The sequence below is a fragment of the Opisthocomus hoazin genome, chromosome 16, assembly GCF_030867145.1.
Source record: "Opisthocomus hoazin isolate bOpiHoa1 chromosome 16, bOpiHoa1.hap1, whole genome shotgun sequence".
Classification (NCBI taxonomy): domain Eukaryota; kingdom Metazoa; phylum Chordata; class Aves; order Opisthocomiformes; family Opisthocomidae; genus Opisthocomus; species Opisthocomus hoazin.
The window spans coordinates 16,657,762-16,727,407 of NC_134429.1; the positions used below are offsets into that span (position 1 = coordinate 16,657,762).

The 69,646-nt window shown below is 55.4% G+C and overlaps 1 protein-coding gene across 1 annotated transcript; it reads left to right on the forward strand.

Annotated features, from left to right (window-relative positions):
- The first annotated feature begins 366 nt into the window (after nt 1-366).
- On the forward strand, nt 367-53,350 carry EPHA8 (EPH receptor A8). The gene is made up of 17 exons (XM_075437273.1): nt 367-503; nt 12,844-12,908; nt 22,771-23,434; nt 37,846-38,001; nt 39,438-39,773; nt 42,692-42,816; nt 43,001-43,163; nt 43,641-43,737; nt 44,376-44,443; nt 44,970-45,095; nt 45,775-45,960; nt 46,573-46,634; nt 47,023-47,232; nt 48,411-48,560; nt 49,721-49,911; nt 50,697-50,852; nt 52,079-53,350. The coding sequence occupies exons 1-17, from the start codon at nt 425-427 to the stop codon at nt 52,191-52,193; spliced, it is 2,949 nt and encodes a 982-aa protein (XP_075293388.1). The 5' UTR covers nt 367-424; the 3' UTR covers nt 52,194-53,350.
- The last annotated feature ends 16,296 nt before the right edge of the window (nt 53,351-69,646 follow it).

Below are 69,646 nucleotides of genomic sequence, written 5' to 3' on the forward strand. Positions count from 1 at the left end.
TCACGCCTGACCCCGACCGAGCACGGAACACCGCGCCGGACCACATCTTGGGCTGTGAGTTTGTGTGAGAGCAGCGGCGAGGGACGGGGAGCATGAAAAGCGGTGGGGGCCGCTGGAGCATCCGGAGGGCGGGAGGACGGAGGGCAGCGGGAGCGGGAGCCCGCCGTCCGGATGCTCGGGCTGAGTCCAGCGTGTGGTGCGGGAAGGGGGGCTCGCTGCAGAGCCCACCCACCCCATTGGCTTGCGAGCGGTGACGGGCAGGCTGCTCCCTCCCTGCCGAGCCCGCTCGCCTGTGTGGATGCGAGCAATGTGCGCAAAGTGCCTTTGCGTTCGCCGGCGCGTGCCGTAGCTCCGCGCACTCGCTCGCAGAGGCGCTGGGACGACCGAGGTGGCCCCGTCCCGTGCCTGGTGGCCCTGCCGGACCATGGCACGGGGGGATCTGACATCCTCGCTCTCCATCGTCGTCACTTTGGCTGCCTGCCTCTCTGCCACCACCAGCGAAGGTAGGAAGCGGGGTGGCCCTGGCGCGATGGGGCGGTTTTGGGGGGACCCGCAGGATCGCTGCGGCTGTTCAGGTGCATCCGCACGGGCTTGCTCACTCTGCTGGGCTGAGCTTCTCCCTGCGCCCAGGGGAGCGCAGCTCCGGGTTCCTGGCTGCCCGAGTTTGCTGCTCCTGGAGCTTTAGCACTGGAGGCAAAACTTCGGACCTGGTTTCTGCAGCAACGCCTGCCAGCGCTGCCTGGCCTCCCCTGGAAGGGCTCTGCTGCAGCGTGCAGGGCTGGCTGCAGAGGGGACAGGGACAGAGGCACCAGCTCAGCCCTGCCGATTCCCATCGCCAGAGCTGGTGGCAGCACGGGGATGGGCGTGATGGCCGGGCGGCGTGGGCTGCGATGGAGCGAGCGGGTGGGCACCGGAGGGCTTGCAAAGGGTGCGGGGAGCTGGAAGGGCACTCAGGTGGGAAACTTGTCTTGAGGGAAATGGCTGAAAACTTCCGGAGTGGGAAGCAAGGGTGCAGCCAGGGACCCTCTCCCGACATCTCGGTGCCAGCACCTTCAGGCCTGCTCCTGCCAGCCAGACGCTCCACTCTGCTGCTGGCTGTGCTCATCCCCAGCCGTTTTCAGCAGGGCAACCCTGCTCCGGCATCTTGGGCCCCCCTCAGCTTCGGCAGCGCGGCTCCCGCTGCCTGCCGCCCGCCTGCTCGCCTGCCTCCTTCCGCGCTGGCAGCAGCGGCGTGGCTGCTTCCCAGGTCTGCTGATCTTCATCACCCAGAGATCTGCCGTTCCCGCTCCCGAGCGTGTCCTTGGCACTGGCAGCAGCATCCTTCCTCCCTTCTGCTACGCCTGGGAGCCGCGGCCAGCACGGCGCAGCCCTCTGTGGCGAGCCCTGGTGCCGGTGTCCCTACTTGGTGGCAGCGGTGGCATCCCTCCCTTCTCCTGCCCCCGCATCCCTGCCATCCTTCCAGCACACCGAGGCCCAAGGGCTGGCACCGTGATGGCTCGCGCACTCTGCAGCGTCCCACCGGGCCGGGTGCTTGTGTCTACCACCATCTTCAGCACCCACTTGCACCTCCCCTCCCACCCAGCCTGTCTTCCTCACCCGTGTTACCCATTTCCAGCTATTTGCTGGTCCTAACCCTGTTTTCTGCCAGCTGCCCGCTTCCCAGCACTCCTCCTGCTCCTTTTCCCACCAGCTTTCCTGCCCTTGTGGGGGGATGCGTTGGGCACTTGCTGCTGGGTGCGGGCTGTGTGGGTGCAGGATGGGACCCCAGCACCCCGACACCCCCAGCCCTTGCCCTCCCTCTGCTCCATGGAGCAGCAGCAGCCCCGTGCACCAAGCCCTGGGTAGAGTGTGGTGCAGGATGCTGCCCGCGCTGCACCGGACTCTTGGTGCTGCAGCCCTGCAAAGCCAAGCAACCCTGGCTGAAGTTGACTAACCCTAGGCATGGACAAGCGAGGCTGGGGCCTCTTTGCTTTGCTCTGCGGAGGAGATCGCTGGCTGCTGGGATGGGTTTTGTGGCGTCTGTATGGGCAGCCAGGCCCTGGACTGCCTCTCTGCCTGTCCCCGCCTGGGAAAGACCTGGGTTTCCCGCAAGACTTTTTGGAAAGGAAAGCTAGTCTCAAGAACAGCCTTGGCCGGGGGGCTGCGCGGGGCTGGGCATGAGCCGGGCTCTGGGGAAGACCAAGAGGCCTGGATCTGAGTTAGACCGGGAAGAAGGTGCTGGGTGGCATCTGCAAAAAATGTGGGACCCTGCAGAAAGCTGGTGGTGCTCCGGCCGCCAGCCCCAAGGATGCTCGTGCCTCTGTGGGTACCGGGGCTTGGGGCAGCTCAGTGCCAAGCAGACCCACTGATATGGGCAGCGGAGCTGGAGATGTGGCTGCAGGCTCCTGCCAGCCCCCGGCGCCTCCGGGTGCTGGGGTGGGCTGGGAGCAGGGTCCGCGCCGGGGCGGTTGCGCTGCCGGTCGTTGGGCGCTGTGGCAAGGGGATGGGACTAGAAACGTGGCGAGATGGCGCAAAGCACCTCACAGCCCTGGTGTGTCCTGCAGCCCGGCTGTGCCAGGCTTTGCTACCCCGCTTCTTCGGAGTGTGGCACGTGCGGGCACGGTGTGAGGGTGCAGCCCTGGGGCACGAACGTGCTCCGCTGCTGCTGACCGTGACCTCTGCCTGCTGCCACGGCCGCAGCCTGCTTCTTGCCGTGCATCCCTGGCCATGCTCCCCAGCAAACCCAGGGCTCGTTTAAGAGCTGCAGGGTAGAAAATTACAGCCGCAAAGCGAATTTAAGGTTGGTGTGTGCTGTATTCTGCGTGTGCGTATTGGGAGGCTGTTGGTATATAAAGATCCGTATTAACCTGAAGAAACGAATTCAGTCTGATTTTCTTCCCCTTCCAAGGGCTCCCAGTGCCTTTCTCTTTCCTGAAAGATTTATTCCATGAAGTTTTGAGCTTATATTTTTTATTCCTTTCAGTCTTATGTGCAGTGGGTGACTTGAAAATGGGAGGAAAACGGAATCACCATTCCCTGGGAAATCCCCACATTTCAGCACGGCAGCCATTGCAAAATACATCGAAAGCCAAAGCTCAGATTCTTTCTAGATGGGTGAAAATTTGCAGGGCGTGGAAGATTTTCGTTTGGAGCATGGAAAAATTTTGTCTGAAATTGTTAAATTGTTTTAGAGCAGAGAGGTAGAAAAGTTATTTTCAATAATACGAAGATAGCGTGATAGACTGAAATATTTACAGCGTTACACACCGAGTTGTATAGGCAAAAATATTATAATGGATATTTTATATGACACCACAAATTGAAGTTAAATAATAAAGTATGAAATATCTTTGTTGTATTGAAAGAAAATCAGATGAGCAGAAATTACCGCGTTTGGGACCTGGGCGGAGGGAGACAAAATTGCATTTTCTGCCAGAAAATGGCACTCCCAAAGCTGCTGCTGGGGTCTGCTCCCTCCCGGGTGATGACTCCGGCTCAGCTCTGCCCTCCGTCCGTCAGGTGGGCGACCTTCCTCCCCAGCACAGCACGGACCCCGGGGCCCGTGGGTGAGCTTGGTTGGTGCCTCAGAGCGGAACACGACGCAGCAGGGAAGGGGGACCTGGGGACATCTCCCCCAGCTTTTCGGAGCACGCGGAGACAGCCGAGGAAAAAACAGCAGGCGATGGGGACAGGGCGATGTACGGGGAGCGCTCTGGGGATGATTCAGGGCTGTTGGCACAGGGATGCTCATCTTTTCCCCGCACCGTGGGTTGGCAATGGAGACGTTTCTGTTCCTCCCTGCCGTGGGGATGGGGTGCGGGAGAGCACCGGGGTCCTCGGGAAAACCCAGCGGCTTGCTGCACTGCCGAAACGGGGACCTCAGGAAGGGGCTGTGGCAACCTCCCCTGCTAATCTCTCAATTGTAATCTCATTAATTGCCCCTCTGCTCAAACAGAAAAAGAGGGAAGAACTCGTCTGGGCGTTTATTCAACACGACTTTTCTACCCCTTCTGCAGCAATGCCGAAGTCGGGGATGTGGGAGAAGCAAAGCTCTGAAAGGGAGAGGAAATAGCTTTTTCAGTTGTGAAAGGCTGCGAGGGTGCCGTGTTCCTCGGTAAGAACAGCAAACAAGAGGTTTTAGGTATACAGACTTTTCGTGATGGGGCATTCGAGAAGCATTAGTTTAAAACAGGGAGTTGATTTGGGCTGCGTTTGAAAAAAAAAAATCATTTTTAGAATGTGTAATTTTTTGATTGCTCACAAAATGCTGATATAAAGCAAATACTTGCATGATTTTAGGTAGGTTCATGGGGAATGTGGTTCTGGTCTCACCTTCACGTACATGCTCCTGGTATTAATAGCTTATCAAACTTCTGGAAATCCAAACCCCCAAATTTGCAGGAAAATAACAAAACAGCACAGAAAATACACCTACTCTGTGAGATTTTTTTGTTCTCCTTGAATTCTTGTTTCCTGAGATCATGAGGGGTTTATTTACAGTGAAAATAAATGGGCACCCATTTTGGTGATGGTGGAAATAGATCTGATGAATCCATATTTACGGACAACTGAAAACGCGATGAATTGCTACCGAGATGAAGGTGCTCCCTGTTTTTTCGATTGCTGAGAAATGATTAGAAAAATATTTTACCCAGAAGAAAAAAAAAAAAACCAAAACAACGAACCCTGGCCCCACAAGATGCTCAGCCGGGGAGGGAGCGAGAGGGGCTTGTCCCGCGCGTCCCGCTGGGGTCGGCGAGCGGCTCCCGGCGGGCAGGGCTCCGGGCACCGCTGGTTTTATCGAGACGTTCTGACCCCTCCGCTCTTTGTTTCAGTCGGTCCGGTGTTTTGCACATCCCCGCTCGCCTCGCTGGCAGCTTTCGGTGCTGCCTTTATCTCCAGGGGTAAAGCCATTCATATGATAACTCTATTCATACCCTGACAGTTTTTGATAGTTCATTCTCCTAACCCCACGACGTTTGCATGACCAACACTCAAAATGATTCCCCTGTCACAGAGAAACGATTAACCCCTTCGGCCCTGGTAGTTCAAAAGTGAGCGCCGGGATCACGCAGTCAGATTTCCTTCAAAAAGAAATAACATCCTCCCCCCCGCTATGTCCTGCCTGTGTAGATGTGCGGTGCTGAAGGCCATAAATAACTACATAAAAGATGTAACTCCTTTATGGATCAGGTCCAATCACACCAATAAAGCCTAATGAGCTGTGTTTGGCCCAGGGATACTGTCCAGAAAGGTATTCAATGTTTATCTGAAGACATCAGCAAAGTCAGACCCATCACTGGCTTTGATAATTCGTTCCAATGGCTCATCAGCCTCAGTCTTAAAAAAATCGGGCCTCTCTTTTCCCTAATACAAATTTGCCTGACTTCACCTTCCAGCCATTTGTTCTCGTTAGGCTCTTCTTGCTGGATTAAAGATCCTATATTTTTCTGCTGTGAAAGTGCACCGAGTGAGACCGGGTGCCTCACACCCCTCGTGGGCGCAAGCAGATTGGGCTCTGCGGGTTCCCCTTTCTTGCCTTTTTTTTTTTCCTCCAGCCCTGGTATCATGGTTGTGCCTGTGGTATCTTCTGCTCTATCTCCAGTTTCTCATATTTAAAATGTCTTAACCATGTAAGTGAGTGGCAACAGCGCTGGCTGCAGCTGGATAGACCTGCTCCATCCTGCCATCAAGGGCACGCACAAGTCACTGGATCCTTCCTGGGATGAAACACCTTCTGCGTTACGTACCTCCCATACGATTTTTAAGGACTCTTGTGATATTTTATTACTGGTGGCATGCGATATTCAGCCTGTCCTCTCAAACGTTTTTAGTATTTGTATTTTTGTCCATGAAAATATTCTGTGTTAGAAAGCTATTTTTAAAAGAGAGAAGTAATTACCTTTAAAAGAAATTAACTTGCTTTAAAAAAGTCACTGGGGTACAAACAGCTAAGCATGTTTCAGGGTGGCCAACTGGTGTGACAGCCAAAGACGTCCTCAGAGAAATCAGGGAAAAAGCAGCGGACAGCCTGAAAAACTGCCCCTTCCGATAATCTAGGCAGGTGACCACACTTACAAAATTCCACATTTCCCTAGTGAAGCCTCCAGAGAGGATAAAATTTAAATCTTTGCCAGGACCGCTGGGAAGCAGCAGTCAGAGGGAAGGGCAGGGCGTCTTTTTCGGGGCACCGCAGGGTCTGTCCTGCTGATGGACTCGGGGGCTCTGCTACAGGCACAGCTCTCCAGTGCCCGGTTCACCGGAGTTGCTGGCATGGGAAGCGGCTGGGAGTGACACTGGGGAGTCACGATTTTGGGTAAGAAATCTGCAAAATCCCAAAAAGACAGGAGATAACTGAGGGGCACACGGCTTGCAGGTGGGGAGCGGAAGCGCTGAGATGCTCCTGGTTAAGGACTTGGGATGGTCTTAGGGGCTTGCCTGGTGTGGGCTTCGACACCCCAAAAATGCAGCAGAAATAGTAAACCGCCGTGGCTAAAGCTGAAAATGCATTCGTGTCTATTTTTGCTATACAAAATAAACGTGAAAAAAGAGAAGAGGGAGTCAGGGCTGGTGCAAGGACACCGGCACGAACCCCTCTGGAGAGGGGTCCCACTTCCCCGAGTCTGTACCACACAGGTTTTGCTCACCATGAGCAGCAGAGGTGTGTTTTGTGTCAGAAAACTCTCTAATTTTTAAAGACTGTCGTGATATTGCGTTACCGGTGGCGTGCGATATTCAGCCTGCCCCCGAACCTGGGACTGCAGCTTGGTGGGAAGTGGGGAGTCCTGGTCCAAGTGCAGGTCCGTGACCTGTTCTTTGATCTTCTGGGTTTGGAACACTGGTCATGGATGCAAGAAGCTGTCCTATGACAGTGTGGGTGGAATGAATTAGCTCTTGTGGACCTTCAGCCAAACAAGATGCCAAGGGGTGGCTGTGCAAGGCGCGGCTCCTCTCTGCTGACGGATGGGTCCGTGTCGTCTTGCCGTCCCTTAGGCTGGGGACACTGTGGTGAAAAGGACTTGCGTGACTCCCAGATGTCCAGATCCAGACCTGGGGACACCACATTTTCAGAGGTCTCCTCCGGGGCTGCAGGGACCCTTCAGGTGCCCTTGGTGCTCCCCAGCGCCTGCCCCCTCCTCAGCCTCCCCGCAGTCCTGCTCCTACCCCATCACATCGGATGTTTCCATGGAATTTCTTGCCTCCCTGACCTTTCTTACCACCCCCGTGTCCCCAGAGCCTTCCCACCTCCTCCTCTGGCTTCTGCCCTGAATTACAACGAGCCCAGTCACCCCTTGAGCCTGAAACAGCTCCTTCCCCACCTGCACAACCTCTTAGACCATGGACATGGAAAGGTGTGTGGACATTTCCAGTCAGTTATTTGTGTCCAGCCCTGACCAGGCACCGTTTGCACAGAAATCTACGTGTGCCACAAGGCGGGGATGCACACCGGAGTGTCAGTTCGCCCTGGCTGCTCCACCACACGCGAGCATCGGGAGCCTCAAACAGAGCAGGAAACACAAGCGTTTTACATCTGTATTTTCTCACCTGTGTTTCTGAAAGGGAACATTTTTTTTTTGTTTGGCTTTTGATGTGTTTGGGTTTTTTTTTTTGCTGCGGAAAAAAATGCTGCCCAGTAATTTCAAGGTTTTTAGCCTTGAAAATACTTTATTCAGGGTGTCTTGTTTTGTTTTGTTTCATTTTTTACATTATTTCACGACGCCTCAGTTCTACCACAGGTTGTGATCTTGCGCTGCACATTATCTTACACGATATCATGCAGGGTCTGGAAGGATCAGGTTGATCATTTTATTTTTAAAACCTGAACTGTGGCTTTTTGTTAGCACTGATTGAACAAACAAGCTTTCTTCCTGCATCAAAGTATCTCCTGCTCCTGGTACACTGAAAAGGGGTGACCCTCTGGGCAGTCCTTACGGGCATTACCTCTCCTGATGCATTAGAAAATGATATAAAATTAAATACAGAAAGTTCACAGCAACAATCTGGGTGTCTGAGAAGAAATCCTGAAATGCGAATTAGAGCACATACAAAAAGCACACTGCTTTTTCACGGCAATTGTTTGAAAATATTTCTTTTTAATATATTTTTGTTCAACCTGATTCTGGCATTTTCCAGAAATGTGGAAATCCCACGTTCCTGCCAGATTTGGTGACATCTTTTAAATCTACCCGCAAAGCTTTCCTAAATTTCCTCTCTGGACGGCCGAGGCCAGCGGGTGCCGACGCGAGCACCATCCCCGCTGTGTCCTCAGTACGTGCAGCCTCGTGGACAAGCAGCTGCTCGACAAAGCCCGCCTGGCTCCGGCGCTTGTGCGCAGAGCACTGCTGTGCATCGCCCCGCTGCCACGGTGCCCACCCGCACCCGTGGGCCACATCACCTGCGCACGTGGGAAGAGCCGACCTGCCCCTCCAGGCTTGCTGCTCTTACCCCGAATGCCCGAAGGCTGGCCTTGTCACTTGGTGAATAAATGACTATTTTTCTCTCGTTAAAGATAAATATTGTCCTGGGGAGGGGGAAGATGAAAGGGAAGCATCCCATCCCGTCCCCCAGCGATGCTCCGAGGCCAGTAGGACACGGCTTTGCTGCTCAGCTTTGCCTCCCGAGTTGGAAAGGTCGCGGCTGGCTATTCAGTACAGCCCTGGATTAAATGGTGGGACACAAATAGCTGACCCACCCCGGCCCCACCTGCCCCTTCAGAGTCCTGCCCGAGATTACGGGAAATGAATGCCACTGGCTCTTGTTCCCCTCCTCTCAGGGAGCCTCTCCTTGCCCCTTTCCCACAGCCCGACTCTCCCTTCCCGCTGTGGATAACCCTCCCGGTGTTGTTCCCCCACCGAGCAGGGCTGGGGCTGTGGGGCCGGTGTGGGGTGTTCAGACCCACATGGGGCTGCGAGGGATAAACCCGAACCGTCTTTGGGTAGCAGGGAGCAGGAGCACCTAACTGTGCTGAGAGGAGTTTAATTATCGATGCAAAAGGCGTTGTTGCATGGGGGGAGCCTTGCTGTGAATCTTGGGAGGCCTTTGAAGTTGTGATGGAGAGGAACTGAAGCCCAAGGGAACAGGGCTGCTCCCACTGACCCTTCCTCCCCACGTCTGCGCTACAAAGCCCCTGCCTGGGAGGGAGACGGCGGAGTAATTAGAGGGAGGACCGCAGTGGGTTAACAATTAGCGAGGGAGCTCAGAGCCCTCTTTGGTCCCCCACTGCTCTTCTAGAGGCTGGGGCTCTGCGCATCCCCCAGCGTGTCACCCCCGGGCTTGTCCCACCACCTCACCATGCATCTCCGGGCAGGCTGAGGGTCCACAGGCTCCCCTGGGCTGGGCACCCGTGGCTCCCACGGCACCGATCCAGAGCCCGAGGTGTTTGGATGTGGGACCCCAAGGTCACCTTTGTTTGTAGGGATGTAGTACACCCCTGCAGGACCTGTGGCCAGCAGTGCAAGGGTTGGGAAGGGTTTCTGAGCACTCGCTCTTTATAGATATATATCTGCGGCAAGAGATAGGTGGACCCAGGAAAAATGTGCATCGTCTGGTTACTAGTCTCTGCCTCAGCTCCCTCAGTCATCCCAAGCAGTGTTTAGAATTTGGTAGATATTGGTACGGATACAGATGTGGATGTGGATATAGATAGATACAGATGCAGACATAGATATAAAAATAAAGATGTAGGTATAAATAAATTATACATATACATTGTCTGTATATACATGTCCGTGCACCTCGTCTTCCACTCCTGCATAATCTGCGTGTATGAAATTGCGATGTGTGCTACTCATGCAACATTACATGGTGAAACTATTAAGGACTGAGTAGGTCTGCCTCGCGTGAGAGTCCATCTCAAGACCCCAGTTGGTGCTGGGGAAGCGACCTGCTCGCTCCTAGGTGCTTCCATTTGAACGGGCAATCAGGCTTTGACAGCTTTTCCACCAGTGCGAGAATTTCCCCTGACACCTCCTGGTGTTTTGGCTCAATACGCCGACTCAAGGCCAAGGCACAGAATAGGGAAAACACAAAATGGTGGTCAGGGAAACAAAATGGAGCTCGCAGTTTGAGACTGATACGTGCAGACAGTCCATAACATCAAACAGAATTGGCGAGCTGTAGGAGAGAGGTCTCCCAAACTGGCACGTTTTCTGAGAAATGTTTCAGCTGAAAGGGGTCCTTTGTGGTGGCCTCGCTCACCCTCCGGCGTCAAGGGCAGGTTCTTTTTGAGTATCGCCTCCAGAGAAGCAACACAGCTGGGAGATCACCTGCAAGGGGCTGGACTGGGCACTTGTCGCACGCGGTATGAGGGGTTGCCTTCGGTGATGGGTTGCCTTCGGTCTGTAGCCTTTCCCTGAAATGGACAGTTGGGTTTTTGGAGAGTATTGGTCTCCGCATTTCTGAGAACAGCGTCTAATAGTGCTGCTAGATGGATGTTCGTGTCCACAGGCGTGTGTGCTATACCATGAGTGAACACAAGCTCTCTTGGACACTCAATGCTGTTATATTTGTGCAGTGCCCACCGCGGTGGCGTAGGACTCCTATGCACTTGGCTGAAATGCTCACTAAGCAACAAAAGAAAGAACTTAGCCCTCTTCCTGCGAAGAGGCACAAGCAATCTGCTCCACGGGCGTGTTGCACGGAATGCAAGATTTTCCAGTTATTTGTGCACCAAAGCACTTGCAAGGAAACGGCTCCGTCATCTATATAAGGCTGGGCGACAACCGTATGGTCCACATGGTGGGGATGGGGTGTCGCAAGCTGGCTCCAGGTCCCACGCACTGCTGTGCAGACAAGCCCGGGGTATGGCCCACCATGCCCGCTCCGATCTCAGCATCGTTCCCCACGGCGTGATGCTCCGGCTGGACCGCAGTCCCTGCAGGGTCCTCGTGCTGCCCGGAGAGCAGCGAGAGGCAGCCGCGTCCGTCGCTGAGCATCTCAGCGTGGGAAAGAGGGTGCGGAGACCACAGCGGGGGGGAAGAGAGGGTCTGCGAAAGCGGTCCCCTCCCCGCAGCCTGCCTGCTGAGGGTCACCAGGACCGTGCTCCTGCACTGTGAGCAGGGAAACTCCCGAGCCCGGGCTCCTGCTGAGCGAATTACCCAGGGAAAATAGGCAGAAAATCTTCAGATTAACAATAACAAATAAAAATGGATTTGAGATCTCCGAGGTAATTACTCCGTGCTGAGGGCAAGGGGCCTCTTTAGCAGTGGGAGCAGCACCATGCGGGGAGTGGAGGGGCTCGGCCTGCCGTTGGGCCAATGCAGTCACACAAGAAACCCTGGAAATTCTTTCAAATTGTTCTGCTAACATTAATAAATGCCTCAAAAGCTCCTAATCTGCTCTGTCAGGAGCATGACGTCCGGGTGTTTCACAGCCAGCTCACGTCTCTGCTACTCTCTCCCCCTCCTCTCCTTCCCTGCCTGGTAATAGTAAATGAAAGTGGCACCCGTTCCTCCGGCTGCTGGGACCAGCATCACGCTGAGTCCAGCCTCTCCTGGGGCTGGAGCCGCTGTCCCTACATGCCCTGTCCCCACTGTGACAAGCCGGTGCCTGACGCCGAGCCCACCATCCCTCCAGAGCCCAGGGACCAGGCGAGACCCGGTGCCTCGGCAGGGATGTGGTGCGCCAAGTTACCGCCAGGTCCAGTTTGATGCTGCTTGAGGGTGAGGACAAGCAGCCAGCATGGATGCAGCACCCAGCATGGGCTTGACCTTACTGGGTGGCTGTAGGGCAAAGAGTGCTGGGGGAAGCTGGAGGCACTGGAGGTCCCTGAGGGTGCCCGGTGCTGATGAGGGTTGATGAGGCATGGGCGTGCTGGTATCGGTACCCGCTGCACTCAGTCCCAATGGTCAGATCACCTTGCTGGCACCCTCTGCCAAGCCTCCATCCCTCTGGATCTGCAGCCTGGAGCTGGGACGTGGGTTCCTTCCCTGGGTGCTGAGCAAGTTGTGGGGTTATCAGGCAGCGGCAAGGCTCTCCTCTGCCTGTTGCTGCGGGATCTGGGTATGGGGCTCACGGGAAGCAGATGACACTCAGGGGCAGATCACCCTGTGCCGTGGCATCCCACTTTCCCCCCTGCTGCTGACTGCACAGGTTTCCACGCGAAGCTCCTGAGCACGTTCAAAGGCGTCCTCACCTCTCCCCCCACAGAAGCTGCTCCCCTCTCCTCACAGATTTGCCTGTGTCTCCTCGCTAAGCCAGGCTCCCGGTAGTGGCAGGGCGTTTGAAGGGTTGGCTTTGACAGGCCTCCTCGTGCAGCCTGTCCCCCACGGTCTGGCCCCTCCGGTGGGGTGTCAGCCAGGACCATGGGGGGTCACTTTGTGCTGGAGCTGGGCACTGCAGTGTGTAATTACAGCAGCTGCTGGAGTGCAGACTTCAAACCACAGATGCTGGGAGGGATGTGAGCCTAAAGGGCTCAGCAGAGCCTCTGGAGGAGATGTGTCCAAGTGAGGAACGATGCTGCCGTCACATTGGTGTTGGCCCAGGGTGGTACTGATGGGCAACCCGGTGCTTGGAGTTTGTTTCTCCAACTCCCTCTTGCTTTACGACCCCTCTGACCTGCTGTTTGCAGCCCCCTCTCCTCCAAAGGGACACGTTGCTCTCAGTCCTATGACCAGGACGGATATAGCCAACTCTGCCCCGAACCCACAGCTCTGGGGAGCATCATTTGTTGCCATCCCCTTGCTCCATATCTGCCTCAGCTGCAGCCAGGCAGGTCCTTGGCAACAGCCTCACGGATTGATGGGAGCAGGGGACAATCAAGTGAGTGGGATGTGAGGAGGGATGGTTTCTGATGGCTCAGTTCCTCGCCCCGTGGGGGTGGGGAGAAAGCTTTCTGATGCATTGTTTTGCTCCTGTGTTTTCCAGTGAACTTGCTAGACACGTCAACAATCTCGGGGGACTGGGGCTGGATGACTTATCCCTCCCATGGGGTAAGTATGAAGCGTCTGTTGGCATAGGGGGGACCCCAGTGAGATGGGTCACCATGGGTACCTGTGGGCACGGTGGATGGACGTCTCAGCCCCAGGCTGTTGCCTTGATCAGCGCTGGTGGGGCAAAGAGACCATGTCTGTTGGGAAAATGCCAGCCTGAAAGACTAGCAGTGGGATGAGGCCAGTTTGGAAATGCCATTTAACTCTTCATGTACCCCGCTAGGGACTAGATTGTCACCAGGTCCTGAGCTTTGTGGAAGCTCAAGAGCTGGGTCGCCCCATGGGCTTCTCGTTCCTTGCTGCACTGAGGGAGCATCAGGAGGAACAACTCAAAACAACTGGGAAGCTCTCAATCACCTGTAACCAGAGGAGTTTGCTGTGGGAACTGGGCAAGAGGGGCAGGGGACCATCCTCCGTGGATGGTTTCTTACAGGGAACAGGGACTTAAACGCACAGCCCTGCGGCATGGCCAGGGGGGATGTAGGGGTGGTGACCACCATGTGAGCCTGCCATCTTCTACTGGCTGGATCCTCTTTGTGCACTCCCTTCGCTTGCATTTCCATGTCCAGGTTTTCCTGCCGCAGCAGCTTTCTGGAAATTGTGAGTTTCAGATGGCAGCGGTGACCTGGCCGTGAGGATTTTGCTCATTCGTTTACCGAACAGAAACAATCCCATAAATACCCACAGGACCAACCGCGAGGCGCGGTGGGGCTTGCTGCATGCACAAAACGTGCAAAATTGGGGTGCCTACCTGGCTTTCGCTGCTGTGTTGATTTTTCATGTCCACTCTTTTTCATCCCCTCTCTGAACTAAATGGTCCTAATCTTTTCAATTCTGCCTCCTACAGAAATCTTCCCAGGCCTCTAATCATTTTCATTGATCTGTTGTTGAGACTTTCAGTCCCTGCGCTGTTAGAGCAGGAGTGATCAGGACTGTGAATTCATAATAACAAAAATGATCAGATATATGTCACACATTATCATATATGTAAATACGTTAAATCACTAACTCAGCTCTAATTTTAGCAGTTAGCTGTTGCAGCGATGACTATCCTGGAAATGTAGTAGGTTCAGAGGTACAAGGTCGGAGGGGACCGCAGAGCTAATGTGGTGTGATCTCCTGCATAAATACAGGCCTTCAGACCTGTCAATTCACTCGCGTCTCAGAAAGCCCAGCTTTTAGAAAAAAACATCCTTAACTACAAAATTGGCAGTGGTGGTAAATCCTCTGGGTCCTGTAGTGATGTTGTTAACGGGTCACTGTTAGAAACGCATCGCTACGTGGGTTTGCCTGGCTTCGGTTTGCAGTTACCGGACCCTCTTCTGCCATTGCCTGGATGAGGGAGATGTTGTCCTCTTCATGGCCACGCACAGGCTGCTCTTGGTCTTGCGGATCCCTGTCCTGTCACCCTGCTGCTCCCATCTCATTCCAGCCCTAGTGCCAAATCCTGGCATTCTGGAGGGGCCTGATGCACGTTCAGGGCATGGGAGCCAGGGCTTCCTCTGCTCCCTGGGAGGGAGAATGTTTCTGGGATGTTTCTGGGAGTGAGGGCTGTTTTCTTTCGCCCACTTCCACTGCTCCGCTCTTCACCACATCCTAAGCAATTCCTCCCTGTAGTCAGACCCTCCACTGCTCACAGACTGTCTGAGACCTTCCTTCTTCTGGATCCTCCACCAGGAGTCCAGCTCTCCAGATGCCTGTGTCACCACATCCCCAGGCCCATTGCTAGCTGTCAGACATACAGACGGGATCCATCACATCACCTAGGTGACTCTGAGTAGTAAATTTGCACTTGGATCCAGTTGCCATCACCAGAAAGGAGGTGGGATAGGGTGTTGGTCTCAGAGAAGCTGCTGAAGGACTCTCTCAGTGCCAATGATTTGAGACTGAGCAGATGCCTCCTGAGCAGCCCCCATGGCAGTGTTTAGATTCAGATGGGAAAGACGCTGGCTGACTCGCAGGCTTGGTAGCTTGGGTCCACATGGCTCCTGGTGTGAGCTCCACTCCAGGAAAGGAACTGGGTTTGCTGGTCACCATCTCGGGGGTACGTCTGGTCTCACTGAGACTGTCCCTGCCCAGTGCAGTGTGCTGGGACTCTGGCAGCCCTGGGCTGGGAAGAGCCCAGTTGCTGGTGTAGTGTGGAAGTGGTGTCCTGTGAAATCATATTTTATTTGAGGTCCCTTATTTTTGCTGCCGTTTCCTTAATTCAGATACTCCTGTCGGAAAAAAGGTGGCAGTGCCATTGTCCCTTGCTGCCTGCTGGCTGTCCTGCCCGAGTTGCGGCTGGAGCATGTGCTGGGTGCTGGAGGGTGCAGGATTTCCCCGCACCATCTCTGCTCCAGCCATGGACAGACACGTCCATCACAGCATCCTCCTGCCAAGGGACAGTGCTGCTGACCCGGGCTCCCCCGCTGAAGCCACGCTTGTTTTTGCTTTACCCACATCTCTACTCCCCTGCACTGTGCGAGCCCGGGGCCACGGCATGGGTGACAGTGGGTAGCTCTGGCTGGGGCTTTGCATGGCACTAAACAGCACAGAGCCCCGGTCCCCAGCCTGAGGAGCTTAAGAAGGAGGACTTGTGTCCGCTAGCTCAGTCCCTAGTGCCCTTCGGCTTGCTTTTGCAGCACCTGCAGGTCCTGTCCCACCTCCCCGGGGCTCCTGGGGACGCCAGAGGAAAGGCAGCGATCTCAGAGGTTTCTTCTTCTGGAAGGAGAGCGCTTGCCCGCACAGCCACAGCAACGGTCCAAAGCACCAGTAGTGCAAAACTGGAAAGGTACCGCTTGCAAAGTCTTGATCTTTTCATCACACCTGTGGGCAAGGTGAACTTGCCTCACAGGAAGGCTTTTTCTCCTCTCTGGGTTTGCTGTGGCCAACGAGAGCAGAGGAGCAGGGGGGTGAGAGCAATGAGCACGGCGGGGGTCAGCAGCGCCGTGGGCCCTGGGGAGTGTCAAGCCATCAGGGAAGCATGCCTGGCCTGTTTTGACATTTCCTCTTGCCAGACAATTAACTGAGGGGTAACTGGCTGTAATTGCCGCTCAGGGGTTTAATTGCGTCCCCCCTCACCTCCACCCGGAGACACGTGCAGGAAGCGGAAGGGTCACCGGGAGCATCCCTGTCCCGCAGGCTGCGGCTCCTCTCCATTATAATTTCAAAGGGCTCCCAGGAGCTTTGCAGCTCGCTCCATCCCCAGAACAATTCCCTTTGCATTGAAAATTAAACTCTTATCACCGCCGTCAAAGAGACTGCCCCTTCCCCTTCTGCGCCTCCGGTTTCCCAGCTCTCCCCAGCAAAATGCCCCAGTGCCCCAGTGCCCTTCTCTCCCCTCTCCTTGCCTGGCACGTGACCTGCTGGATCAGAGGGAGCCTGATCGGCCCCTTTGCAAATTGCTTTTCGACTGACTAATTAAAACGCTGATGAGATAAGTCAACATATTATTAATAATTATTGTATCGTCTACTTTGATTTACAAAGTCAAACAGGAAATGATTTTGTTCAGACACGGGGTATCTAAGGAGCTTGAACGGTGCCTTGCAAAAGCTAATTATAATAGGAGCACCTTGAGTGCTGAAGAAAGGCCCCCCCATGCTGCCCACAACCTCCCCCTTTGCCCCCCCCAACCCGCGTGGTCTGGCCCCACAGCATCCCCCTCGCTGCACGGGCTGGGGGTCAACCCAGAGAGCTGGTGGGCATCTGCCACCCTTGCTCTATGTTGGCTTGGCTGGTGGGAGAACCAGGAAAGACCTTCTGAGATGGTTTGCATCTCCCCTTCTCTGCCCCTCTGCTCCTAGTAGAGGGATGTATCCTGGGGCACTCAGACACAACGAGCCAAGAGTGCTCTTCCCTCATTTCGCAGTAGCTCAGAGAGAAAACTGGCAGTAAGGCACCAGATTTGCTTAAACCACCAGCTGAGAGCACAGACGACGCGTTTCTGCCCGTGGGACGGTCTCTCGGCAGTGTTTGCGCATCAGTGATCACAGAATCACAGAATCCCAGCATGGCAGGGGTTGGAAGGGACCTCTGTGGGTCACCCAGCCCAACCCCCTGCCCAAGCAGGGTCACCCAGACCAGGCTGCACAGCACCGCTTCCAGGGGGTCTTGAATATCTCCAGAGAAGGAGACTCCACAGCCTCCCTGGGCAGCCTGGGCCAGGGCTCCATCACCCTCAGAGGGAAGAAGTTCTTCCTCGTGTTCAGCTGGAGCTTCCTCTGCTTCAGTTTGTGCCCGTTGTCCCTTGCCCTGTCACTGGGCACCAGTGGAAAGAGTTTGGCCCCATCCTCCTGAAACCCACCCTTGAGATGTTTATAAACATTTCTGAGGTCCCCTCTCAGCCTTCTCTTCTCCAGGCTGAACAAGCCCAGCTCCCTCAGCCTCTCGTCGTAGGAGAGATGCTCCAGTCTCCTCCTCATCCTCGTAGCCCTCCGCTGGGTTCTCTCCAGTAGCTCCTCATCTTTCTTGAACTGGGGAGCCCAGAACTGGACACAGTGCTCCAGATGGGGCCTCACTGGGGCAGTGTAGAGGGGGAGGAGAGCCTCCCTCGACCTGCTGGCCACAGTCCTCTTGATGCGCCCCAGGATCCCATTGGCCTTCTTGGCAGCCAGGGCACGCTGCTGGCTGATGGTCAGCGTGTCGTGCCCCAGCACTCCCAGGTCCCTCTCCACAGAGCTTCTCTCCAACAGGTTCGCCCCAAGCCTGATGGGGATTTCGTGCTGGTGTACAGTGCTGCAGCAAACGCCCCGGGACTGAACCGTTTGCAGGACAAACCCTGTGTAGCAGGGGAATTTTTTTGCCTGGGTCTGGTCCTGCAGTCATCAACCAGTTCACGGCTTGGGTGAACCCCATCTGACATGCCAGCTCTGCTACAGAGCTGGGGCTTTCTTGGTCCCGAGCCCACCTTGCAAAAACCCCGTCCCCAGCCCGAGCTGTGCAGTGTGCTTGCCACTTTGCCCCCCTTCTGGGTCATGACTTTCTCCTCAGAGCACCAAAGGATAATGGGGCTCTCCCATCTACCTTGGGCTGTGTCTTCTGCCCTCCATCACTTTGATGTCTTTGTGCCATTTCTAGGGTTTCTCTTCCAATCCAGAGCCTCTGCCTGGATTCAGGAATACCAGCAAGTTACAGGGCAAGCTGCGGCGAAACTAATTTTCTTTGAAAAAAAAAGATGGGTAGGAATGGAACATTGTAAAATAAAGATTTAGGCTAGTAATTGAGATAAAAGCTCATCTCCCAGTGCTTGTTCAATAAATGCTGGGTTATTGCTAATTCCCCAGACGCTGGTCACTACCAGGAGTTAATCACCTGCAGTGAAGCTCAGGGTAGTTAACTGCCTGACAAATCCCTCCTCAGCCACAGCAGTGACTGATTTCATGGGGATTATCTCCATTAACGCCGCCCATCTAATGATTTATAGCTGCAGTGTCGTCCTTTTCTTTTTTTCCCTCAGTGACAGTGGTGTGAGGGTCCCAGCAGCTCCTGGGGAGATGCCGTAGCTCAAGTGCTTGCTCTCGGGAGGAAGGAGAGCGCTGGATGCCTCAGTGGCAGCAAACGCTTTGCTATGCCAGGCAGACCCCGCGTCCCTCCTGGAGGCCATACCAGGGCCGGGGAGACCTCCTCCCTTGTCTCCCTCCATGGGCATTGCAAGGGGGGTGGGAGGCTGAGCTGTTGCTCCGGGGGAATGTGGTCTCTCCTTTCATGTTCTCCCCCTCACTCTTCCTCCTCCTTCTCCCCACTCTGCTGCACCACACAGGCCCTGGGAGACTTCTAAGACCTTGCTCAGCCGCCCAGATATCAGGTGTTTGCATCTTTCGCCTTTTCTAATCTGGCAAATTTTGTTATTACTGATGTTGACTTTAATTTAAACTATTAGGCAGGCCCCGGAATACAGATGCAATCATGTCCCCCCTCCCGACACGTGCACTCACCACGTTAATTATGATGTCCTCATTTCCGTCTCGCTAGGGGTTCTTATCGCAACGATGGGGGCCGGGCTGAGCTTCATTTCATAACGGCCACTTCAAACCGACAGCTGAGAGCGGGCGATGCCGGGAGGCTGGGTGCGTGCACAGTGCCTGCCAACCAATGGCACCCAGCGGCAGAGACTCCTCTCCCTGGCCAGAAGAGCCTGTGATTAAGGTGAAACAGAAAAACGCTGGAAGTCATGGGGATTCCTGAAGCAGGTCCCTCCACCCAAATGCCCAGCAGGTCCTGGGACCTGGCAGAGCTCTTGGGAGCCGTGTTGCAGCATGCTGGGAAGATGTAGCTGTGGCATCCAAGCCACCAGTTCAGGTGGCCTGCCTTCCCTCCACGCGTCTCTACTGATGGCAGAGCACTTGCTCTGTGGCTCAGTGGTTCAGGTGTGACGTTTGGGGCTAGTCTCATGCTCGGATCCCAAGGTGCTCCGTATGACACTGGGAAAGAGCTGACAGTCCAGCTGCTGTGCAGAAAAGCTTGGAAGAGTGAGGCTGCAAATGCAGACCCTCCAAGTTCTCCCCTGAGGTTGATGCCGACAATTGCCGGTGCCCGGAGATGGGCATTTAGCTCCCTGCTCTCTGCCAGCGGAGAAGACGCTGCCAGCTCTGGCAGTGCCACAGGGGTGTGGGGACACCGCAGTCATGAGCACCGTCTCCTCTGCCAGATTGGGGAGACCAAAAGCAACCCCACTAGCTGGAGGCATTTTGGTGCAGACAATAAACTCCTATCATAGAATCACAGAATCACAGAATGGTAGGGTTTTGAAGGGCCCTCTGTGGGTCACCCAGCCCAACCCCCTGCCCAAGCAGGGTCACCCACAGCAGGCTGCACAGCACCGCGGCCAGGCGGGGCTGGAATATCTCCAGAGAAGGAGACTCCACAGCCTCCCTGGGCAGCCTGGGCCAGGGCTCCGTCACCCTCAGAGGGAAGAAGTTCTTCCTCGGGTTCAGCTGGAGCTTCCTGTGCTTCAGTTTGTGCCCGTTGCCCCTTGTCCTGTCGCTGGGCACCACTGGAAAGAGTCTGGCCCCGTCCTCCTGACACCCACCCTGCAGATATTTAGAGGCATTTCTAAGGTCCCCTCGCAGCCTTCTCTTCTCCAGGCTGAACAAGCCCAGCTCCCTTGCCGGACACTCCTGGGGAGCCCCAAGCTTCACAGGGTTGCAGAGGGGAGCTGGCTGTGCCTTGCGGGGAGCATCCCTGCTCGCCACCCTCAGCTCTGCCCTCGCCCCGCGTGTCTCCTCCCGTGCACAGCTCTGACTCGCTTCCCCCTGGGAGCTCAGCAGGGAAAAGACAGGAAACAGCTGTTGTGTTAATTTGTGCTCGATTAATTTCGACAACGGCTCCCACACCCTCCGCAGCGCCGCAGTGCGTGCACACGTTGATGTGGGAGCGGGGGGTGAGCGGGGAGCTGTGCCATGCCTGTCGCTCCACACGCTTCAGGGCACCCCGGACCTCCTGCCTAAGTGGCAGGAGCCCGTCCTGGGTGTCACAGCACTTCCTACGGGCTCATCTCTGCAGCTGGGGAAGCGGATAAGGAGTAATAAGTAATAAGAGGGGTGCTGCCGCTCACCCCTCCGGCAAAGCACTCAGGTAGCCTGGGACGTTTCCGTGTTGTTTACCTGTGTGCTGGGGTGCAGAGCAGGTCTGCAGTGATCCTAGGATGAACTTGGGTGTTTCTGGAATTCAGAAGACAACTTTTTTAAAAGAAGCAGAAATATTTTTCTCTCCTGGCAGTGGTTTGACTTTCACACCCTTTGCCAGTGATATTCCCCTCTGAATGAGCTTTTGTCGAAGTTTGCACCTGAGCTGCTGCCTTTTCCAGGTTGCCTTAAGCTCTTTAGTACTGAGAGGCAGAGTATTCTCCTAAATACAAGATGCTGGGGGAGTTCTGAAGATGTACATCACCAAAATGACTGCTCTGATCACCCTAGCACTCGCAGCAGGCACAGCATCTCCTCCTCTCCAGGAGCTGCAGAAGGGGGTTCAATGAGGAAGGGCTTTCCCATCCGAGAGGGGAGCACGGAGCAGGCTGCCTCACCGATATCACTGATGTTCTCTTTCCAATATCTCTCATGCTCTGGAGGTGTGATGCCCTCCGCTAGCCGTGACCTGTCCCTGCAGTGCTGGTGGCCATGTAACGAGGCTGTCAAGTGCCTGTCCCAGCAGATCCGCACCCTCGTCAGGTCCCATGGTGAAAGTGGGTGAAGTCTTCAGGCTCACCCCCTCTGAGCTGAGCATCAGGCTCCTTCTCTCTGGCCTGCTGTTGGTTCTGAGTCTGTGATGAAACACGGATTACCACTCGCATAAGAAAACACCAATTTTGCAAGAGCAAGCCTGAAGATTTGTTTTAGTCTACTAGCAATGCTGCTTAAAAGATTTTTTTTCCTGCTCTGTGCAGCACTGCTGGAGCTTTCCTCGGGCCCCCCAGCCCCCCAGACTGCACACAGGCAGGCAGGGCACGCACAGTGCCGAGGTGGGGGCTGCTGCCTGTCAGCTGCCTTCGTCGGTGCAGGCAGAGCCGGCAGCCCCGGGAAGGTGCAGGCAGGGGGGTGCTGAGGCTGTGGAGAGAGACAGTTTGGTTGGCCGAGCAGCAAGTGCTGCAGGGGTGCCAGCCCCTGCCCCAGCTTCTGCAGGGTTGCGTCCAGGGCCGCCCCTCACCACTGGGCTTGGGCACGGTGGTGGGACTCAGGTGTCTTCAAAGCCTGTTGCTTAAGGGTTGAAGTCCTCCTTTGCTCCTCTTCCTCCTCCTGCTGCTCCCATAAAAAGTATTCAAAGGTCACAGACCTGTCCATGAGGGATGTGATTGGGGTGCCTGCTTTGGACAGGGATGTCAGCTGAATAGGTGGTGGGAAGCCCCCAGAGAAGGGAAGGTCTGTGGTTCCTGGTGAGAGGTTGGTGGAGTTGGAGAGGGTGGAGAGAGAGGCACATGAGGCAAGAGTGAGACCCCAGAAGTGTCCTGTAGCCCCCAACAACTAAATTAACTTGTCCCTCAGCTATGGAGCTCATTTGTATCCAAAATCTTACTACTTCTCATTTCTCATCAGTCAAAATCACTTAGCATCCCTCCCTTGAATGACAAAAATGTCCCTGTCCCTCTAAACTCACCCAGACCACCCATCCACTGCAATCCCGCTTGCTGCAACTTGCTTTTGCACGGCATCTCCTCCTCAAGCTCACCCTGCTGCCACTGCTACACTGAGTTGTAACCCCAGAGCTATCAAGCTGTCAGCCCCTGGGTTCCCAGGGCCAGCCCCCAGTCCAGCCTCTCAAATGGGCTGAGCACTGTGGGCTCAAACCGAGGAACCACACTGGCCTCACCTTGCCTGGGAAGAAGGGGGCTTTGAGCTCCCATGGACCCTCGTTTCTTCCTGGAAGTCCCATGTTCACTGCATGCTTCCCCATCACCCTGTGGTGTGCACCCCGAAACTCATTCTCCATCTGTTCTGTTTGTGCATGGAGCTCGCATGAGCCAGAGGACACCCAGGTGAGCACCACGCAAGAGCCTTCCTGCTGCTGCTGCAAATGGCAGGCTGAGCACCAAGGGACTCGCAGACATGGTCTGGGGGGGTTGGAGCCCTCCCAAACACACACTGCCATCAGTTTCTGCCATCCCATCAGACTCGTGCGAGCATTCCCGTCTGGGAACAGGGGTGCACTTCACCCAGCTCTACATCAAGGTGGGCTGTGACAGTTACTGCCCAAATTAGTGCTGGGTAAAGTCTGTTCATCCTCATTTTCCTTGGGCCCATGGCAGCAGTGATCTCTCGTCCAGATGCAGCTGCAGGAGCAGAGGGAGTTCATCCCGGGGTGGGTGATGGCACAGACTCCTGCATGCCTCGTGCTCTCCCGGTGCCTGGGGACATCTGGAATGACCTGTTCTGTGTCTGTCCCGCAGTGGGATTCAATCAATGAAATGGATGAGTTTTTCAGCCCCATCCACACCTACCAGGTCTGTAATGTCATGACTCCCAACCAGAACAACTGGCTGCGGACCAACTGGGTCCAACGGGACGGTGCGCGGCGGGTCTATGCAGAGATTAAATTCACGCTGCGGGACTGTAACAGCATGCCGGGCGTGCTGGGCACCTGCAAGGAGACTTTCAACCTCTACTACATGGAGTCCGACCGGGACCTGGGCACCAGCACCCGGGAGAGCCAGTTTATGAAGATTGACACCATCGCAGCTGATGAGAGCTTCACCAACGTGGACCTGGGGGTGAGGCGCCTGAAGCTGAACACGGAGGTGCGGGGCGTGGGGCCATTGAGCAAGAGGGGTTTCTACTTGGCCTTCCAGGACATAGGTGCCTGCATCGCCATCGTTTCGGTGCGAGTGTACTACAAGAAGTGCCCGGCCATGGTGAGGAACTTGGCGTCCTTCTCCGAGGCTGTGACTGGGGCAGACTCGTCCTCCCTGGTGGAAGTGCGAGGAGAGTGCGTAGGCCATTCGGAGGAGAGGGACACCCCCAAAATGTACTGCAGTGCCGAGGGAGAGTGGCTGGTGCCCATTGGGAAGTGCGTGTGCAGTGCTGGCTACGAAGAGCAGCGGGATTCCTGCACGGGTGAGTCCCTGCTGCTTGCTAGCGGTGCCTGCAAGGGGAGGGATGGCTGCAAGGGGCTCTTGCTTCTTTGGGGAAGGGCTGAGGATGGGAGGTTGCTCACAAAAACTTGGAAGGGTCACTTCTGTGGAGGCCAAGGGCTACCCAAGCCTTTGTTGACCAGCTTCATGCTTACAAAATGTGTCACTGGCACCACTGGCAGGCTCCCTGGGAGATGCTGTGAGCCTGGCTGTGTCAGGTCCTGGTGCACAGGCTTTGGGATGGGGACTGGCTTTGCCATGGAGTCTGTCATCAGGACAGGGGCTGCCCTGGCTCCATCTTTCCCTACCACAGAGCGCGTGGCCCAGAGGTCCCAGCCTGGTGCCCACAGCACCTCTGGCTGATGCTGAGATGTCTACTGGTGCACTCCAGCAAGGCACAGCTTGGCCTCTCCAGAATGCCTCACCGCTCACTTCCCTCTGCCAGGGGGTTTGAAAGTGAGGAAAACAAAAACTAAAACACCGAGCCTTTACGAAACAAGGTTATCGCGTCCATCCGTCAGCCCTCCCGGGGCTGCAGCAGAGCCCTGCTTTTCGGGGGTGCGGAGAGCCTTCCCGGGGGCCCTCTGTGCCGGTGGGCAGACCGCGAGCTGCAGACTGTACAAACTGCGATAAGGAGGCACGGTGACCAGCACGTGCGCCAGGCACGGGGGTGTGTGTGTACAGAGCACGGTGCTCGGGGGTCCCCGTGAGAGCCCTCCGCGCGGATTTGTTTGCTCTCGGTTTCTTTGTGGGAGGTATTTAGGGGAGCAGCGTGCCGCCTCTGCAAATGAGAGTGCGGGGCTTTTGTTTGAGTTTGGTGGAAAAGTCAAGTGGAGCGTTTGTCTTAGGGAGACTTTGATGCAAGGTTAGGACGTCCAGCGCCGGACTGGAACAGATCCAGGTGCTGCTGGGACCCTGTGCCGGCCCCGGCGGGTCCCCAGCTACACAGAGTGGGAAGGACGGGCAGAATAAACACTTCTATCCAAAGCTCCTGTCTGCGACCACTGATTGGAAAGTCATCCTGGGATAGGTCTGATAATTCAGAAAGGGTCGTCTGCTCTCAAGTTGAAGAGTGGGTGCAGAGGCGTGCTGCTCTGGGGGGGGCACCGATGCTGGCTGCCTCAACGGCTAGGTCCCAGCCCCACGACTGCAAGGAGCTGCAAGCTGGGGGGTTGGTTCAGAAGGGCCAAGCACCCCTTCCCTGTATTCCCCTCCTGCAATCCGGAGCCGGAGGAGGTATATTTACACAGGAAAGTAAACAGATGCAAATCTCTGATCTAAACTTCTCATGCTTGATTGGGGCAGAGTTCATTTTTCACAGTGAAAAGTGCCTTTCCAGAATGATTTATAACCCCAGCGGATCTGTCGGAGTTGGAAATTAGCCGTTTTAATTGTCAGGCGGACAAAAGCATGATTCCAGTGGCTGTCGCCCCAGCAATTTTTCATTCTCCATCACAGGGATGAGATGATATAAATCACTCCTTGAGGCCCTAATAATCTTTCTATAAATATCAGGGAAATTCATTTTTTGCTTGGGGGGAGAAATATTAGAGAGTAGATACTTTGCCTCTATGGCAGTGTTTAAAATGTGATTCCAAATTAATTTCCTTTCGCCTTTCACAGCCAGACGCCTTATTTGTCAAAGCTAAAGATGTTTGAACTGCGGAGGTTTCTCCCCCTCCTCTTTAACGTTCATTTTTCTAAGGACCTGCTGGAGTGATGGAAGACAGCTCAGGAAACCAGATCATGGCCAAAGCTGTTCCCAGCCATTCGGAGGAGAAGGAAGGCTGTGCTACAGAGCTTGGGAAGGATGGTGGGAGGTGGGACGTGGTGGAGGATGTGTAGGAACCTGGGGAACTTCTCTGCCTCTTGTCTTCTTTACTCTCAGCCACCACCTTGGGTGCCGCTTTGGGCAGGAGGGTGGTGGCTGGGATCTCTGACCCCTTGTGCTTACCCTGGTGGGATCCACACCTTTCATCTTGTTGTGATGTCCTGGAGTTTGCGATAAGGATGTGAGGGGCAGTTTCCTTGGGATCAAGGGTGTCGTAGTTTAACCGGCAGCTAAGCACTAGACAGCTGCTCGCTCACCCCTCCCTGTCCTCCCCAGCAGGATGGGGAGGCAAAATGGACAACAGGGGAAACTTGTGGGTTGAGATAAAGACAGTTTAATATGACAACTAAGTAAATACTAGTACTACTACTGATAATAGCAATGATAATAATGCATATGCAAACCAAACTATATAAAATACCATTTTTCTCACCACATGACAACTGATTTGCTGCCAGTCCCTGAGCAACAACTGCAGAACGCTGAATTCATGAATTTCCCAAAAAAGTTCAGACTCTCGAACAGAGAGGATTTGAACTCATGGAAAAGTGCAGAGCAAGTAGCCTCCTGCCCCCCGGCCAACCACCCTTCATAAACTGAGCGTGATGTCTGTGGTATGGAATATTTCCAGTGGCCAGCTCGGCTCCCTGTCTGGCTGTGCTCCCTCCCAGCTCCTGCACACACCTGCTCATCAGCTAAATATGAGAAACGGGAGAAAGTAACTGATTTCATAGCAACAACTGAAAATATCAGAGTTATCAACATGCTTCTCATACTAAATCCAAAACACAGCAGCTGCTGGAGAGAAAATTAACTCTATCCCAGCTGAAACCGGGACGGGGAGGGCAGATCTCAGCCCAGTGGCACCGGGGTCAGGACCATGCTAAGGATGCCAGCCAGCCTGGCATCAGACGTGTCACAGCCCTGCATTGCACAAGACATTTGTCCCTTCACAGAATCACAGAATCACAGAATAGTAGGTGTTGGAAGGGACCTCTGTGGGTCATCTAGTCCAACCCTCCTGCCGAAGCAGGGTCACCTACAGCAGGCTGCACAGGAACTTGTCCAGGCAGGTCTTGAATATCTCCAGAGAAGGAGACTCCACAACCTCCCTGGGCAGCCTGGGCCAGTGCTCCGTCACCCTCAGAGGGAAGAAGTTCTTCCTCATGTTCAGACGGAACTTCCTGTGCCTCAGTTTGTGCCCATTGCCCCTTGTCCTGTCACTGGGCACCACTGAAAAGAGCTTGGCCCCATCCTCCTGACACCCACCCTTCGTCTGTGCCTCATGTATCTGCTTCATTTACCTCAGAGGCACAGGACCCTCTTTTCCAGCAGTGGCTGGGCACAGATGCTGCAGTGCCTTACTGGGCAGAGACTGGGCTTAAGCATGAATTACCACAGTTGCTGCTGTTGTTCTGGGGCGTGCTGGCTCCTGAAATTCCCAGCTTCTAGTCCTGTGGCATCTTCTGCCACAGCCACCCCAAGGGTGAAACCCCTTGGGGTCTCTCTCCCAGGGCAACACAGCCCTGCTGTCCCTCTCGCTTTTCCCCTCCGGTTTCAAGGCTCTGAAGGACTTTGCTCCCCGCATCCCCCACCATCCACAGCCAGTCTCGGACGTGCTGCTCTTTCCTCCTTGAAACGTATCAGTCCACAGCAAGGCAAGTTAGTATCACTTATACACAGCAAATAGCAACTGCTCTGCCTAAATAGCAGAATAAGCAATAGCGTAAGTGAAAAGGGTCTGTCCCAGCAATTTATCAGATAAGAAAACAATCAGCATAATTCACCTTATTTATATGCAGCTCCTGTACAGGGCAAATAGAGACCCATTTCAGTAAGGTCGGTACAATTAGAGGAATGAGAAAGGGAAGCACTTTAACCCTGGGTCTGCTTCTGTGGGAAGGGAAGAAACCCACAAGTCACCTCCTCAAACAGCCGTGAGGCTGAGAGCTGCGACGTGCGTACCACGTCCTGGGGATGGAGGGAGAGGTGGACAGGGAGGCTCAGGCAGGTGAGGGCAGTGGCTCTTCACCCACACCCCTCGTACCAGCCCTGGCCAGCCCTTCTCTGGGGAGGGCTGCTGGGCTCCGGAGAGGCCAAGGCTTTGGGTCTGTTGCCCTTGCATTGGGGTCAGCCTTTTGGGGCGGATCTGAATTAGTCCTCGGGCTGCGCCTGCCACCAGCTATCAGTGAGCAAAACTGGAGAGCTGGGCTAAGATCTATATTTAGCTGATCGCGAGTTGTACTTATGCAGAGAGTCGGTTTGGACCATCAGTAGCAGTGCCACGGCGATGGATCATGGTGCTGCTCTCTGGGAGCTGGCACAAGCTCAGCCAGCCAGCCGCCAGCCACAGAGACCTCCAGGAGGGAAGAATCTCCCAGGGAGCTTTATCTTTAATGAACAAATGAAAAAGGGTAAAACAGAAGGGACAGGCCCCCTTCCCTACCGTCAGAGCAGGTGGGTGAGCCTTTGGCAGAAATGCAATTCCCAAAGAGCATCTTTGTGGTATATCCATGCGTTTCAGGAGTGGGATTCACTGTTCAGACATTTTTGTCAAAAGTTTGGGACCGTTCTTAACCTCTGGGTGTCCTGATTGCTCTGGCTGCTTTCCCTCTGTGGTGCTCAGGGTCTTCAGCTTTGCTATTGCCTGCGGCTGGAAAACAGAGATGAGGGAGCAGCAGTTCAGCAATTTCTGCTCCATCAGCCCATTTGCACATGAGGACGGGTCTTGTAGCCTGCCAGGGCTGAGTGAGAACAGCTACCAAACTGAGGGCTGATGCGTGTGGCTGAACGAGGGTCTGGTCCTGAGGTAGCTCTGCTTAAGCTGAAGAAATGGCCTGCGTCCTCTGGACAAGGAGAAGAGAGGGGGTCACTGCCGGGACCCTTTCCCCTCCAGCTCCCAAACTGAGGAGGGACAGGAATAGGAGCAGGACTGCTGGCCCCTCACGGACAACCTCCTCTGCTGCTGGGCTCTCTCATGGCTTCTGTGGCACGCGGCTGATGGAAATGGATCTGGAGAGCCTGGTTAGCAATCTGGAAGGCGGTTAATTTTTTTCCAGTTGGTGGGATTCATGCCGATGAGCCAATCAGCAGATTTAATGTACCTTAAACCTTCCTTGTGGGCAACTTTAATGGAGCAATTAAAGCACCACGGCATTGCTAATTAAGAGGAGAAAATACCCAGCTTGGTAATTACGTGCTTGTGGATACAGTTTTGCATCCGTGGACCTGTATGAGGAAAGTCGGTGGAGACTGACTTTCCAGCTGGTGGGGGGAGGGGGAAGCAGAGCTTTATGGTGTGGGAGGAGGGGAAGCCCCATCCAGCTGCACCCCATCACCCAAGTACCCTGCTGGTGGGCACAGCCCTAGCCATGCAGGGTCAGGGTAAGCTCTAGACACGCCAGGGGACAAAATGACACAGGCGAAGGCGTTGGCAGGGGGAGCCAGGTCAGAGACGTGGGCTCCAGCTGGGCTGGGCTGGGCAATGACCTGTGGCCACGGCAGCAAACCTTTGCAGCTGTGTGAGCAGATGTGGTCCAGATGCTGGTGCTGGAAGGGGAGGAAAGGTAGAGGCATGCGACCTGCTCTCCTTGGGCTTGGGGGATGGACCTCTTTGGCCAGTGCACTCGAGGTGGGGGATGCTGCATGTCCCTGGATGCCTACCCAGGGAGACCACAGCCTGTGCTCCCTACCTTCAGTGCAGAAGGGGTGGAGAAGCATGCAGGGTGAAGGAAAGATATGCTAGTGGGTTAAGGGAGCCCATCAGATCCTTGCTCTGTTCCCTTCTCTCCCCAGACTCCTTATCCCTTTCCAAGTCAGAGATGTTCTGAGAAACCTCAGGCTTCTCTGCGCTTTTTCTGCTAACAGTGATTTTTTCCCCACCTGTATGACAATCACAGAATCACAGAATCACAGAATGGCAGGGGTTGGAAGGGACCTCTGTGGGTCACCCAGTCCCACCTCCTGCCGAAGCAGGGTCACCCAGAGCAGGCTGCACAGCACCACGTCCAGGTGGTTCTGGAATATCTCCAGAGAAGGAGACTCCACAGCCTCCCTGGGCAGCCTGGGCCAGGGATCCGTCACCCTCAGAGGGAAGAAGTTCTTCCTTGGGTTCAGCTGGAGCTTCCTCTGCTTCAGTTTGTGCCCGTTGCCCCTTGTCCTGTTGCTGGGCACCACTGAACAGAGTCTGGCCCCATCCTCCTGACACCCACCCTGCAGATATTTAAAGGCATTTCTAAGGTGCCCTCTCAGCCTTCTCTTCTCCAGGCTGAATAAGCACAGCTCCCTCAGCCTTTCCTCACAGGACAGATGCTCCTGTCCCCTCCTCATCCTCATAGCCCAAGAGCACATCCCACAGCAACCGTGAGCTCCTTGTGCTGTGTTTTAGCGTGAAACAGCCCATACAGGCTGCCCTACTGTAAACAGGACACTGGTCTTTCTGGGCTCACTCCAAGCAGAAGCCCTTTTTCCTGTCTCTGAGCTACGTGAGGCCCCCAAAACTGTGCCTGGGGTCACACATGCCTCTGTCAACCAGCAAACCTGGGATTTCAGGGCACCCATTACCAGGCTGGGCTCCACCTCCCCTAGGACCTGTCTGGAAGTGTATGTGCCATATAGCAAGGCAACAGATGAGTGTGCATCAAAATACCCTGTCACTGCGACTCCAGACAAACACATGGGAATATGTTTTGCTTTTCTTCGCAAATGGGTGTGGATTTCAAGGAGACTTTCCACACAAGTCCCAGCACACACGTGCCAGGTCGGAGCCGCAAGCTTGGTGGCTGTGTTGCACCACAGCGATGCCTGCTCAGGGTCTCGCGTGCCTGCTGGCAGGGTACCAGGCTGTGGTACCCAGAGCTGCACCAATGCCCTGGGTGCCCACTGCAGAGGGGTTCTGCCGTGAGCGTGCCAAAATAAACCTTTCAAGGTCAGGAGCAGTGAAAGTTTCAAAGACGAGCTGTGGGAGTTATGCAAATGTCCTTCCAGTGATGCCAGGCAAGAAAATCAAAGAAACTCATTGCTGGTTTGCAAGCCACTCAGCTGCTTTGTAAAATACAGGCAACACCAGCTCCTAAGATTGCATTGCCTTCTGTTTCTCCCATGCAAATCCCTGTACCCTAAAAAAAAAAAAAACCCCACAAAAACAACAGTTTGTTTTCCAAATCACATGAGCTAGGACTGTTCAGGATTCAGGCATCAGACTTCAGATGGGAACAAGCTGCAAAAAAGAAGGGTCAGAGGCACAAATTTCTTGCGCAGTTTGAGCTGGACGTTAGGAAAAACGTCTTCTCCCGGAGGATTATCCAGCCCTGGGACGGATCACCGGGAGGCAGCAGGATGCCCTTCCTTGGGGATTTCTGAGACTAATCTAAACACAGCTGTGACCACCCTGATGTAGTTTTGGGGATAATCCCAGCGCTGTCAGGAGACTGGTCCAAGCACTGGAGGCCCCTTCCACGGGTGCTGCTGGGATCCTGGGATTCGCACTTGTCTCATACTAGGGCTTTCAGCTTATAGTCCACGACCTGGCTGCGAATTAGTCTGTGTGGATCCCAGGGCTGCTGTGTGTGCGTAGATAATTTAGCACAGTGAGCATGCTGGGGAGGGCAGGGTGCAGGGCAAGGTGGTCTGAGTATCTCCAGCACCTTCACTCAAACAAGTGGTCATTTGCATGTGCTAGGAAAACAAAACGCAGCATCCCTCCCAGCATGTAAAACCATTTATTTTCCTTCTGGTTAGGAACGAACAAAAAGGGCAGAGATGATTGCAGAGCTTCCCTTACCCACAAACAGATCAGTATGGGTTTTGTCCCTGGCTGAATATTTTATTGTTTGCCACTTTTCCTTGGAGTTTGCTGTTTTTAGCTGCTGACACAGATGAAGGGTGAAAATGATAGTAGTCTGGAGTTCAGGGAATTGATGGGGATGAAACACATTTCATTTGTGCTTGGTAGGTCTCTGCAGTCCCTAGCAGAAGTGCCAAAAAGCAGCTGGACTGCGATGGCCGGATCTGGCAACACTCAGAGATCTTTACCAGCTTTGGAATGTGTTTTTTCTTAACCTGAGCTCTTCTTTTCCACAGAATTTGGCCAGGCTCAGGTCATGACCACAGGCGGTTGCGCTGGATTAACAGGTGCAGGTGCCTGGGAAGCTGTTGGGGAGTTTGGGAAAAGTCTGCAGGAAGGACCTGGAATTTTGCACCAGTACTTACACTGGAGATGGTGCAGTGCAATGGGAGGATGGGGACCTTCAATTCACTACCAGCGTCTTGGGAGGCTCGGTGTGATTGCCTCGCATGGGGAAGATGCTCCTCATCCCCACAGAGCAGCAGGACTCTGCCAAAACCCTGTTCTGTACTTGGCGTGAGATCCAGATCCCACCCATGTCACTGCTGCTTGCGGGGTGACTTCTTCCCCTTCCTGAAAACAAGATGCTGCTGCTGACACTTCCCCGTGAAGGTGGAAGGGATTCAAATCTGGTGGTGCTCAGCTGTGCGAGGGCGAGGGCTGCGCTGGCCCCTGCAGTGCTCTTCCCTTGCTTCTGCGGCAGTGCTGGGCACCCTTGTGTTAAAGCTCTGCCCCTGCGTTTATCTGTCGCTATACAGAGGACCCGCCTGGACAAGGTCCTCTACAACCTACTGTAGGTGACCCTGCTTCAGCAGGGGGTTGGACTAGATGACCCACAGAGGTCCCTTCCAACCCCGACCATTCTGTGATTCTGTGAAATGCGTCTGCTGAGAGGGCTCGCAGACCCTCCAAAGCTGCGTACGGGTTCTCGCGGGGGCTGGGGTCGAGTTCTTGGTGTTTTGTCTGTCCTTTCTTCATTTACACGCCTTTGCTGGCTGAAGCCTTGCGGCAGGGACGCAGGGTTACCTCCAGCACTGTCACCTGCAGCGGTGGCTCCCGCTCGGCCTCGCTCCTTCCCGAACACAGCGTTTTCTGGTTTTTTTTTTTTCGGTCTGGTGAAAACTGTGTTTTTTCAGAAGCCTCAGATAGTTCTGTCTAAAACCCTCTGACAAGACAGAGTTTTGGAAACAGCTTTTTTCTAATTCTAGCATTAGACTGCCTGTTCCCATCTGACTCCTGCAAGCTGTAGCATTTCCCCAGATAAACTTTATAAAAAAGCCTTTGCTCCGAGAGCGCGCCAGGCAGTCTCACCGACGTAAGGCTGCGTGGGGTAACCTCAGCTTGGTCCCGCAGAAGGACGTCTGCACCAGGCAGCAGAGCAGTGCTCGCAGCAAACTGGGATGTGGATGTTTCCTGCTTTTTTCTCTCTTTTTTTTTTAATTAAAAAAAAAAAAAATGATGTAGGGAAGAAGAGCAGGGCAGAGTCAGGGTGTTTCTGACAGTGCTACTGTAGGTGACCCTGCTTCAGCAGGAGGGTTGGACTAGATGACCCACAGAGGTCCCTTCCAACCCCTACCATTCTGTGATTCTGTGATTCTATGGCAGCACCATGCCCACGTCCAGTTTAGGAGCTACCCAGTCTGGACCACCATGGTTCCAGTTTGCCCAGCACTACAAATGGAATTACTCCACTTGGAAGAGCAGGTCCCTCCTTATACAACTTGTCCTGGTGGCCATGAAGTATGGGTGTTGAGCAAGAATCTGTGCAGGCTGCCTTTTGCTGCACTTGCCATTTGCTCACAGCCTGATGCGTAGGGTTTTGCTAACTTTGCAAAATCTTCATGGGTGAGAACTCCCTGTGTTCCTCTCTCTGCAGCCTTCGGGGGTGTGAAGGAGCGTGAGATGGTGTGAGCTGCGGGAAGAAGGGCCAAGCAGCAGGGAGGTGATGTGAGGGGGAGTCTGGGGTGATATGAGACGACTTCAGGCACGTGGAGTGGTGTTGTAAGGTAGTGTTGGGGGTGGAAGGGTTGTGAGCTGTGCAAAGAGGCTGCAAGGTGGGAACTGGGCTGTGTGAAGGGCTGTAAGGTGGTGCTCAGGGGCTAGAGGTAAGGCAGTGATCGGGGCTGTGAGACAGTACGGGGGCAAGCAGCACACAAAGGATGCACGGAGCATCAGCGGAGGTCTGCGGCGATGCATGGTCTAAGGACCAGGAGTTTGTCCGAGAAAGCCAGGCCAGCCAGCCCCCAAAACCCCCTCCAGACCACTGACCAACGTGGGGACAGAGCCTGGGCTGACCTGGGATTGCAGGAAAAGGGGAGCCCAGCCTTGCGAAAACACAAGGTTTGGGACAATGAGGTGGATGCCTCTGTTTAAGACACGGATGTGAGCAACATGCTGCTGCTTCAGTGTCTGTCTTGTGGGAGCCGAGACTGGAGGCATCATGCTGAAGCTGGGTTGAAAGGAGCTGGGATTTTCTGTGCTAGCTTCTCCTGCCACCCGGAGGGTTCTGGGCCTGGTGCCTGTCTCTGGCTGTCACAGGGGCTATGACACCCATATTTCCATCTCTATCTCTTCCCAGCACTGCCAAAGGGAGGTACATGGCTGCTCTTCTGGTGGTTGCTGGTGCCCAGTTTTGTTGCAGGGTCAGGGAAAGGGGCAACTGATGGCACTGGTGCCACAGAGCTGCCCCATGGCACCCTCCCAGCTGTGCTGTTGCCCTGCCCAAAACTTCTGGGCTGGAAATGGAGCCACGGAGGAGTGAAATGGGGTCAATGCACGCATTTGCAGCCCCACCAAAGAAGCCCTTGGTGGTCCCACCTGTGCCACCTGCAGAGCATTAGTCCCAGACGGTGACTTCGGAGTGAGAAGAGCAGCTCATTCCCAGCTAGCGCATCCTCGACAGGTTCATCTATCATCTCCAGAGCACTGCCAGCTTATTAGCAGATGTTGTTCCATTCCCAGAGGACAGAGAGTGAGGGAAACAAATGGACCGAACTACAGATGGCTGGCAGAGCCCTCCCCATGCTCGCTGTTTCTGAGACAAGCCTGCTGCTCCGGGTCCCTTGGGCAGGTGATGCATGACAGAGTGGGGATGGTGGGCTGGGAGAAGCAGGCACGATGTGCTGCGCAGCAGGGGGGATCAACGGCAGCCCCATGGTGTTGACCCCAACAGGCTGGGGTGGTAATGAGGACTCACCTATGTGACAGAGGTCTGGAGATGTGCTTTGCCAAGCACAGGTTTAGTGTCATTTCTTGTAGGCTCTGCTTGTGACACCGGGGCTAACCAGGTGTCTGGGCTGCAAGCCCAGCGTAGATGTGCAGGTCTTGATCTGGGCAGCAGGTGAAGGTCTGCTGCTGTCCCATGCGCGTTCTGAAACCACACCGTGAGACAAAACTGCGAGGACAGGCAGCCTTGGCTGGATTTGCAGGGGGAATGGCAATGGGGACAGGAGGAGGACACCAGTCGCAGGACTTCTGGTAGTCCACAAAGAGACAAGACCCGAGATCCTCAGACACAGATCAAGGGCATCTACTGCATAAAATTAAAAAAAAAAAACCACAAGAAAGCCCCACCTTCTGCAAGGCTCCTGGGGGGGCACTTCTGGCAGAAGGCAGTAGCTGGTCGCAGTGAAGACAGCAGGACAGGGTCCTGCACCTCGTTGGTGGGTGGCTTCAGATTTGGGTGGCTTCAGTGTGTGTTACAACCACGGCTGTGGAGCCTTGTACATTTTAGACCTGGTGCATGTGATTGATTGAATTTTTCTTGCTGGCCACTTCTCTGCTGGTTTGCTCTTACTGGAGCTAACACGGGATGTCCCGGTCTTCCACGTGTCATTGGCCTGGCAGTCCAGAGCGGGACTTGCCTGTCGTCCTGTATTGTGGGGATTTCGTATCTTGTGCAGGTTCCAAGCTGGTACCTTGTCTCCCTTGTCTGCGCAAGGCTTTGCACGTGTGTCCCGCTTGCATCTACAGCAAGCACAGAGACACACAGAGGTGCGTAGCCCCATCCAGAGCAGAGCCTGTCCCAGCCCCAGTTGCTCTCCAGGCCTCCTCACGTGCTCGTGCTGTCCAGGTGCCAGGAGGTGGCTCTCAACGGCTCTGCCCTGGTGCACAAATTTACCTGTAATTTGTCATTTAGGATAATTTTCCCCCTGAGTGCATCTAAAATAATTGTGAGTCATTGCTACAGGTAATTAACATTTTTTTACAGCATTAAATGCTAAGTGATTACGATTGCTTGGCGCAAATCTGCTGCGCTTCGCGTTCCCGTCCTTCCTGCTGGCCTGTCTCTCCATACCTGATGTAGCACTGATTTCTCTGCCCTTAATTCAATATTGGTGGGCTGAACCACTCCAGTGCCTCTGGAATCAAGAGTCCTTGGATGCTGGCTGCTGCATGGGTAGAGATGGCGGTGGTTTGCAGGTCCAAGTTGAAGGCAGCAAATCCTGACTTGCACGCTGCCCAGCATGGACTGTGGGGCTGTCTCATTGCTGGGTTCCTGTCTGGTGGGCTGTGCTGATGTTGTGTCTTCATCCTTTCTTATACAGAAAAACTGGGAATTTTTATTTCTTAGAGATTTGGTTGGGTTTGTTTTTTTTCCCCAAGCTGGCTACCTCTCAAATTTGTCCCCACTGGAGAACAGGTATAACAGCACTTGTCTCAGTCTTACACCCTAAAAGAAGGGGTTGCGGACTGGAGGGCGTTGCAGCATCAGGCAGAGGACATCCAGTAAAGGCACAGAGTCCCTGGCTCTCTTGGTGCATGGCATAGCAAGGAGCAGCCAGCACCAGAGCCTGGCAGACGTCCTTGGAACGGCTGGCTGGGGACAGCAAACCTCCTCTCCCAGCTCTGCCTCCCATGTTTTCTCTCTTCTTCTGATGCCCTCGAGGAGGTGAAGGGTGTCGAAAGAGCTGGGGAGCAAAGCCAGCCCCGAGCTCCTGCGGTTTCCTCGTGGGTCACATCCGCCTTCCCTTGCAACCCCAAGTTTGGGCATTTCTGCTCTTTGCTCTGATTCCCTTTGGGGAGGGGAGGAGCAGGAATTCAGGAATAAACTCTGGAGCTGCTGGCCTTTGCTTTTTTCAGCCTGCTGTACCAAGCTGTGATGATACCAACATCTTTGGCACAGGCAGCATGTGTGCATCCTGCTGGTGGCATTTCTCCCCCGTCTTTAAAGGACCATTCAGTGAGAAACTGCCACAGAAGCTGGTGGCAGAGGCTGAAGCAAGACCAGCGTGCCACCAGGGACGCGCGTGGCTGGAGCACGGCCTTCAGCAGCCGTCGCTGGAAGCAGCTGAGTTATAAAGAGGCCGTTGTACACTGTGCAGCGTGAGACGTGAAATAAGTTGGCAGCAATCAGCACAAAGATATCTGTGGCAAAGGAAAGAGTGTTATTAATAAAAAAAACAAATCAGTGCCTAGAAGCAGAACAAACAGCCAGCATAGAGGGACCCAGACCACCGGGGATGCTGGATTGCAAACAAAACCCTTCTACATGCTTGGAAGCAAAAATTGAGGCAGTAAGCAGAAGTGGCCAGTGGGGGTAAAGATGGGAAAATGAAGGTATTACCGCCTCAGTAGGGAAAAGCAGAAATGAGTCAGAGCCAGGATTAACGCTTGAATCACTAGAACTGGCCCTAGAAGTACTTGATGAACACAGGGACCCAGGCAGGGCCTGTTTTTCCTTACTTGGAATCGAAATCTGCAGGAAAGGACAGATTCTTCCACCCCCAGACAGATACCTGACATGCCACATGTCACTCTTGAGCGAATCGATTTCCCTAACGAGAGACGAGCTGTTTGTTTGTGTGACAAATGATTCACCCGAGGGGCTGCTGGGAGAAGCAGGGGGAGGACGGAGCAGAGCGATGCCAGCCCCGGCGTGGGACGAGCATGTGTGCTCCTGCCGCCCAGCCCCAGGAGAAGGCAGAGCCACGGAAGGCGGGATGCGTGGTCAGGAAATACTCAGGCTGGCTCGTTTGGCCTCGCTGTCCCTCCGCAGAGACCAGGCAGCCTGCGTGGGCTGCCGGTTTGCTGCAAATTGAAACAAGAGAGGGTGTTTTCCCTTAGTTTTGTGCAAGGAAACTCCTTGCTTTGTACAGCAGCACGGCAGGGGCTTGCAGAGGGACATGCAGCATGCCCCAGGTGTGGAGCTTCTAAGGCTTGGAACTGCCCACGTGGATGCTCCTGGGGACCTGGGCACACCCAGCATGGGTAGTGTGGCCATCACCGTGAAGTGAGGACTGTGCCGTAAATTCGCCCCATAAATGCTGGTTCTTAGCATAGCTAACAAGGTGATCTCCAGTGCTGCCCGGTTTGATCTTTGCAGCTCTCCCTGCCCCGGGGCCAGGCGGTGGCCCAGAGGGGTTGCTGCAGCGGGGAGAGCGCTGGGCAGCAGACACGGGTGCCAGGAGAGCACCTCGAGCTTTGCAGGCAGCTCACGAAAAGCAGAGGCACCCACGTCTGCCTGTGAAGCAGTGGGGAACGGGTACCAGCGTGCCAGTAAGTACAGCCTGGCGAGGGGCAAAAGCAGTTTTCAGAGAGCCTGGTTTCCAGCTGGACGGCCGGGGGTGGACCAGGCGTTGGGAAGGGCTGGTTTCCCATGCACTGAGATGGGGGTGAGAGCTGGGGTCCAGCTTTGTGCTGGTGGGGTCCGCCGAGTGATGGGATGCTCATCGTCTAGGCGCATCCCTCTGACCTCTGCCCCTTCCCTCCTCTGCAGCCTGCCAGCTGGGATTTTACAAGTCGTCCCCCGGGGACCAGCTGTGTGCAAAGTGCCCCTTGCACAGCCATTCGGAGAGCCGGGCAGCCCGCGTGTGCCGCTGCGACAGCAGCTTCTACAGGGCGGTGCAGGACCCCCCCTCGGCCGCCTGCACGCGTGAGTACCCCCGGCACGCGGCCGCGCTGCAGCCGGGCAGGCGTCGTGTCCTCAGACAGCAGCAGCTCCCTGGCTGAGCCCAGCAGGCTCCCTGGCCTCTGTCCGTGCTGCCCAAGGCGCTGCAGCAGCCTGGCAGCCCCGGGTCTCCCTTCGACGCGTGAGCTGAGACCCCCTTAGCCGGGCTCCCTCACTGCCCTGTGTCTCATCCTCATCCTGCTGCTCTGCAGACATCCCTGGCCAGAGTCCGCTCCCCTCCTGGAGCTCTCTCCTGCAGTGGAGCAGGGTGAGAACGTGGCACCAGCCAGCCGCTTTCTGTTGCAGAAATGCCCTGGGTGGTCAGATCCTGGAGGGACCACGGGGCAGTGCAAGTGTTGCTGTGTTCTCCTTCGCTGCCTGTGGACGGTGGCACTAGGGCTTGTCCTATGGTTTCAGCTCAGCTCTCTGCAATAGCCTGCTTTGAGGGTCCCGGTGCTATTCAAAGGGGACAGGAATATCCCAGGAGTCCTGCTCTCTGTAGATGGTCCAGGAGGGCAGAAAGTTGTGGGGCTCCTAGGTGAAGCCGGGGTGAAACACAGGTCAGCAACATCTGACTTGTGTTTCCCTAGGGGATATCAGAATCAGAATCACAGAATAGTAGGGGTTGGAAGGGACCTCTGTGGGTCATCTAGTCCAACCCTCCTGCCCAAGCAGGGTCACCTACAGCAGGCTGCACAGGACCTTGTCCAGGCAGGTCTGGAATATCTCCAGAGAAGGAGACTCCACAGCCTCCCTGGGCAGCCTGGGCCAGGGCTCCGTCACCCTCAGAGGGAAGAAGTTCTTCCTCATGTTCAGACGGAACTTCCTGTGCCTCAGTTTGTGCCCATTGCCCCTTGTCCTGTCACTGGGCACCACTGAAAAGAGCTTGGCCCCATCCTCCTGAAACCCACCCTTGAGATATTTGTAAGCATTTAAAAGGTCCCCTTGCAGCCTTCTCTTCTTCAGGCTGAACAAGCCCAGCTCTCTCAGCCTCTCCTCGTAGAGAGAGATCCACCCAAGATTTTTAGTCTCTGCAGGAAACGTGAGTCTACGCTTCCCTTCAGATGAGTTCTCCACTGCTGAGCCCATCAACACTTTGGCTCTTCCCTCAAAACTTCATGCATCCCCATTGCTCCCTGCTTCCCCCAGCACAAACATCAGCTCTTGCCTGCCTGGCATTTGGCACCCCAGTCCAGATCATCTTACCTCCATGGCGTTTCACCCCGAGACCTGTCTGTGTCTTTTCTCTCTTCTGTTTGGAGCGTTTCCCGCTGCGGGCAGCCCCGTTATTCCCTGGAGCATCATTTGTACGCGCAGGTACATGCTGCCCCAGGCGCATCTCTCCCCTGCTCCCGTGCTCTGCCAGTCCCAAAACACTTCAGCAACCCCTGCTCTGCCTGAACCTCTTGTTTCTTTTCCAGGCCCCCCCTCTGCTCCTGTGAACCTGATCTCCAGTGTAAATGGCACCTCAGTGATGCTGGAGTGGGGCCCACCCCTGGACAAGGGGGGACGCGCTGACGTCGTCTACAACGTGGTCTGCCGGCGCTGCGGGGGGGACGCTGGCCAGTGTGAGGCGTGCGGCAGCGGGATCCGCTTCGTGCCCCAGCAGATGAGCCTGGTGCAGGGAGCGCTGACGGTGACCAACCTCCTGGCCCACACCAACTACTCCTTTTGGGTGGAGGCCGTCAACGGCGTCTCCGACCTCAGCCTGGAGTCCAGGAGAGCTGCGGTCGCCAACATCACGACAAACCAGGCAGGTAGGAGGAGCAGACACCCCCCGCGAGGCTTTGCCTGTGTGGGTGATGCTGATGTTGCTCTGACGTTGCTCCAGCTAGTATCTGCAGGAGCCAGAACCTGCCCTAGCAGCCGAGGGCTGGTTTGGTGATGGGCATGGGACCCCCAGGAGATGTGACCCCTGTCCTCTCTGTTGCTGGAGGTGGGTTCAGGGAGCCAGGGTGAGCTAGAGACGAGCTGCTGCCCAAGGCAGCTCTTACCCTTCTCTGGTTCATGGTATCATTTTTCATCCTCCTTTCCCTCCACTTCAACCTGCAGCTGCTGGTGGAGGCTCTTTTTCTGCAGGAGACAGAGGGCACGGAGAACACTTGTTTATTGACAGGAACACTAAGTGGAGCACGAATCTTTCAGGCTGTTCCTCCAGCCTGCTGTCCCTTCCCAAAGGGCCAAGCAGCCGTTCGTGCTCTGCTCTTAGCTCACACCGATGCCAGGCCCTGGCAGGTGACAGCAACATTTGCTGGGAAGTGTCTCTCTCGTGCACGTCTCCTGTTTGCAAATCCCTTGCTGTGAAATGCTCTTTTCCCAGGAAATACTTCTGAGCAATGCTCTAGCCCAGGTGGGCCAGGACCTTGCTCCAGGGTCACCTGGGCGTCTCCCCAGAGCAGAGCCCAGCTAAGCCCCTTTCCGTGGAGCAAGCTGCGGGCAGAGGGGACAGGACTGGGACAGACCCTGCTTGTCAACCCTCCCAGTTGGAAATGAGCCCACAGGAACTTCCCGTGATGCTGAGCTCCTTCTGCTCTCATGGTGGTGGTGCCAGCAGGAGCAACCCGGGGAGCCTCGCTGTGTTAGCTGGTGGCTGGCACGAGAAGAAGGCCCTTTTGTTACTGATACCTGCCCGCAGCACTTTTCACCCCTCTGCCGAGCACACGTGGAAATGGCTCAGGGGGGTTGCACTGGGTGACCCACAGAGGTCCCTGCCAACCCCGAACATTCTGTGACTCCGTGATGCTGTGACTCGCTCCTGTGTCATCGCCACAAGCGCAGCTGAGCAGCGTCAGCCTCGGAGGGGGACGCTCGCGGGAAGTGCTGAATATTCCCATTTCAGCCTCTCTGCCCGAAAGTGGATGCTGAGGAGGTGCTGCGAAACCAGCGGGGTTGGGAATTTGGTGGTGGTTGAAGTTTATCCGCCGTGCCTGCATGGTGCTCCAGCTGCTGCACACCAAGAGCATCCCTGCTCACCGGGAGGGGCTGGGGGGGTCCCTGCCGCACTGCTCGGGGTGCTTGCCCATGCTGGGTGCTGGTCACTCGTGTCCCCCCAGCCCCGGGTGGATGAGCAGGGCAGGAGTGGGTGCAGCAAAGTTGTCCTGGGGGGTTTAGCTGATTCTCATTATCCCACCCTGCGCCTCCCCGGGGTTACAGAATCACAGAATCACAGAATGGTAGGGGTTGGAAGGGACCTCTGTGGGTCACCCAGTCCAACCCCCCTGCCGAAGCAGGGTCACCTACAGCAAGCTGCACAGGACCTTGTCCAGGCGGGTCTGGAATATCTCCAGAGAAGGAGACTCCACAACCTCCCTGGGCAGCCTGTTCCAGGGCTCCGTCACCCTCAGAGGGAAGAAGTTCTTCCTCATGTTCAGACAGAACTTCCTGTGCTTCAGTTTGTGCCTGTTGCCCCTTGTCCTGTCACTGGGCACCACTGAAAAGAGCTTGGCCCCATACTCCTGACACCCACCCTTCAGATATTTGTAAGCATTTATAAGGTCCTCTCACAGCCTTCTCTTCTCCAGGCTGAACAAGCCCAGTTCCCTCAACCTCTCCTCGTAGGGGAGATGTTCCAGTCCCCTCATCATCCTCGTAGCCCTCCGCTGGACTCTCTCCAGTAGCTCTTCATCTTTCTTGAACTGGGGAGCCCAGAACTGGACACAGGTTCTGTGTCCCAGCGGTGATTTCTGCTTCTCAGAGGAGCCAGCCTGAAGATGAACTGAGCTAAAACTGCTGCCTTTCATTCCCTGGGTGCCCCACTGCTGCTGCAGCCCCTGTGGCCTCTTGATCTCTGTTGCTGGTCCAGTGACACCCCTGCACTGCAGCCACCGCAGACAGCAGCTCCATCCTCCCCAGAGCCACCGCATCCCATTTTTCCATCTGGTAGCTCTGGTCATAACATGTGCCCAACCCCTTCCCATGAGTTGGACCCAACGGTTGTACCTAGCCATCGCAGCATCCCACCATACTCTCTGGGGTCCTTCCAGGGGAGATTATCCCAGAGGGAAAAGAGGCTCCTATGGCTGTGGCAGCTCCAGTTCAGACACAGCGGGTACAAGGACCACAGGCTCCCAACACAAGCCCCGGACAAGAGCATCTCCAGGACAGGAGAGCAGCCCCAGGGCACATTTCAGACTGATGCTCAGCCCCTGATCACCCCTCTGGGTGATCATCTCCCCTTTCCTTCTCCCCCTTCCCTTCTCCACCTTCCCCAGGTGGTTCCCTTCTCCACCTTCCTCCAGGCGATGATCACCTCTGGGTGATCATCTCCCCTTTCCTTCTCCCCCTTCCCTTCTCCACCTTCCCCAGGTGGTGCAGGAGAGGTCAGGGCGCTGCTAGGGATTGCCATGACCTCCAGTCCCACAGCCCCTTCTCCCTTCTGGCTCTAGATCACAGCGAAGCACCGGTGTCCCCTCCTGCCTGTGCTGGGACTGTGCCCTCCTTTTTCATCTCCTCAGAGCCTGCTCACTCTATGGGAAAGAGATTGAGTCAGCTGAAGCGAACAAAAGCCTGTTTGCAAGCCCCTTCACAGCACTCTTCTCCACATGACTTTAATTAAAAAAGAAACATGGTTTAAACGGGGAGTCCTGCATGGGGCTCCGGTTCCACCCTTCCCTGCTGCCACGTCCTGCTGCCCTCACCCATGCAGGACCTAACATGCTGCCGTCTGCGTCCCCAGCCCCGTCCCAGGTGGTGGTGGTCCGCCAGGAGAGCACGGGCCAGAACAGCGTCACCTTGCTGTGGCAAGAGCCAGACCAGCCCAACGGCATCATCCTGGAGTACGAGATCAAGTACTACGAGAAGGTAACGCTGAGCTTGGCTGCCGCAAACCAAACCTAGCGTGGTGGATTCAGACAGGGGCATGGCTCGGTTTAAATCCTGCTGGTACAATTGCTGCTGTCAGCCAGCCTTGCACAAGGGACGGTTTTGGAAGTCTTTGTGGTTGCTGTGCTGACGCGGCAAGGTTTTTGGTGTCGCTTTTCCCCAGGACAAGGAAATGCAGAGCTATTCGACTCTGAAATCTAAGGACACCACTGCCACCATCTCTGGGCTCAAGCCTGCAACACGCTACATTTTCCAGGTCCGGGCTCGCACCTCCGCTGGCTGCGGGAGGTTCAGTCAGACTGTGGAGGTGGAAACGGGGAAGCCGGGTGAGTGCGTGCAGTTGTGGGACGCGGGGAGTGTGGGGCAGGGAGCATGGGGGGTGGCGATGCCCTTGTCTGCGGCGATTGTGCCTCAGCCACGCAGGGAGAGGTGCTGGAGGCAAGTGCCCTGGGGTTTCAGCCCACAGGGCTTGCTTGAGGTTGCCCTTCTGAGGTGTGTTTATACATTAGAAAGAAGAGAGAGGAAGGACGTAACAGTTAGGGCAGGGAAGACCTGGTGAGGTCCTGAGGCTCCAGGCTTCCCTCTGCAGTGGTTTGCTGTATGCCTATGGCTTTCCCAGATCAGTGCTAGGTTTCCCCGTGTGTAAATTGTCCCTGTAAACTGGCAGAGCCCCAAAGAAGAGGCTGGATGTAGAATGGTGCTTTATCTTTGAAGAACATGAGCCCAGTGGGGTGGGTGAGTTTCTGAGCATAAGAGAGTTCTCCTCACTCCATCTCACCTCCTTCCTACACTGCTTCTTCCAGTCTCTCTCCGGTATGACACCATGACGATTGTCTGGATCTGCCTGACACTCATCACTGGCCTCGTTGCACTGCTGGTGGTCCTAATCTGCAAGAAGAGGTAAGTGGTTTCTGGAGGTCAGTGTGAGTTGCACTTGCAGGGAAGGAGGGATGGGAGAACTTGGGTGCAACTTTTCTCCTCTCAGTTTGTCCAGAGCGTTCATAGGTCAGGGGTTAATAAGCAACCAAGACACTTCATTTAGAAGTCACCATGCTTCCAGCTTCCCTGAGGCAAAGCCAATCTCCAGTCCATCCCCTCATGCCAGCAGGCTGAACAGCAATAGCCATAGCCATAGCCATAGCAATACCAGTACCACTACCATTAGGAGGGCTGACTGGGTGAGCTAGGAGGGAGGTCAGGAGTGGAGAGAGCTCTTCTCTGTCAGAAAGGTCCAAGAGTGACTATGTGCTGCTGTGTCTCAGCATGGCCAAGCCAGGCATGCTTCTGCCCAAAGACAAAATGGCTGCAGCTTTTGGCACTACCAAGCCTTGGAGAACACCTGGAAAATACCTTGCTCCAGGCCAGTGTGTCGGCCCAGGAAGAAGCAGTGATGCAACTGGTGGAGGGACAACTGTTAGCTCCAGCTCCTCCTGGACTGCCTACAGCTGTGGCACACACTGTTTTCCGCCTTGTCTTTGGGCTGCTTGTGGGACTGAGGGACAGGAGCACCTCTTCTGACCCTTGTGTCCCTGTGGCAGGCACTGCGGGTACAGCAAGGCTTTCCAGGACTCTGACGAAGAGAAGATGCATTATCAGAATGGGCAAGGTAGGACCTTCCCTGCTGCTGCCCCTGGGATGTGAAGGACCTTAGCCCTGTGGGTGGGCAGGGACCTGGACCATTAGCCTCTGGAACTGCTGTGGTTTCCAGGAGGAAGGGTTTTGACCACTGCCTGCTTCTAGCAACGTGTCTAGGAGAGCTCAGTGAGGGCTCTGATCCCAGGGGCATCCTGGTAATGGGGTTGAAAGGCCGTGCAGTTTGAGGTGGAACTGCAGCACATTCATCTCAGACAGCAGCTGGCCAGAAGAGTGGAAAATACATCACAAGTGAGGGGGGTGGGGATGATGGAGGGACACAATCACCTGGAGGGCACCTGGGCAGCCGGGTACTGGACTGCTCTGAGGACACTGCTATGCCATAGTCCCTTGGGCTTCCTTGGGGCTGCAATTTCTGTGGCTCTTAGCATGTCAACCCAAGCAGCCCTGCCCCTGCCCATCTGCTGCTGGGTGCCCCTACTTCTTAGCGGGGCTGCCTGAAAGAGCTTATCTCCTCCCTCCCCTTTGAAACCTGGCAGTGAAGTTCCCCGAGTCCAAGTTCTACGTGGACCCCCACACTTACGAGGACCCCTGCCAAGCTGTGCATGAGTTCACCCGTGAAATCGAGGCCTCCCGGATCAAGATTGAGAAGGTCATTGGGTCTGGTGAGTCCCTGGGCGTGAAATGGGCTCTTTGGAGGCAGCCTAGCGCAGAGAGTTTCTGTTCAGCTGGCAGGGCACTGACGGCTCAGGCTGACAGAGCAGATGGCTCAGCCTGTCCCATGCGGGTGCTCCAACACAGCCACCCTTCTTTCAGACCTCAGAACACGCATCTGGGGTGACAAGATGCAAATGAAATTGCAAGAAAAATGGTAAATTTTCAGAACAAAAGGGATTTTTGTGTAGGAACAGGGGCTTGCAGGGAAGCACAAGGTCGAGACAGAGCTGGAACTTTACCAGCAGCAGCCCAAGGGCTTACCCTAAAGAAGTGTTAGGAAACCTGGCTGAGAGACATCCCTGCTGCTCCACAAGACTCCCAAATTTGTTCATTAAAAGTTGTGAAGCAAGTGCCACTATAATCACTACTCCTGGCCCATCACCTTCAGTAAAAGGCATCAAAGAGAGGTGGTTTCTGATATTTCTGCCCAGTCCCCAGAGGTGGCACTGAAACTGGAGATGGGCAATCTTTTCCATACTCGATGCAGCAATGCACAAAGAGTCCAGGGGTCCTGAGGGCCTGGAGCACGCTCTGAGCGTGCTGGCAGACAGGGTGATCCACGGTGCTGGTGGGTCGATGCAAGAAGCTGAGGAGCTCGCCATGCCCTCACCTTCTCTTGCCTTGCAGGGGAGTCTGGAGAGGTGTGCTACGGGCGCCTGAAGCTGCCAGGGAAGAGGGAGATTCCCGTGGCCATCAAGGCACTGAAAGCAGGCTACACGGAGAAGCAGAGACGGGACTTCCTGAGCGAAGCCAGCATCATGGCGCAGTTCGACCACCCCAATGTCATCCACCTGGAGGGGGTGGTGACCAGGAGTATGTAGCTGGTGGGGACCTGGTGGTGGGGCAGAGCTGGGACGTATCTCCCTGTGGGCACGCTGGGAGATGGTGGTCAGGGATCACTTTGGGTGCACTCCATCCTTTGGCTGCCTCGAGTACTCACTTGTCAGATGTCCATTTGCCCGGGACCCCCTCCATCCCACCCCCTTGCCTTCTCTTACAGGAAAAACTTTCCATGTGGCAGTTCCCCACCTTGCTCCACAGTGAGCCCCAGGTCAGGGTTATTGGATTAGGAGACATCCTTAGTGTTTAGTTCAAAGGCTGGCTGTAGTGAATCATAATTTGAAGTCTTCCTGCAAAAAGGCACATTCTGATGCAAAGCATTATGCTAATAGCATGCAGATTTCAGCAGGATAATGAAGCTGACCTAGCCACATCAATAGCACCTGGAAGGAGGGGTAAGTGTCAAGGTTATTGCCACATTGCCACCGTCATGCCCGTCCTGCACGGTGCAGGAGTGAGACTGCTCTGTGGGGCTGCAGGAGGTCTGTGGGCCTGCATTCACGTCTCTCCCAGGAAAAGACTGGCACTGGGCTTCCTGCAGGAAGGTGACTTCTCTGCTAACTTGACGTCCCTTGTGTTCTGCAGGCAAATTGGTAATGATTGTTACTGAATACATGGAGAATGGCTCGCTGGACACCTTTCTCAGGGTAAGGAGCTCTCTTGTATTTTTATTCATTGCACATCCCGCTGGGCTGAGTGAAGGGAGAACAGGCTGGCTCCTGCTCCTCAGCCTCGCGGCCCCTGCGATCCCTGCGTGAGAACGATGTGCTCGGGGCTCGCACCTCTCCAACACCAGCTCCAGGACATCGTGGCCGGCTCCCCGGCGTGGTTCTGCAAAGACAGGGGCACCAGCCTGGCGGCATGTCAGGGGCACTGGGGGGGCAGGAGGTGGGCTGGGGGATGAAAGAGAGACACTGGGGTTAGAGGAAGTACCAAGCCAAAGATGAGAAGTAATATGGGGTTAGTTTAACGAAAGCAGCATCAGTAGGATGTGGGTGAAAACCATGAATGAACTCTGGGTTATTTCTTCTCCAGAAACACGATGGGCAGTTCACCATCATCCAGCTGGTGGGCATGTTGCGTGGCATTGGAGCAGGCATGAGGTACCTGTCTGACCTGGGCTATGTGCACCGGGACCTGGCTGCCCGCAACATCCTGGTGAACAGCAACCTGGTCTGCAAAGTGTCTGACTTTGGCCTCTCCCGCATCCTGGAGGATGACCCTGATGCTGCGTACACCACCACGGTGCGTGGCTCCTAGCATTGCAGCCTCGCTGAGCCTTACTGGCGGTGATTGCCCCAGGCTACTGGCACATGAAGAAGTTAAACACTCTCAAGTCAAGATAGGCAGGGCAGGAATGGAGATAGTCACCTCACTGCTGGTATATGGACCAAGAGCATGAATGCAAAGAGCTTCTCAGCCTTAATGCATTGTCCTTCATAGAGGGACATCCCAGAACTGAAGTGTGCAGCGAACAAAGAGAAATGAGGTAGGAGGTAGGAGAGCAGGAAGCTGATTAAACCTCCCCAGCCAACAACTTCTGTGGGCACCCCATAGGGGTGCTCCCATGTCCCCGCTGGAGTCCTTCCCTGGACTGCAAAGCTCTGTCCACTCCTTCAGTTGTCCTAGAGCCATTGGTCAGTAAGTGGGTCTTATGGTATGGTGCAGAACTGATGATGTTTTCTTGTCCAGAAACTTGTGATAAGATGGTATCCTGTGTTCCTTCTGTGTTGTCCTCAACCCGCTCAGGAGATGACTTCCCCAAAGGGACTTCCCCAAAGGACACATCATCCATCTTCAGTCCCCATCAAGGAGTGCGCCAGAACAGACAGGACTTAGTTGGGTGGAAAAAAAACACTCTAGCCAGGGATACCTGAGAAGTGTTCCCAGGCACATCATGCCTGCTGATCTGAGAAACCCACCCTGCATTCCCTGGGCCATAAATTTCCTTTTCAAATGGCTGACAAGCACATTTCCAGCTTAAATGTATTCTTAGCCCATTTATTGCTGATTTTTGTCAGCATGGTCCTTTAATTCAACAAGTTGTCCTTTTCAGTGCTTGCCTGCCAAAGCAGTAATGGACAGGGATCACATGCCATGGCTCAAGTCAGGCTCTCTGCCTGTGCCCAGGGTCAGCTCCATGCTGTTGTGTGCTGGTAGCCCTCGGCTCCACCACATCACTTTGAATCTTGAGCGCTGAAGGCCTGAATTGTGCATGAAGAAAACCTTGTGAAACAGCACAGCTTGCTTCTTGCTCTACTGGAAATACCTTGAAGGTACAGCTCTAGGCTTATCTGGCGCAGTCCTTTCCAGAAGGTGCCATCCCAGGGTATCGATGGTCTAATCTGCTGCCCCAGCTGCAGAGAGGTGGGGATGCCTGAGCTCTGGGTGCTCTGAGCCTCCACAATTGCTCACTTTTTCAGGGGGGGAAGATCCCCATTCGCTGGACGGCTCCGGAGGCCATCGCATACCGCAAGTTCTCCTCGGCCAGCGATGTGTGGAGCTACGGCATCGTCATGTGGGAGGTGCTGGCCTACGGCGAGCGGCCATACTGGAACATGACCAACCGGGACGTGAGTGGACACGGGGAAGCATGGTGTCAAGCCTGCCCTTTGTCCGGCCCTCACCCAAGCCAGCCTAGCGGGGGGGAGGGGGGCTGGGGAAAAGGGGCCAAAGAGCAGCCCTTGCATCTCCTCCCACCCTCGCAGGGCTGGGCACTGTGTGCTTGTCTCCTCAGTGGGAACATCGGTGTCTTGCCCACCATTTTACTGCGCAGCCTTTCCCTTGGCAGCACTGTGGCTCCTGGCTGTGCCTGGTTGTGTGCGCTGTGGGTGTCCCCATCCCCGGCAGCTGCTCTGTACGAGCCTTTCTGCCGGCTGGAGAGCTTCAGCACGTGTTGTGCCACCTATCCCATTCCCTGGAAGGAGTCAGGGCTTCCCTAGCCCCACTGCAACCCCCCTCCAGTCCCTCCTGCACCCAGTGCTGGGGTCCATCCCTTCCACTGTCGACGTGAGAGCCCCAGGCTTGCACCAGCCAGCAATCGGCTTTGGAAGCTACTCTTACATCAAGACTAGCACAAAAACTGCAGCAAAATGTAGGTTATGTTCCTGACTACTGCCTGGGAGAAAAATTTCTAAAAGGAGGCAATAAAATTAATATTTTGACTCTGCAGAACCACACGACTCCTTTTTTTACCCATGGGGACTATAAACCTATCTGTCTTCTCCCTGCTCTGGAGTCCTGAGAGTCCTCTCTCTCGCTAGTGTTTTTATTATTTTAGAAAGTGGCTTTGGTGACATCAGGGCAGGGCTGCAGGGGCTTACATTACCTCCTCCACACAGTTCCTCTGAGCATGGTTTCCTCCAGCCTTGCTTAGTGGTGGCAAGCCCTGGTTGTAGAACAACTGAACGTGAGTGCAGCTCTTGTAGCGTCTGTGCTGGAGGGAAGCTGCAATATTTCAGAACTGTTGGGCCACTTCATAAATCCACTGTCATAGCAGTGATTTCTTGTACGTGTATGGTGTCCAGCCTGCTTCCAGCTCTCCACAGAGGTGGCACACAGCTCACTGGCAATGCGTTTGTCTTTTAGCATGAATCTTGTGTCCTCCCCCCTGCTTCCCCATCTGATGGCCTCAGCAGCTCACGCAGCAGGGACCTTCCCCGCGTGCTGCCATCTGGGGTGCTCAGGGTCGGGTGGGAGTGCAGCTCCACTTTGGCCCGTGGCTTCCTTCCAGGTCATTAACTCGGTGGAGGAAGGCTACCGCCTGCCTGCCCCCATGGGCTGCCCCACAGCCCTGCACCAGCTCATGCTGGATTGCTGGCAGAAGGACCGCAGCGAGAGGCCACGCTTCTCCCAGATTGTCGGCATCCTGGACAAGCTCATCCGCAACCCTGACAACTTGAAGTGCACAGCCACCGTGAACCGGTAAGGGCTCCCCGAGCCGCTGCGATGAGCAGGGGTTGACAGCTGATGCTGTGCAGAATGTGTGGGCTGCAGCGAATAAGGGATGTTTCTGTCCAACTCTAGCAGCGGTGGCTTCCCTGCAACCATGGGCATGCATGGGGCCCATGGGCAGAAGTTGTGGTGGGCAGTGGGAAGCATCCTGCATTTCACTGCCTTGCTCACACCATGGCATCCCCGTGCAAGGGTCTGCATATTCCCACACAGCAGCGTGCCTGCCTTTGCCAGCCTGCAAGGGGTCTCCCTGTCCTGCCCTCCCCTGTGGGGTGACAGGATCTTTGAGGTGGACCTCACGGTCTGGCCACCTAGGACCAGCGTCTCCTGGGCTAACTCCTTCCACTCGGGGATTATTCAGACTGGAGAACAGGAGGATGAGGGGAGACCTTGCCACTCTCTACAACTACCTGAAAGGAGGGGGTAGTGAGGCGGGAGTTGGTCTCTTCTCCCAAGGAACCAGCGATAGGACGAGAGGCAATGGCCTCAAGTTGCATCAGGGGAGGTTCAGATTGGACATTAGGAAAAATGTCTTTACTGAAAGAGTGGTCAGGCATTGGAACAGGCTGCCCAGGGCAGTGGTGGAGGCACCATCCCTGGAGGTGTTCAAAAAAACTGTAGATATGGCACTTGAGGACATGGTTTAGCAGGCGTGGTGGTGTTGGCCTGACGATTGGACTTGATGATCTTAGAGGTCTTTTCCAGTCTTAACGATTCTATGCTTCTGTGATTCTGTTCAATGATCCTGCTCCCAGGTTCACCCAAACACCCTCCGACAGAAGTCTCGTTGACCTGGCCAGCTGTCTGACAGTGGAGGACTGGCTGGACTCCATCCGTCTGGGGCACTACCGAGACAACTTTGCCATGGCAGGTTACTCTTCCCTGGGAATGGTGATGCGCATGAACATCGAGTGAGTACAGAGAACAAACAGTGCTGACTGGGTTGCCCTGCACCATCCCACTAGCTCTGAACACTGACTGTCCTGCCTTGGCTTGCTCAATCTAGTAGGTCCCTGATGCCAGACATACCCCTAATGACACTGTGTTGAGACCTGGGATGATGTCCAAGTCCCTTCTGACCTTTGAGAGATGGTGTGGGAGTAGTACTGAGAGGGTGTGAGTATCAAGTCACCTCTGGTGCCCTGTGGTGGCTCTCCAGTGTCATCATGATCATGAGGTGCTGTGGGGCACCTCAGAGCTTCTTCAGACCCCAGTGCACTGGACTGGCTCCCTGCTCAGGCAGGGAGGCACCACCCAGGGTGTGAGTGGAAGGTCATAGCCAAGTGACCAAGGCTGTGTCAAGTAAGGAGAGCTGGGGAAGATGTGTCCCACCACGCACCCTCCTCCTCGTGCGGTAGGGAGCTTGCTCTGCCATACGCCTATGGGATGCTCCAAGTGACACCAGAAAAGATGGCAACTATATCTGCTCCTACCTTGCGGTTACATTCCCCATCCCTTGGTGTTAGCATTAGTGCCAGGGCTGGGAACAACCTCTCCTGCCTCTGAGGAGACTTGTCCCCTGTCGCAAGGCATGGAGCTGCCAGGCAGTAGCTCCTGTGGCTGGGGAAGGATGTGACAGTGCACACTTTGGTCAAGGTGTGGCAGGTAGAGAAGGAGCCAGTGGAAGAGAAGATGGAGAGACGCAGGCAGAGGGCTGTCGTGTGCATTGATCTGGGGCTGTTCTTGGGGCCTTTGCTGTGGGATTGAGCTGATACTGATCCTCGTTTTGCATGCATATCGGGGAAGCTTTGGAGTGGGGAAGGCTCATCATCTGTCCATCTTTCTGACTCGGTTATCTGAGGTCATCTTGCTAAAACTGAATCCAATTTCAGAGCATTGATCTTGTCACCTACTAGCCTGTCAGGAGTGATCCCCCTCCTGCTCCTGCTCCCCCAGGGCCTGTCACAGCAGCCCTGTCAGGATGATGTGCCCAAGTGAATGGCAGCCTCTCTGTCTCTGCGAGGATGCCCATGGACCCTCAGCAGCAGCAGCCTTGTGCTGGTGGGCAAGTGGAGACGAGTAAGGCATGGGGTCCTGGGCTGGTCCATGGGATGCACACACTGGGATGAGCAGTGTCTCTCTGGGGTTGGGAACAGGTCCAGCCTGGGGAATGTCTGACAGTGTCCTTGTTCTTCAGGGATGTTCGGAGTTTGGGCATCACCATGATGGGCCACCAGAAGAAGATCTTGAGCAGCATTCAAGCTATGAGGTCCCAGCTGCTGAACACAAATGGTCCCAGGAGGCATCTCTGATCACCTGCTTGGCAGACCCGCATCGGGCGTTCCTTAACACTTACCCTGGCAAAGGGGCAGCAGGGTGGTGAGCAGGAAATGGGGCCCCAGATCAGGACCTGGAACCCCACCAGCATCTCTCTGATTTCAGCGTCAGTGGAAATGTGGCTTTCCAGATACCTCGATGGTCCTGCTGCTTCCTTCCTCCATCTGAAGGGGGGAGCAGCCTTCCAAGTGGGCTAGGGACATGTCATGTCTCTCTCCATCCTCTACTCTGTCCCCATGGGACTGGGGGTCTCCACACAACTATGCAGGACAGGTGGTAACCCCTTCACACAGCGGGATGGCCCCAGCTGCACCTGCAGATGGAGGGGTATCAGACTCAACAGCAATACCAGGAGCAGTGGGACTGGGCTTGCCATGCCACGCAGCTCCTTTGGATCTGACAGCTGGGGAGTTTGTTGGATCTCTGAACTGAGAAGGGCCCCACAGGCTGCCACACAGGAGATGGCCTCGGTCCCAGTACCTCCCAGTTCCAGTGTACTCCAGCCTGGACCTCCTGAACTGCACCAGCCTGCAGGTGACTTCATGGTCCACCTCTACCAAGCTCAGGAGGGCAGGGAACAGAATACAAGGTGGCAGTGCCTGGAATGACTGGCTCTCCATGCAGAGGAGACTTCCCCAGCATGGAGGAGAGGTGGCCAGCGTCTGTTATCTGGAGCCTCAAGAAGCCCCAGGGTGCTGCAGGCAACTCTCCACCTCTTGAACCCACCAGCAGTGCTCCTCTCCGGATCCAATACAGGCATCCTGGGGCAGCCCGGGCACTTTTTCTAGGGCCACAAGCTCAGGGTTCTCCCCCAGCAGAACAACCATCCTGACCTCCCCCAGCGCTGTACCAGAGTAGAGAGGAGTGGGAGAGCTTGCTCCCATCTCACATGATGGAGAGGTAGAGACATTCTGCCAAACAATTTTTTCTTATATTGCCCTAGAGAAATCCAAGAGCTGTCCCATTACTACACAGCCTGCCTGCCCCCAGGGCTGCTGCATCATCTGCAGAGGAGGAGTCCTACGGCTGGGGATGGGACCTCTGGGCAAAGAGGGTCATCAGCACTACCCAGCTGGTGAGCCCAGTGCCTGGGAGGTTGGCCTTTCCTCCACAGGAGCATCTTTTATGGCGAGCTGGCCTGGTGCGGAGCAGTGGCCTCCAAAGACTTGTGCAGAAGGTCTGAGAGGCTGAGCTGGCTGCAGAGATGCAGATGTGACGGGGAGGGGGGGGCAGGCTCTGGGCTGGGAAGGTTTCTTTTGGGTGTAAATACAATTCTTATGGGTTTGGGAACTGTTCTACTGAAATACGATGTGAAGTACACGAAAATGGTCTCAAAGCACAGAAGCCTGTCATGGGGCTGAACTCACTGCAAAAAAACCCGCTGGGAGTGTGGCTGGGGGGGGGGGGGGAGCTGCTGGAGAAGGAGAAGTGCTGGAGGGGAGCCACGCTGACTGCCAGGGACCAGCCTGGCCCACAGCACCCTGTCCTTAGCACTGGCACAGTAAACCCAGCATCACTCCAACGCGGGTACTGGTAGGATATGGCCTAAGGTCTGTTCCTCCCAGTGCTGTTTGGGCACAAGGCGGGTGGGGGGAGGGTTAAAGCCATTTTTCAGCTGCAATAATCTTGACTAAACTGGCCTTTCTGGGGCTGGCTTAGCTTTGCATCCAGGGCACTCACGTCCCGATGGATTCTCTGACTGTGGCGGGCACTTTACTTCTTCCTATGGAAGCTCTTCGTAACGGGGGACAGACGCAATGTGTTGTTTAATTTGTATTGCACCCTGTGTCCTGCACTGAGACCTGTCACACACCCACCCTGCAGTCAGAGGCATGATGGAGGTCAGTCCAAGCCCTGCGGCACGGGACGGTGGGTGTTGGCCGTGTCCTCTCTTCCCAACATTTGGGACTCCCCCGAGGGTGAGTCCACCCTGGAGAAACTGGGGAGGGCAGAGGTCAGGCCAGTGCCACGGACCTGTGTCCTTGGGGTTTGCTGGGCAGCCCTGGTAATGTGGGCTGCAGGATCTGAGGTTGGGAGCTGCCAGATGGCCCCTTTCCAGGTGGTTCATGGGTCAGATCCTGCAGCGTGGGGTCATTGGTCTGCTCCTGGCTGTGGGGATGGTGGAGCAGGGTTTGCCTTTTATGTTCAGAACGTTCACCTCCTCCTGGACAATAAAACTCCTTCTTCCATCTCCTTGCCTGTTATTGTCCCTGTGCTGCAGAGAGCTGCTTCACCTCCTTCAGAGAGCATGGGGGCCTCCATGGATGCTTCACAGGCACAGCGGGGCCAGCACAGGGAAGACCAGCTAGCCACCACTGTCCTCCACTCCAGAAGGTCTCCCACACCTGAAGGATGTTTCCCTGGGGAGCCAGAGTGTCTATGGAGTTGGCCCATGAGTGCAGGGAAGGGCCAAGAACCTGATCGTTCATAGGGTCCCTGCAGGGGGACCACTGTGCTGCGGGCTAGGAGAAGCCCCCCAAAACCACTGAGTCATTACTACATAGGGCAGGAGATCATTCAAGCACAGGAGACATTGCATGCAGAGGCTCCTCTGAACCTCGAGGGTCTCTTGCAGGTTTGCCCAGACTCAGGCTTACCCTCTCCTGGAAATTCAGGAATTGATAAAATAAGCAAAAAAAAAAGCCCCAGTAAAACCTCAGCCCTTGTCCTCTGAAGTCTGAGCTGGAGTACGCTGTAGGTGGGCTTGCAAGACCCTGCTTGTAGGCATTTAGCCGTGGTTCCAGCTGCCCTCCAGTGAAGGATTTACCAGCATATGAGTTTCAGGGACAAAGAACAAAGACAACACCAGCATTTACAGGAGAGAAGCGTATTTTTCTTGCCATATAAAACCGAAAAGGCAGCACACCACAGAGCAGGACTGACTCCACATCCCTGCCTGCTCGCATCCCCCCAGCCTTCGGAGCCCTTCAGGGATGGAGAAGACCCTTCCCAGGCAGCGCAGCTCTGCTCCGCATCCCCGCTGTGGGGAAAGCCCAGCCTGGCTCCCCCCAAGCTGCCCCCAGGCACCCCAGACCTCCTTGCTCCAGCAATCTGCCTGCTATCAAGTCATCCTGCCAGCCCTGTCCAGAGAGTCCTTCCCTCCAGCCCCCCCTTTTCATCGTTGCCCCCTTTCCCAAAGCACCGGTGCCCAGGCTGGGCAAGCTGCTCCTGGGCAGTGTCCCCAGCGCCGAGGGTTGAGTTCACAAACGCTGCGCTCTGCGTTCCCCTTCACACACCCAGTTTCGGTGTTTGCATTTCCCATGACTGCAGGCTGCCTGTTGCTCCTGCCCTGCCCTGTCCCAGACACACTGCCTTTCCCCACCACCCCCCAGACATGGCCTTAGGCCCCACATTCCAACTTTCTAGGGAGTCTTCATCTGCCAGCGACTTCAAGAACTATGGTTGGAAGGGACCTCTGGATGTCACCTCACCCCTCCAGCTCCTTCTGCATGCATGTCCAGTGCACACACCCGTGCAGGTTCTGCTCAGACCCTCACTCCATCCTGCAGTGGAGCTCACAGTACACTGCTGGCACTGGGCACAATGAGACAGCCTGGGAATGCTGGGAAATGTCAGTCTTCACTGAGGACACAGATTTCACTAATTTATTTCAGTTATGAATAAAGCCAGCATCCACATTGTGCAAAAATGTACGTTTTCTTACATTTCTCAGTCCCAAAGCACATATTTGATCCGTGGAAAGATGGATGATGCTGGAGCCTGGCTCCTTCCCCCAGGCAGATGTGCTCAGGCAGGCTGGTGTGCGTTGCTCTGCCGGGGTGGGGGCCCGTACTCAGGGCTGCTGCACAGCTACTACAGCATCACCTTGTGAAAGACCGTGAGGACCATGCCTGGGGTATCAGCCTGCTCGCAGCCTCCGGGAAGACGAGGCAGAGTTGTGTCATTTTTAACACATCATTTCTTCACTTCTGGAAGAAATTGCCATGGAATTGCAGTCCTGGCAAGGGCCAGTCGTCAGGGGCTCCTCTGCAGGACATGGAGCCGTGTTTCCAGACCTCATGCACTGCTCTGTGTTCCCAAAGCTGAGCCCCACTGCAGGCAGTGGCTGTCTGGTCTGGCCAGGCTGGGGACAGGGCTGGTACCCAGGGATCCTGATGGCTGAGAGAGGAACCAGCTCGGCAGCAAACCCCTCATGGAGAGGACTTGGGGAACCTGTCCAGGGGAAGGAGCTGGTCAAGAGGCAAACTCTTCCATCCGAGGAGAGGTGATGGAGACTGACTTACGTAAGACAGCAAATAAACCCCTTCATGTATCAAAACAGCCCTCAGGATTTTCACACCTGCTTAAATAGCCACAAGAGACTTTTATTCCAACTTGGTCGGCGGGGAGCTGGTCTTTACCTGGTACAATAGATTTTGTTTTCTAGTCACACCCAATATTTGCCCAAGCTACCAAGAAGTCATCTCCGAAGCATTTAATTTACAGCTGTCCAGGCCAAATTTGGCTGTGTCATTAGCAAGTGAGGCTCTGCGAGCTTCGTGTGCCTGGAGGTGGCAGTCTGGACTAGCAGAGCACCTGCCAAGCCCTGCATGGAGCCACCCGTCTTTGCTCTGCACCCACGCTCGGCTTGTGCCAACTTGATGCAGGTTTGCAGGGGTCAGATGCACTCTCTGGATGGTGTTAACAGATGGTGAACTCTGCTTCGTATTTACTGATATGATTCCTGTCTGATCACATACCAGCTTCGTCTGCCAAGGAAAGCTGTATTCCCAAACCACCTTCTCTCTCTGCTTTTAGCACAATTGTGTAGTATCATGTCCAAGCAAATTACTCAGGATAACCTGACGTGAGATAGAAATATCATCCACAGCTGCTGTTTTAACTGTTTTAACCCTTGGAATGGTTGGGGGTTAAGTTCGGCATGGGCTTTGAAGTATCCCATAGGTCACGTCTTGGAAGCCACCATCAAGGAGTGAGATAGCAGCACAGCTCATCCCAGGATGAAGAAGGCTGACAGAATTGCCTGCTCTGCAGTCAGGGCAGGGTCTCCCCATCTCGAGTAAGCTGGGCTTGGGGAGCGATGAGTCAGGGCTGCAACAACCTTGACGTCTGCTGCAGGGACTGGGGACATGGGACAGGCTTCAGGGCAGAAATGCAGGTCTCGGATTATGAGGTCTCCTTCCAAGCAGTTGCCTGTTGCCCTGAGTGGGAAAAGAAGGAAACAGATGGCACTCCACCACCTGCCTTGCAAAGGTGCCTTCCTCTCCCCACTGGGTGTAAAAGGGAACCTGGACCGATCAGCCCGAATGACCTCCAGCTGCATGACACGTGTCCCACCCCTGCATCCAGGGCGGTCCCACCGGCCCGTGGGATGCAACCCAAAGCATCTCACTCAGAGGTGAGTGCCAGGCGATCCCCAGACACACACAGTCCGGCTTCTTGGGGACCTGTGGCCCACCCCACCACCACCGATGGACCTGGGATGTGTGCTTCTTCTGTACAACACATGAGCAATTGCACCTGCTCTTCTGAGCAGGCTGTCAAACATCCACAATCTCCAGACAAACAACAGAGCCTTTCAAATTTCCTGGATGAAAACTCCTGGCAGTCGTGTCCTGGGAAATCCCAGTGCACAGTTGCTGCATCTCCTGCTTATGCTGGTCCTTCCGGAAGGGAATTGCAGACCACCTGCAGGTACCAGAAAGATTTCTGTGTGCAAAGCTGGCAAAACGTCCCTTAACAGTGTGCTGCTTGTTCTTGGAAGTCAAAAAAAAGCAAGAATTTTTTTGCCGATCTGAAAAAAACTAAGGGTTTGCACTTGTGAGAAGGGCGAAGGCATTGGAACCTGTTGATCTGGATTCCCAGCCGCAGTATGTTAGAGATTTTCATTTTGCTGATGCTGAAAGACAGTAAAGTTTTTCCCAGGCACTCACTAATGTCCTCCTGAACCCAGAATCTTTCACTCAAATAGATTTCGTATTATTCATCATTTATTTAATTTCATTCCCCTCTTCCCATCTTCCTCCCACAAAGCTGTCCAGAAGAGTGGCCCTTGTAGGGAGCGGACAGTGGGATGGAGAGTGTGGGTGGGGTGGCGTTCAGCAGAGAACAGCAGATAACTTGTCCTTCCCAAACACAGAGATGGGTGCAGATTAACTGGGTGCATCAAGGCGGAGAGGCGAGGGTAAGCGGGGCAGATGATGGTGAGCACTGCTCTTCGTGCCTGGACAGGAGGCGAGGGAGCGTGGGGTGACAGAAGCAGTTTGGGTGGACGTGCTTTGCTGCACTGATGGGGCGTGAGCTTGGAGATGGATGTGTGCTGCAGCAGAGGCAGGGCACGCTGCAAAGGCACCAGGTGAGCTCCCACCTCTCAGTGCGGAGGAGAGGAGCTGGGGATGCAGGAGGGGATGGAGAGGCAGGAGTGGCAGGCGGACACCTCCCTGCCCAGCGGGACGCACCCACCCCACACGGACATGCAGCAGGGAGGGATGAAACCCCATTTAATGCTGGGCTTCTCTAAACCTGTTATCAAAAGACGAGGTTCCTCATTACAATTCCTGTATTTCTTTCACATTCAGAGCTGCCAGCGAAGGGTCAGTAGCATTTATGAAATTTTCAATTCTCACAGGTTTTGAATCTACATGTTTTTTTCTGTGTCTGAGGTGGGAGAAGATTATGAATAAAAGATTAAAATTGGAGGTCTCCAATCATTTAAGAGCAATGCAACGAGCATTTATTCCGGGAACAAGCAAGAACCAAGCACCGCTGCATTGCATACCAAAAATTAGCAGCGAACTTCAAACAGGGCCTAAACAAAAGGCTGTGGTCTTTGATGTGACTCTGCTGGGGTGTGGGGAACCTGGGGAGCTGGAAATCTCTGGGCTCTGTGGGGTCTCGAGAGCAGAGCAGCAGCTTCCCTGGCTCCAGATGCTCCAGGGGAGAGATGAGTCCCGCCGGCTCCATTGATGCTTTTCCATCGCTGAGCCCTGCTGTGAGGCGTCAGCATCGTACAGGAGCATCTTGTGCAGGAGATGGGGCTCTTCAAGAGAGAGTGGAGGGATGGGTGGTGGGAAAAGGAGGGCAGCTAGGACAGATTTGGGTGAACTAGGATGTGGCTGAGAGACTTGGGTAGAGCTGAGATGGGGGAGGAATTGGGATGAGCTAAGCAGCACGGCAGAGCCAAGGTAGATTGGAGTGGAGCGGGAGCTGAAATGAGAGGCCAGGGCAAGCCATGCCTGGTGTGGGAAAATGCTTTTCATGACTAGAGATGATGGCTTATTGAGTATGAGCTTTGCAAAGTCAAAACAAAAAAGCTCTAGCAACGTCTTTGGCTTCTCTGCTCAGAGAGATGAAAACAGGGCAGGACTTGCTGGTGCGTGGCCCTTTCTCTGGCCGTGGGCGCATTTCTGTGCATGTTCTCACCGCGCTCAGATCTTACCCCTCCAGCCCACCGGTCCTTTGCCCACATCCCCTCTTTCCAGGTGGCACCAGACATCTGCGTTTGCAGTCGCCTGGGATTACCTGTTCAGAGAGCTGCGGTGGCTGGTGCTGGTGAGGAGGGAGGCTGATGCCTGTGGTCAGGAGAGGCTGGCAGGACCCCAGCCATGCACAGCAAGGACACGCCACATCCCTGGAGGGGTCGGAGGGGAGTACGGTGCTATGGGACAACCTGATCTGTGACAGGTGACAGCCACACCGAGAGCGTGACGCTGGATGGGACAACCCAGAGGCCCCGTCCACCAGCCCTGCTGGATCCTGTGAAATTTCCGGGCAGTGAAATATCTCTAAGCAGCAGATTTCAGGAATAAATGCCGTACATAAAGGACTGAGATGTTACAATACAGCTTTCCAAGACATTTCCAAGCCTTTCACCTCTTACCAGCAAGGGCCTGGTGATGCAGTCGTAGGCAGCATCTCCCCGCAGCCTGTACCTGTCCTGCATCTCAGTTCCCCTCCCGGAGCTGCGGTGGGCTTCAGCCAAATGTGACAGAGGACGGCGAGCGAGGAGGAGCTCGTGTTTCTACAGGCTTCATGGAAAATAGATGACAGCCGGGGACAGAGCGTGCGATGTAGCAGTGCCCCGGCAGACAAGACGGTGGCAGCCTTAGCTTGCATCTACATGTGTCCAGAAGAAGGCATGAAAGAAGGACGTGTGACAGCTCCCTGTCAGCAAGCTCTGCTCCAAGCTCGCAACGAGCCCCGAGACACTGTCCTGAATTAAAATGCCCCTGAGACTACCTGTAGCTCAAGTGCTCCGGTTTTCCATACCTTACCCTTGTCCCCCGCTCTCCTGACACTGTGTCTTCAGCTGCTCCCCGAAAGCATCCCACCACTTCTCCTTCACCTTCCTCCCGGGCTCCCCTGGGCTGGTCCTGCAGCCTGCTGAGGGCAATGGGCAGGGTGGTGAAGCATCCTAAGTGGTGAGAGGGACTCATGGTGCTCATAACCACGGGTTACACTGGGTTTCACCAGCCTGCCTGTGTCCTCTGAGCAAGGCCGTGCCCAAGGAGGACTGCTGTGATGGGGACAATGTGTTGTCTGCAAGAGGGCGGAGCACAGAGATTCTTCCTGGGAAAATCAGAGTCGCAGCCTCTTTGAAATTCCCTGCACACACATCCCGGGGAGGCAGGAGGGGCACTGAGCTGGGGGGAGACTGGGTCTTTGTTTTCTCCCTGCAGAGTGCCTGTCAGAGATGCCCACCTCCGGGAGGACAGGATGGACAGCTGGACGTGGCTGGGCTGAACAATGCTCGTGGTGGGCTGCGGGGAGCTCCCTGTGCTTTGAGAAGCCCTCCGGCATCGGTGCTGACAGCCGCGGCCGCCAGCTCTCTGCCCTCACAAAGCAGCATCTTCAGTTTGATCCTCTCCCAGGACTGCTCCCACCACTGACAAAGTCTCTTCCTTAGCTTTGGCGCATCCCATTTTAGCAGCCAGGCCCCTGAGGGAGCTCCTTGGCATGGGGACTCAGTCCTGCCCTCAGGGCAGAGCCCTCCCTGCCCACCCTTCGCGGGTTGAGCATCCCCAGGCTGGCCCTGCTCCGTGCTCAGGGCTCCCATGCAGCCTGGTGAAAACTTTACTCTCTTAGCCTGTAACTGTGGGAGAAGGGCTGGGGTGATGAGCAAGCTGTTAGTGGTGAAATGGAGCGGTTCATGTTGCTGGGCCTGGCCCACCCCCAGTTCTCCTCCAGCCTGGCTGAACAGCCTTGGGCAGACACGTGGGTCTGTGCCAGCTGCATCTCTCCGGTGCCTTGCATCCTCTTTTTTCTCGCTTGATTTTCCAAGCCTGCTACCATGTCTCTATTCACATTTACTTTTCAAGCCTCTCTAAATTCTCCGTACGTTGCAAGGTGGGGCATTTAAGAGTGGTTGATGAAGGGGACACAACATCACAGGCGGCTTGAGGTACACAGGGTGGGCTCATGGGACCAGCTGGGATGAGATTCCCCAGTTTTTGAAGTTGTTCAGTGTCCGTGGGAGACATTTGTGGTGACAGCCCCCAGGTCTTGCTCCTGCCAAGTGGCTGTCTCTCTCTGAGCCTCTATTTTTGTGTAGGTGCTGGGAGCTAGAGTGTAAGACAGGAGAACAAATCCAGGCAGACATATCATAAGTTTACAGACTCCACAGTAAGAGGACATAGGCAAGGCTCCATCTGGAGATGCTGTGCAGGAAATTGCTAGCATTTTTCCTTGTTTGCCCCAAACCCTCCTTTTCCCTGTTGCGGTTTCAGGATCTTCCCTTGTGGGTGGAGGCAGAGACACAAACCTGCAGCTTGTGGGGGCCAAGACAGGTACATCTGCCCTGGGCCACCTCCGGGAGGTTGGGTTTGCCTTCAGGTGAGCCCCTTGGTGCCGTAGGCTGCGTGTGGGAGTGCTGGTCCTGAGGTCCAGACCCCTCCTCGTGCACAGGTCCCACCGTGGGACCTCCTTCCCCACACTGCTGGGCGATGCAGGACGCTGCCTTACACCCCAGCCCCGCGGCAGACCTGGAGCCTGTCGGGTTCCATCAGTGTCTCACCCTTTCATTCATCAGCCCGGAGCATTTCAGCATCCTCTGTGGCCCTGGGAGGACGGTGAGGGGTGCCACAGTCGCGTGGCAATCGCTGACCAGCCCCAGCCTCAGTGACTGCTGCTGCCAGTCCCTCCTTTTCTCTTCTCCCATGGTGGCATTGCTCTGTTTCTTCAAGGCTCGGTTACCCCTGAGCCTGGATCAGCCACGTTCCTGCCTCCACATCTTCCTGGGGCAGGACAGATCTTCTTCGGGGAGGAGGTGTCCTCCCTGCTAGTGACGCTCCTGGCACCACAGAGCTGGGGCGAGCTGCTTGGGAATGCCTCCAGCCTCTGTGTTTCGTGCTGAAGCGTCTCATCAGTTTTAGATGGAAAGTTTTGGGAGTCCAGGAGACGTCTTCTGGCTGAAAGCAGGGTGCAGGACAGGCAGTCCCAGCTAGCCAGCAGTGTCTGTGGGTGCAGGGGGGTGCAGGACCCCTCAGTTTTTTCACTGGCATCTGCCTGCCCTCTGGTTCTGGAGACTGTACCACCAGTCTGGCCACAGCAGGCAGCCCGTGCCCTCCCAGAGTGCAGCCCCAGCAGCCAGGACATCTGGCCTGTGGCCACGTCATGCTTCACAGAGGGCAGAACCCACCAGCTGCCACAGAACCACGTGAGGATCTCTGAACTGCTGCTGTTTTTTGTCCTCCTGACAAAGCTGATGGGCTCAGAGGAGGGGTGGAAGCAAGGCAGGGAGGGTAGGGTGATGGGATGGGTGGAATGTCCTGCAGACACCCATAGGTTGCTCTGAGCCAGCACCAGTGATATCTCCACCAAAACCAGTTGCTTCTCCATGCTGGGTCCCTGAGCCATGTGAAAGGCCAAAGCAGAGAGTGCTGTTTGGAGATGGAAACTGGACACAGGGAATGGAAAGGCAGCAGGCTCTCCCCAGTGACAGGCTCACCAGCTGCTACCAGATGGTGTGCTGGTCTGGGCATGCTGGGGTTGGGCACCAGCAAAAGGCCAAGTCTCTGGCGTTAAAATGGGGGCTCCAAGAGCACTGGAGGTGGCTGCCCGCCCATTTGCCTGGCTCCCAGCTTACCTGTCCTTCAGTCCTCCTGTTATCTCTTCCTACTCGTCAGCCTTAGAATCATTAATGTTGGAAAAGACCTCTAAGATCATCAAATCCAACCATCAACCCAACACTGCCAAGCTTCCTTGGCTTGCTCTGAGTTCTGTCAGTGAAATAGATGAGGACAAGGAAAGGGACTTAATTTGTCAGTGAAAATTGTTTAATTCCCTGGTACATCTTCTGGCTGTTACATATGAAGAAATGCAAGGGATACTCTGGGGGTTCCCCTGGAAAGCACTCAGAGGAGCTACACCTCACAGCCATAATCATGGCCATCCTCAGCGCTCCTGCACATGGTCAGTTTTCTTCTTGGGCAGAGGAGGAAAACAAAACCAGACAAAATAAATGTTTGTAAAAGGAAAAGGACTCTCGGTTGATCTGCTTCACCATCTGCAAGGGTTGCAGCACCACTCACCCACGGTGGGAATGTGGGAGACTTTGTCATGGCATCTTCTGTGCTCCTGTGACAGAGTGTGAAATCCAGACCCAGCCGCTTTAGGCAACTGTTGCTCCTTCTCTGTAACCTTTGGAGAAATTAATGCCAGGGGTCTAACGAACTGTCAGCTGATGGTCTTCGTCTGAGTGCAATTCCTGCCATAGTTTGGGGGCTATCTGGAGTGTCACATTGGCTGCCACCCCTAGGGAGCAGGGGACAAGAGGAACTCATGGAGAGGGCTTCCATCAGCCTTCCTTTCCCTGCACGTCTCCCTCCACCGTCCCTGCTGGGAGTTGTGCAGCAAAGTACCCCACACCGCTGCTCGCGTCCCCTCGCTGTCGCAGCAGTGACCTTGGCTCAGCTCCTGCCGTCGGCTGAGGAGCCTGTCTGCGGTCTGCTTCTCCTGCACCGGCAGCAGCTCTGTGCAGCCTGCTGACAGGACCTGCACCCTGCTCCCCCATACCACAGCAGCAGGGTCTTTGGCAGCTCTTGCAGACAAAGGCAAAACCCCTAAAGAGATGCTTTTGGGGGACAACCAGTCCCTAGTCACTGTCTGCCATGGGTGCTCTCTCCCCTCATCTTGCAGGTCATGACCAGTTGGGCTTCCCTGGCCTCCCACCCACCACTGGCAGCACTGAGGAGCAACTGCCCCACAACCAAGGGCCAAGAAAAGCCTCCAGCAGCCGTGGCAGAGATGGAGCAAAGCCCCATGCGACCCGCTTTCTTTGCTGACCTTCAGAGGCTGGAACCTGAAGGCAGGTGAGCGCTGACTTGAGCTTACCTGGGAGATCACAGGCTCGCTGGCAAGTCCCAGCCACCGTCCCACACCTCAGCCCGTGTGCAGCTCAGCCCTTGGTTCCCCTCTCCCCTGGCCTCCCCCCACGGTTCTGGGGTCCTACCCACGCTGGGCAGGGCTTCCCCACCTTTTGCACTGGCCTTTATCTTGCTGAAGTGGAGCAAAGCATGAAAAATGAATGAGCTGCCGCGGCCTGTCGCGTGCTGCTGGGCTGGACCCTGATTCGATTAGCGCTGATGTTTCTTTCATGAGCGAGAGGCTTTCTCCTCTCCGAAGCTCTTTGCTGCAAATGCCGAGCTCAGTCACGGAAGCAGACGGCTGATTAACCACCCGCTGCCTGCCGCTGCTCCTGCCTGCTGCTCCTGCCTGCCTGCCGGCCGTCCACTCCCTCCCTCCTGTCCCTGTCCTGTCCCTGTCCCTGCCCGCCATCCCCTGCCACCTCCTGCCACCCTGGAGCAAGCCCCACCACCTGCAGCCTGGCTCTGGCTACTGCCGGCATCTGGCTTCCCCCCTCGCCGCGATGCTTCCCACGCCAGCGCAGAGCTGGTCTCACGACGTGGCGGGGCTGGGTACGGCCAGGCACGGGGCAGCACCACTCAGGGAAGAGGTGGTCAGACCCTGGCCAGCGTGGAGGCTACGAAGGCGAGCAACCGGGTACCTCCTGCGCAAGGGATGCGGCTTCGGCTTCTGCAGGGTCGGCTCCCCAGCAGGCTGATAAACGCTCTCTCTCCAGCAAGGTCTTGATGATTTTCCTAATGACCAGGCCTGCAGAATAAGCCTGGCTCCTGAGAATTCAGCTGGGTTATTTCAGGCAGCTAATTGTACCTAGCAAGGACGTTCCTACCGTTCAAATTTTCCCTTTATCTGGGACAACGTGAGCGCTAACGGGCTTCCCCAGAGCTGCTCCGTGGGGCAGGGAGAAGGGGGCACAGCAAAGGTCATGGTACGTCTGTCTCTCTCTCCGTCCCTTTGTTTTTGTCAGGTAACCTTGAAGCTGATCTGTACCATCAGCTTTAGAACTTTGTGCATCCCAACTTGCCTCAGCTTGCTTTGTGCAGTAGCAGCCGTTCCTCCCTGGCTCCGTCCGCACGCACAAGCACATGGCTTACGCTCGGTGGGAACTCGGTTGTCTCTTTCTGACACGAGTGGCTGCAGGAGGCATCAAAGTCAGAACTTTGTACAAAATTAAATGCTTGAGTGTCTGGAAAGGGCTGGGTGATTTTGCAGCTGAAAACTTTCCCTCTGCCTTTTGCATCCCTGAATTGCATCTGTGCTGTTAATCATGTGTGTGCGTAAAATTTCCCGGGCAGTACTGGTGGGGGCCAAAAAATCTTCATCTGTGAGGATTTTCAGCTCTTAGTTGGCCAAGGGCAGCCTGGTCTGACTTTGAAGTCAGCCGTCCTTGGAGCTGGGTGCTGGACCCCTCTACACTGCCCCGGTGAGGCTTCATCTGGAGTATTGTGTCCAGTTCTGGGCTCCCCAGTTCAAGAAAGATGAGGAGCTACTGGAGAGAGTCCAGTGAGGGCTACGAGGACGAGGAGGGGACTGGAGCATCTCTCCTGCGAGGAGAGGCTGAGGGAGCTGGGCTTGTTCAGCCTGGAGAAGGCTGCGAGGAGACCTAATAAATGCTTATAAATATCTGCAGGGTGGGTGTCAGGAGGATGGGGCCAAGCTCTTTCCAGTGGTGCCCAGCGACAGGACAAGGGGCAATGGGCACAAACTGAAGCAGAGGAAGTTCTCTCTGAACATGAGGAAGAACTTCTTCCCTCTGAGGGTGACGGAGCCCTGGCCCAGGCTGCCCAGGGAGGCTGTGGAGTCTCCTTCTCTGGAGATATTCCAGACCCGCCTGGACAAGGTCCTGTGCAGCCTGCTGTGGGTGACCCTGCTTGGGCAGGGGGTTGGACTAGATGACCCACAGAGGTCCCTTCCAACCCCTACTATTCTGTGATTCTGTGATTCTGTGACTGAGGACCTCCAGAGAGCCCTTCCAACCTCAATCTTTGGCTGAGCCTTGTTTCGTGACAGCCATGGCTTTCATGAGGCTTGGACCCTCCAGGCTGTGTGTTTTTGCTCTTTTCCTGCTGGAACAATCCAGTCCATCCTCTCTGCTGTTCCTTTGCTCTGGGAAAAGCTCTGTCTTTTCTTGCATATGGATTTCAATCGCAGCTGCGCACCGCCTCCTCTGTTCCCACCCAGAGTCTCACTGATCTTCACCAGGCGCAATTCAGATGATGGTGCAGTTAGCTCCAGAGCTAATTTTTCTGTCTGATGTGACTTCTTGGGTGCAGTCTGAGAAATGGCAGAGGCACCATTAACATGGGTAGATGCCATACGCCAGCTCCCTGTGCCTCCCCTTAGCCAAGGGCATGGGGGTTTCCATGCTCTTCTGCCCACGCTCTGAGGGGAATCATAGAATCATAGGTTGGAAAAGACCTCTAAGATCATTGAATCCAACCATCCACCCAACACCACCATTCCTATTAAACCATATCCTGAAGTGCCACATCTACATGTTTTTTTAACACCTCCAGGGATGGGGACTCCACCACCTCCCTGGGCAGCCTGGTCCAGTGCCTGACCACTAAGCAACCTGAAGCAACGTGGTGGAGCAGGAACGGCCTCCAGTGCGTGACAGCTATAAGCCAGTCTGCTGAAATAAATGGAGCAGTGACGGGCCAAGAGTTGAAACAGCGTGAAGCAGACTAAATGCGCTGACTTCAGAGCGTCGGCCTCCAAAGGACTGACCCAGTTCTCACCCCCGAATCCCACTGCCTCCCCTGCCCTGGGGCAGCTGGTTTTGGGAGCACATCACCGCTTCGGGAGAGCCTGGGCTGTGCCGACGGACACAGCCCTTCCCTGGCAGCAGCCCTTGCTGCCTGCCTGCCCGCCCGGCGGGTGGGCTGCCTGCTGAGATGACGCTTCCAGACTCTTTCCGCTGCTCTGCCCTTGCCTCCAAAGGCAGGGATGGAGGCAGGCGGCGGCGAGCAGCGATCCCGCGGCCCCGGGGAGCACTTGACACGCGATTCCTCTCGCGCAGACAGCGCTTTACACGCTATTGCTGGCACAACACAGCGAGCGGCCGGGGGTTGCTCTGGCACACGCGCTCTCCCTTGGAGCTCTCCAGGCTTGTCCTTGTCCCTGAAGGCACTGGGTGCTGCTCTGGCAGAATGAGTGGTCTGCGGTGGTCAGAGCCCTGGGGAGCGGTGGCAGAGCCGGCTCATGACCCTGCCTCCACTCCCTCTACTCTGCCTGCCTCTGCCCCTCCACTCCCCACTGCCTGGCTGCCCCAGGACACTGGTGAAGCCTTGGTGGGGATGGGGATGGCCTTCCCCCTACGACATCCACTGGGCTGGAGTTACTGGTGGGAGATACAGGGCAATCTGATCATCCCAGCCATAGCAAGCAATTAACCACCCTGCCCCACCAGCCCAGTATGCATAAGAGATTTTTTTTCAAACTGAATTTATCGTTCTTGGCCCTTGTCACAAGGCTTTATCACCTGTCTCGGTGTTCTCCCAGGTCTAGCTGACAGTGCCTGGCACTCCCATGGGCCAATATCAACGGTGCAAATCCAGCCCCTTCCTGCACTGGTTACAGTGGTCCTGCCCTGGAAGGTCTCTGCTTACCCTGCAGCTCCTTCTGGTCCCTCACGCATTCTGCCATACGCAGCCTGAGGGGTGACCAGACCCTGTGTGGTGTGATGGGGTGGGTGATAACACCTCCAGGTGTTCCTAAATCCTGGGCCATTTCTCCAGCTCCACTTCAGTTTGGGGCCATTTACATGCACAGAGGGATCCGTATGTTTTTTCCTCTATGCATTCATCTGTGGTGCAGGTCATCTGCCGTTGTGCTGGCCATGAACCACACTCAACTGAGTGTCCCCAGAAAGGCTAATCTGGGGCTCAAAGCTGTGGGAAAGAGGGACAGGGGCCCTTGGGGGCAGAGTGAGTGACTCTGCCAATGGACCATCACTAGATGCTGCAAGTGCTGGAAGGGAAGGACAGCAGACACACTGCTGAGGCAACACCAGCTGTGGCCACCCAAGCACAGGAGATGGCCCAGAGGGTCCAGTCGAGGTGGGAAATCCAGGCTTTTTGGAACTGGGAATGTCTTAACCAAAGGGGAAGCACTATCCCATGCTGCTGAGATTTGTGTACCAAAAGGTAAATAGGTGCTGTATGCGTGAGGGTGGTTAGGGAGGACCTCTGTTTGCCTATGTTGAGGCTATCTGAGCAGAGAAGTTGACCCTGGGGGGGTGCAGAAGGATGGTCCCTTGTCCGGAGATGCTCTGTGCCCTGGCACAGAGCGGCAGGGTGGCTGGCGAGCCCTGCGCAGGCTGCGGCTGCGGAGGATGGTGGGCACGCTTCTCTTCTCCGGACATCGGGCTTCGGACTCCATCTGCTGTAATAAAAGTGAAATTTCCCCCGCTTGTGTCGAGCTGCCTGTGCTGGGGGAATCCGCGGCACTGCTCAGTGCTCAGCAGCGAGCAGACGAAACTAGGGCAGGCAGGGACGAACTGGGCCGTGGATGCAGCCTTGGGAAGCCCGGGTATTTCCCAGGAAGGCTGAAACCTCCACGCAGGTTGATTAGCGAAGATGCCATGAGCAGTCTAACTTAGCAGAAAGAGGACGGAGGCCACTCCAGCTGGTCCTTCCAGCATCGCTCATGTGAGTCAGGGCTTTTTGCAGCATCCCCATGATACGTCAAAGTTTTCGGTGTGGGTGTGCTGCCTGGATGCCCAGCGCTGCGGAGCAGAGGAGCTGCCACCCTGATTTCCTAACTAGGAGTGTCCCATCAGGGCTGCAGGTCTGCGTGAGCACGGCAGAAGCTGCACTGGAGAATACACAGGAAAGCTCTGCAGTGCTCTAGCAGCAAAAAGCTGCTTTCCCTCTTCCCGGCGCTCTCCCCAGGGTAGGTTGGGGCTGTGTCTCTGGCTGGGACACCCCTGCTCCCCTGCCCACATCCCAGGGCTGTGTCTTTCCCAGTTCATGCCCCTCACAGCCTGCACGTCACAAGTCTGTAGCCAGCCGGGTTCGCTGCAAGGAGAGGAGGAAACCAAGCCCTCGCTTCGGGGCAGGGCTGGATGCGGCTCTGGTGCCTGGTGCAGGGCTGCGCGGGACCC

What these genes read in the sequence shown, in the direction of transcription:
- EPHA8 (XM_075437273.1), top strand. Translation starts at nt 425, where the DNA reads ATGGCACGGGGGGATCTGACATCCTCGCTCTCCATCGTCGTCACTTTG. An exon ending in CGCTGGACACCTTTCTCAGG is followed by an intron (nt 46,635 to 47,022) that starts GTAAGGAGCTCT and finishes TTTCTTCTCCAG; the next exon opens with AAACACGATGGGCAGTTCAC. An exon ending in GGAACATGACCAACCGGGAC is followed by an intron (nt 48,561 to 49,720) that starts GTGAGTGGACAC and finishes GCTTCCTTCCAG; the next exon opens with GTCATTAACTCGGTGGAGGA.